This window comes from Thamnophis sirtalis, unplaced genomic scaffold (assembly GCF_051295495.1).
Source record: "Thamnophis sirtalis isolate CommonGarterSnake01/CBP01778 unplaced genomic scaffold, rThaSir2_p1.2 scaffold_8, whole genome shotgun sequence".
NCBI classification, from domain to species: domain Eukaryota; kingdom Metazoa; phylum Chordata; class Lepidosauria; order Squamata; family Natricidae; genus Thamnophis; species Thamnophis sirtalis.
Genome location: NW_028261388.1, coordinates 15,736,171 through 15,808,259, shown reverse-complemented (window position 1 = coordinate 15,808,259; position 72,089 = coordinate 15,736,171). Strand labels below are relative to the sequence as shown.

Genomic DNA, 72,089 nt, shown 5'->3' with positions numbered 1-72,089 from the left:
CGCATTCGACTAAACCGCGCTTGACGAAACCGCGTAGCTGACGTCATCAACAGGGCGACAACAGCACGGAGACAGAAGCACGCTGTAAACGCTAAACCTAAAATTAACCCCTAAACCTAACCCTTACCTTAAGTTGAATCGGCTTGCTTTCAAAGCGCTATTTAAAGCGCCCTTCTTTCTCCGCGCTTGCTGTTGTCGCCCTGTTGATGACGTCAGCAACGTGGTTTAATCAGGGGCGGCTTAGTCGAGCGCGGTTTTGTCGTGCCACGCAGAATAACAGAGTAACACACATGGAAGGGACTTTGGAGGTCTTCTAGTTCAACCCCTCTGCCAGGCAGGAAACCCTATACTTGTGATGGAGAACCTATGGCACAAGTGCCACAGATGGCACACAGAGCCCTCTCTGTGGGCATGCGAGCTGTCACTCCAGCTCAGCTCCACTGAGCATGGGTGTGTGTCTCCCACTGGCCAGCTGATTTTTAGGTCTCTGCCGCACCTGCGGGAGACATGCACATGAGGGAGAGGTGCACGGATGCGTGGGGGTGCCAGGGGGCTCATGTGCATGCATGGGGGCAGGCCCAGGATGCTTAAGGGAAGCTTGCTAGGTCCAAAACGGGCCACAGGGGGTGTGGTGTTCACCCTTCCACGTCATTTTTGGTCCCAGGAGGCTTCAGGGAGGCATGCTAGGCCCAAAAAGGGCCACAGGGGGTGGTGTCATACATGCATGCGCAGGGGGCAGGGCACGGGGTTTGCGCATGCATTGCATTATGGGTGTGGCCCAGTGGTGGGTTTCAATTTTTTTTAGAACCTCTTCTGTAGGTGTGGCCTGCTTTGTGGGAGTGGTTTGCCAGCCATGTGACTGGGTGGGCGTGGCCAACTTATAAAATGTGGTGATACTCACTTAACAATGCTCTTGCTTAGCAACCAAAATGTTGGCTCAGAAACTCTGGCATTTGGAGCACGCAAGTCTTAAAGCTGTCAAGTTACAAGTCCCTTGCACCCCTAACCCTTTAGAACAAAAACCCCAGGGGAGTTCAAACTTGACAGCTTTAAGACTTGTGGACTTCAACTCCCAGAATTCCTCCTCTTGCTCTTCATCTTGATGATGTGCAGACAGGCGGGGGGAGGGAGCTGGAACCGGTTCTAAACGGCACTGTAGATTTGTGGAACCTCTTCTATAGAAGAGGTTAGAACTGGCAGGAACCCACCCCTGGTGTGGCCACATACACATGCATTGTTGCACGCACGTGTGCTTTTGGCATGCAATGACAAAAAGGTTAGCCATCGCTGCCCTGTACCATTTTAGATAGTTGTCCAATCTCTTCTTAAAAGCTTCCAGTATTGAAGCACTCACAACTTCTAAAGGCAAGTTGTTCCACTAATCAATTGTTCTCCTTAGTTCTAGGTTAATTTCTCCTTAGTTCTAGGTTGCTTCTCTCCTGGATTAGTTTCCACCCATTGCTTCTTGTTCTATCCTCAGATGCTTTGGAGAATAGTTTGACTCCCTATTCTTTGTGGCATCTCCTGAGATATTGGAGCACTGCTATCATGTCTCCCCTAGTCCTTCTTTTCTTTAAACTAGACATACTTGTTTTAGACATGTCCACAATTGAGTCCAAAATTTATGTTGTTTAACAAGACAGTTAAGTAAGTGTTGGCTCAATTTATGACCTTTCTTGCCATAGGTGTTGAATGAATCACTGCAGCTGTTGAGTTAGTAACATGGCTGTGAAGTGAATTTGATTTCCCCATTGAATTTGGTTGTCAGGAAGTCGCAAAAGGTGATCACATAATCCTGGGGCAATGCAACCCTCAGGCAAACGGAGAGTAAAGTTTCCTAGTTCAACAATCCTTTCTTACATCAGACTACCTCCCAAGCGCAGTCACAATGGCCCACAAGGCGCCTTTAACTTTTGCTGGGGATTAGAATTTGCCCCAGCAGTCATTTTAGTGAGAACCAACTGCAACAATTCCATCGTGGCATTTAAGGGTCATTTACATAGCTGTAGCAACAAATTTGGAAGAGCTGCTTGAAGGAAAAGATTCAGGTTGCAGACAATGCTCCGGGATCTCTTGGATCACTCCAGGATCTCTTCTGTAACATGCCAGACCTGCCTATTTTATTGCTTTCAAAAGCAACAGAAATGTGATTGCTTTCAAATATCCCCTGCAAAATATGATACACAGCAGGCACCAGTATGCCCGTACTGGGTGTACCAGTCCACTGATCTTATGAGAACTCAGTTTATTATTGTTTATTCAAAAGAAGGAAAGGTGGGAAGAGAGTAAGGAAGGAAAAATCAGGAAAGAGGGGAAGAAAGAGGGAAGGAAAAAGAAGAGGAGGGAGGTAGGGAGGTATGTAGGTAGGTAGGTAGGTAGGTAGGAAGGAAGGAAGGAAGGAAGGAAGGACCTTATAATGAGGGTGCAATATCTTACACATATTGCATAGTTCACTTCATTTGTCCACAATCTCCAAATAGATCTCTTTCTACTCTGAGAATAGCAATAGCAGTTAGCAATAGCAGTTAGACTTATATACCGCTTCATAGGGCTTTCAGCCCTCTCTAAGCAGTTTACAGAGTCAGCATATTGCCCCCACAGTCTGGGTCCTCATTTTACCCACCTCGGAAGGATGGAAGGCTGAGTCAACCTTGAGCCGGTGAGATTTGAACCGCCGAACTTCAGATAACAGTCAGCTGAAGTGGCTGCAGTACAGCACTCTAACCACTGCGCCACCTTGGCTCTTACATAAGAGAATAAATGTTATGATTAATCATATTCTATCTGATAATTTTAGGACCATCACAAAATCCTTCAAATGAACCTGTGAAGCCAACGCTACCAAAAGCTTGTGATCCTAAGCTAAATTTCGATGCCATCACTACTTTCCGAAGAGAAGTGATATTTTTCAAGGGAAGGTAAAGAGGATTTGCTTACTATAAAAGGAGAAAGACAGAACAGCTGCATAGTAGATGTGTATATGTCATGTTGAGTAGCTTGACATTGAAAAGAAAATATTTTCCACTCTCTACCCCCATCTAGTGTTTATTTGTTGCCTTGTCGTCTTTGTCCCAAAACCTGCTTTTTCTTTTTGGCTTTTCCTTGAAGACATTTGGCTTCTCATCTAAGGAGCTTCTTCAGTTCTGAAGAGAAGGAGCTTGGATGAGAAGTAAAACATCTTCAAGGAAAAACAAAGAGAGTCCAGTTATCTCTGGGGAAAGCAACTTTGGGACAACCATGACCCGGATGACTGAGAATTTCCAGAGACATTTTGCCTCATCACACTGTTCTGACTCCATTGCAGAAAGTTGGCGCTTTCGATCCATTAGAATTTAACTATAATAACAAATATATAATGATAACTATATAACTTAACTATATACTTCACGATTCATTTACTCACTATAAACCTTATGAATAGCACCGGGATTATTTTCCTCCAAATTCCACATGGATTGGAATTTAGAGGAAACCAAACAAGGTAGGATTTGTGTCAAATAATACAGGTCTGAACCACTAGATTATAGAATTATAGGGTTCTAGCCAGTGGTGGATTTCAAAAAATTTTGGAACCTCTTCTGTGGGTGTGGCCTGCTTTGTGGGAGTGGCTTGCCGGCCATGTGACTGGGTGGGAGTGGCTTGCAGCCGTGTGACCGGGTGGGCATGGCCAACTTGTAAAATGTGGTGAAACTCACTTAACAACACTCATGCTTAGCAACCAAAATGTTGGCTCAGGAACTCTGGCATTTGAAGCACGCAAGTCTTAAAGCTGTCAAGTTACAAGACCCTTGCACCCCTAACCCTTAAAAAAAAACAGGGGTGTTCAAACTTGACAGCTTTAAGACTTGTGGACTTCAACTTCCAGAATTCCTCTTCTTGCTCTTCATCTTGATGATGTGCGGACGGGCGGGGGGAGGGAACTGGAACCGGTTCTAAACAGCACTGTAGATTTGTGGAACCTCTTCTATAGAAGAGGTTAGAACTGGCAGGAACCCACCCCTGGTTCTAGCTCAAAATGATTCTCATTTTCTTAGTCCATGAAGCCTGAAATCTTACTAGGATGAATTTCCAGAAAACATAGTGGGCCTTACTTCTGAGTAAATATACAAAAAATTGTCCCAAAGGTGCTTTTTCAAGAGGCAACTGGACTTTCTGGTTTTTCTTTGAAGACATTTTGCTTTGAAGACATTTTGCTTCTCATCCAAGAAGCTTCTTCAGCTCTGACTGGATGGTGTGGAATGGAAGGGTTTATATTCTTTGCAAGGGGGCGCAATACTCAGCAGTTAAAGACACTGAGCTTATTGGCTGGAGAGCTGACAGCTCCAGGTTTGAGACCTGAGTGTCACTCTGAATGGATGAGGGGGAATGGAAGGATCCAACATCCAGTCAGAGCTGAAGAAGCTCTTCAAAGAAAAAACAGAAAGTCCAGTTGCCTCTTGAAAAAAGCACCTTTGGGACAATCATGACCAGGATGACTGAGACTCTCCATAGACATATACAAGATATTGCACCCAAAAAGTTCCTATGTTCAGCTTTTCCCCATAATTGTATCCTTCTGACTATGTTAGACTGATTTCTATGTTTTTCTGGTAAACTGATTTACAATAGAACCAGTTGCCTGTTTTAATTCCCAGAACAATTATTTTTAGTAATAGGAAATGCACCGTCATATTTATTGCAGGCACATCTGGAGAGTGTATCCTACAGGCTCCGAAGTGGACATGGAACCAATTTCTACTTTGTCACCTCTCCTGCCATCTGGAATCCAGGCAGCTTATGAAAATACGAACGATCAGGTTTTTTTCTTTAAAGGTAAGATACTAAGGTGTCTATAATTTGAATTAGAAGTCTAGGAATGAGCAACCTGCAGTACTAGAGTGATATATATGACTCCTGGGCTAATTTCAAAAGTGCTCTACAAACAGAGAATAGCAACTTCTCTGGCAACCAGCTGTTGGAAAAGAGGAAACGAGATATAAATAAAAAAAAGGAGTAGGTTGTATATTTGGGGAAACAGGGTACATACATATATACAATGGGGATTATTTAATTAACTTTGAAAACTTTTGGCTTTCTTTCAACAGGTAATAAATTCTGGATGATTAGTAGGCTTCAAATGCAGCCTGGCTATCCCCAACCTATTGACAAGTTGGGATTCCCAACAAATATTGAGAAAATCGATGCTGCTGTTTTTGATAAAGATACTGGAAAAACCTATTTCTTTGTTGGCAACCAATACTGGAGGTAGGGTCTCCTTAACCCCTTTGAAATATAATAAGGATCATAGTGAGCCATAGGGTGAAAAGACAGAAGTGGAATATTAAAGTGATCTTCAAATGTTTTTTTAAAAAATAATAATAATATTTTAATTGGAAGTTTTAATAACAATAGTAAAAGAAAATGCGGAGTTAACTCAAAAAGAAGGAAAAGGAAAGTTAAAAAAAAGATTTTTAAAGCACATTAGGTTTAATCAAACAAACCAACTTTATATTTCTTTCTTTTGCTTCTAACAATCTTAACCTTTAGATCCATGATTGTCAAATACACAGCAGACACCATACAGACTTAAAGGCATTCTAGCTGAATGCTAGAAAAACCTCCATAGCAGTAGGTTTGTCAAGAAAAACTACTTTAAAAAAAACATTTTTATAAGTCTTAGCAAATTCTGTGATTCTATTTGCTTGTGTCTGTTTCTGTATCCACATGTATACCCCCACATCGATGCATATGCATACAAACACACACATACCAGTGGTGGGTTTCAAAAATTTTTAGAACCTCTTCTGTAGGTGTGGCATGCTTTGTGGGAGTGGCTTGCCGGCCATGTGACTGGGTGGGAGTGGCCAACTTGTAAAATGTGGTGAAACTCACTTAACAACGCTCTTGCTTAGCAACCAAAATGTTGGCTCAGAAACTCTGGCATTTGAAGCACGCAAGTCTTAAAACTGTGAAGTTACAAGACCCTTGCACCCCTAACCCTTTAAAAAAAAAAAACCAAGGGTATTCAAGATTGACAGCTTTAAGACTTGTGGACTTCAACTCCCAGAATTCCTCCTCCAGTCATGTTGGCTTAGGAACTCTGGCATTGAAGTGTGCAAGTCTTAAAGCTGTCAAGTTACAAAACCATTGCACCCCTAACCCTTTAGAGAAAAAAAGCCCAGGGGTGTTCAAACTTGACAGCTTTAAGACTTGTGGACTTCAACTCCCAGAATTCCTCCTCTCGCTCTTCCTCTTGATGATGTGCGGACGGGTGGGGGGAGGGAGCTGGAACCGTTTCTAAACGGCACTGTAGATTTGTGGAACCTCTTCTATAGAAGAGGTTAGAACTGGCAGGAACCCACCCCTGACATATACATACATTAAACATATATACACATACATATATACCCATGTTTCTCCAAAAATAAGACCTGTCTTATAATTTTTTGCCACCACAAAAGGCACCAGGTCTTATTTTCGGGGATGCCATCCAATGACTGACCTCACTTGTGTGCATCCTCCCCTGGCCTTTTTTTCACTGTCAGAGGCCTTCGGGAACTTCTTCAGCTTCAGATAGTTGCAACTAGGCCTCCCACACAGCGTCCCATTTCTCCTGCGGCCAGCAAGGCTGTCCTGAAGGCCTCTGTAGCCGATAACAGAGCTCCGGATTGATCAGTTACTAAACGAACTTTACAACATTACTAAGTTGAGAGCTTTCTGAATTGTATTGTTCTCCATTTGGATTCTATTTGCTTGTATCTATTTCATCTTTCCCCACATCTTTTTACACCAACAGCTATTCTCACTATCTTTCATTAGGACCATGGGCTGAATTCACACCAGGAACATCTTGCACTTAATTGAATTGCATTTTTTCAGGTATGATGAAAATACTCGGTCCATGGATGAGGATTATCCAAGGAATATAAGCGATGATTTTCCTGAAATTGATGAGAAGATTGATGCTGCCTTCCAGCTGAATGGTAAGGGAAAAAAATGTATTTTCTAATCGGGATCTAAAATATGGATCATGGACCTGCCATAGACATTGGAACTTGTCTACTATCATTATTTATTTGTATGTCACTTTCCCATGGCAGTGGTACTTAAAAGCATTAGAAAAACTGTACTGTATCACAAGACAATTCACTTATAATTATCTTCATAAAGAAAACCTGGTTAACAACAAACCTTAAACAGTTTCACAAATCTGAATAATAATATGCATTATCCAGCAGTCTTCTGTAGTCAATGTTAAGGACTAAAAACCAAAATGCAGAAATGTTATCCACACAAATTAAAAAGGCTTTGAATTAAGTTCCTAGATTTGAATGAAACTTGCAAAGATTTATCCCAAAGGTGCTTTTTCAAGAGACACTTGGATTTCCTGGTTTTTCTTCGAAGACCTTGTGCTTCTCATCCAAGAAGCTTCTTCAGCTCTAACTGGATGGTGGGGAACGGAAGGATTTATACTCCTTGCAGACAGCGGGTCATTTGCATTCTTTTAGCAAGTCGTTAAGGTCACCTGGAGGTTTATTTGTGTCACCCACCATTTCTGAGTGGTGGAAATGGGTGTGGAGCCTTCTTGGAACCATTGAAAGGACTGTGTTATAGATGGGACATAGATGATGTTGTATCTCCCCCCTCTCTTGAGAGTGGGCTGTTCAATTTTGACTTAGATGGCCTCTTTGACCCCTCTTTCCAACCAGAGGTCCTCTCTGTCCAAAATGTGGACTTTGCTGTTTTCAAAAGAGTGACCTCTATCTTTTAAATGCAGATAGACTGCTGCATCTAGACCCGATGTGTTTGTTCTCCTGCGTTGTGCCACGAAAAACCAGAAAGCCCAGTTGCCTCTTGAAAAAGTACCTTTGAGTCAGCCATGACTTAGATCGGAGGTTGCCAACCTTTTGGACCTCAGGGACCACTAAATTCATAATTTTAAATCCCGTTGACCGATCTACCAATCTTTTGTCTATTATACTTTCTATGGCATTTGCAAGTTGGGAGGGGGAGTTCCAGTGGTGGGATTCAGCCGGTTCACACCTATCCGGGAGAACTGGTTGTTAACTTTCTAAGCAGTTTAGAGAATCGGTTGTTGGAAGAAATCTCCTTTTGATTTTTCCCACTTTACAGGGCTAATCCTGTAAGGAAGGCAGGAAGGAAACATTCTGGTGTTGTTTCTAGCACGATCCTTATTGCCCTGCTTACAGAAACTGCCTCTCCGGTTAACCCTTATGACATAGTAACAGCTAATGCGAAGCGCCCATCAACGTGAGTGACGCTGAATTGGCCATGCCCACCCAGTTACATGACACCAAGCCCCGCCTACTCAGCTGGTCATTAGGACAAAGAACTAGTTGTTAAATGATTTGAATCCCACCACTGGGGGGTTCCTTGGTATTCTTTGATCTTGGTTGTTTTCTTGCAGACATTTCATTACCCAAGTAGGTAACGTCATCAGTGCCAGTGGGTCAATTCAACAGTACAACCCTAAGCCACAAATATTCTCTGCTATTGGTTTATACATTTACAAAACCTGCCTTATGCCATCATCCGTGGGTTTGTTTTTTTTAAGTGATGGCGCTGTTTTGATATCATGTCTATCATCTGACATTTTTTTAAAAAAATCAATTGGCTGACAAATATGCCAAATCCAGTCTGAACATCTGGCTGACTGCGTAATGAAAAATGAAAAATAAATAATTAAAATAATAATAAGTCAATTAAAAAGGAAACACAAACAAAAAAACTCAAAGGGCAGACTCTATGGATGTTTTTCTGTCATCAGTTTTCTATGTTTCTATCATTTTTCTATATAATATGCAGTGGTGGGTTTCAAAAATTGTTCGAACCTACTCTGTGGGTGTGGCCTCCTTTGTGGGAGTGGCTTGCCGCCCATGTGACCGGATGGGAGTAGCTTGCAGCTCATGTGACCGGATATGAAGAAGCCGACGACACTTGTCAGAACCACCTTAAATTACCTCACACGCAGCACTGGCATGCATAAGAATATGATGTAAACTTGTTTTTTAAAAGGCATCTTTGGTTTGCATTAAAACAACTTCAACACACGCAATGTTCTGATTGCACCACAAACGCAGTAGTCATCCTTACCTTTCACAGAGGCACTGAGTTTTATAAATATGAGCATGATAGTGTAGAATAATCATATCCAAGGACCAGTGGTGGGTTTCAAAATTTTTGGAGCATCTTCTGTAGGTGTGGCCTGCTTTCTGGGTCCACTGGTGGAACCTCTTCTAACCAGTTTGGTAGTTTTGACGAACCGGTTCTACCGAATAGGTGCGAACTGGTAGGAACCCACCTCTGATAACATGGTATCTTCCCTTTTAGGTTTCTTCTATTTTTTCCATGGATCCAGGCAGTGGGAGTTTGATCCGAAGACTCAAAGGGTGATTCGTGTAATGAAGAGCAACAGCTGGTTTAATTGCTAGAAATTGTCTTAAAACACAACCCCTGTAAGAGGAAAATAGCATACAAATGATTCTGTTAAAGCATTAAAACTATGTATCATAGAGAATAAATTTGGGAAGCAAAGATCCAGAGGACCACTAGATGGCAGTAAACAAATATTGAAAATTAGCTTTTTGCTGTCCATAGGATGGTTGCAAAACAGTTATGTGCTCCTACTTTTATTATAAAGTGTGATCTCTTTTTAAATGTCTGTATTTACTCAATGCATATAAAGCTTTAACAAAAAAAATAGCTGCTTGTAAACAGTGCCTGCATTTTCTCCTGTGACCGGGCATTAATAGTTCTATATGTTTGCCCCCAAATAAGATTCACTATGTTCAGAGAAATGCATTGGCTGGGGAATAATGTGCAAAATTGTCAATTTAATGCTATGCGTTTTGAAATAGATTTGCAATTTTAAAAACTGTTTGCTTTTAAAATGTATTTGTAGTTGATGGACCATAAGACAAGAAAATGATTTTAATAAAAAAACAAAGTATTATATTAGAAAAGGTTTTTCATATTAAATACGAGATACAGAAGTTACACTGCAAGATAGAAATGTATAGAAGGGAAAACACTAACCGCAAAGAAACCGATACGGAACTGCTGTATGATATATGATGGAACCTCTTGTTCCTATGTTGTCTTAAGTCATGTGTTTGTTTTTGTTGATGTGTTTATGTGTTTAAAATAAAAATTTATTTAAAAAAAGAAGTTACACTTAGAAAACCATTACTGAATGAAAGTTGAGGGTCCTGAATAGTAAATAAACAGGCGCATCAGCAAATTTCAGTCAGGAAAATCTGTTTTTAATTCTTGTTGTTTGTGAACTAGTTAAACAAATGTCATGATTTGCAATCAGCATAAAGTCATTGTCTCTTTATTTCTAAACAATTTAAAACTGTGCTTGCAAATTGTTTTTGCAACCACTGTTTACTTTGGCTAAGTACTTAAGACATCCTCCTCCTCCATCATCATCATCGCCATCATTACCATCATTATCAAGTGTGTGTGTGTGTGTGTGTGTGTCTGTCTGTCTGTCTGTCTGGCTGGCTGGCTGGCTGGCTGGCTGACTGACTGGCTGACTGGCTGGCTGGCTGTCTTCATCTGGAAAAATTGAAAAAGTGAAAAGAAAAGCAACTAAGATGATTAAAGGCCTGGAGGTTAAAACATGTGAAGAACGGTTGCAGGATTTGGGTTGGGCTAGTCTAGAGAAAAGAAGGACTAGGCAAGACATGATAGGAATATTCAAGTATTTGAGAGGCTGCCACAAAGAGGAGGGGCCCAATTTATTTTACAAAGCACTTGAAGGCAGGACAAGAAACAATGGAAGGAGAGAAGCCTGAGGAACCCAGGGCTGCTTCACCCTGCTCCTCCCCCCCATTCCTCCAAGGCCAACGAAGCTGCCCCCTCAATCTCTGTCAGCCACAGCTCTGGCTCATTCTCCCCTGTGGATTCAGGCTCTGATGGGGCCACGACACCAAGGTATTTCAGCTTCAGCTTCAGTATCTGTCCTTCCAATGGGCAGTCAGGGTTCATTTCCTTTAGGATTAATTGATTTGATCTCCTTGCAGTCCAAGGGACTTTCAAGAGTCTTCCCCAATGCCACAATTGGAAAGCATCAGTTCTTAGACACTCAACTTTCCTTATGGTCCAAATCTCACAGCCATTACTACTGGGGAAACCATAGCTTTGACTATACAGATCTTTGTCAGCAAGGTGGTGTCTCTGCTTTTTAATATGCTGTCTAGGTTAGTCATAGCTTTCCTCCCCAGGTGCATGTGTCTTGTAATTTCATGGCTACCGTCACCGGCTGCAGAGATTTTGGAACCCAAGAAAATAAAATCTGTCACTCCATTTCTTGCCAGGAAGTGATCAGATGGGATCAGTGGCGGGTTGCTCTTACCTTCACTACTGGTACGCTGCTCATAGTCCATTTGTGCACGCACCGGACTTGTGCTGTGCATGCACCTGACGTATGCTGTCTACGCATGTGCACTCCGCTACCCCTGCAACACCCAGCTACTCGGTGGAGGTTGCACAGGTGCCACATGCTGTGTGCGTGTGCGCAATTGCCCCGGTTGCTTTAAAAACTGGTATGGAATGCGGGCGGGTGGGCCAAACGAGCCACCATACCGGTACGGTGGCTGCTGCTCCCGACTACTACCAGTACAGCCGTACCAGGCCGTACCGGCTGAAACCCACCACTGGACGGGACATTTTCAGCTCCATGACAGAACTATGCATGCTCCTTTCAATGAAGAACATTTTAAATTCATAAAAGGACATCACAATATTAAGGGCCGAGGTGGCGCATTACTGCAGGCCACTTCAGCTGACTGCTAACTGCAGTTCGGCGGTTCAAATCTCACCGGCTCAGGGTTGACTCAGCCTTCCATCCTTCCGAGGTGGGTAAAATGAGGACACAGACTGTGGGGGCAATAATGCTGACTTTGTAAACCTCTTAGAGAGGGCTGAAAGCCCTATGAAGCGGTATATAAGTCGAACTGCTATTGCTATAAGTTGATTTTCTCTTCCTTTTCTGATACGTTCTATCTGCTGCTTCAGAACTTCAGCACATTTTTTCCCTAATACATGTGTTTTTGTGCCCATGCATCTGTTTCCACAGCCTTGTCAGATCAACGCGCATCGCTTTACTTTACTTTCTGCTGCTTCATTTGTCACTTTTGGTGACCGCTCGTGCATGTTTAGAAAAATCCTTTTGGAACAGATCACAAAACCCTTGAAGAAGGAGGAAATCTCATCAGCTACTAATTTAAACGTTCTGCCATTCACTCATCGCTTCATGGATGAACTTTGAACTCAACCACTTCTGCACGAAGAGTGAACAGATGTTATGATGGAACTGATGCCCAGGGGAGCATTTTAATATGTAAAAGAATGAAAGCAACAGATTTACGTTCAGAGAGCACATACATACAATATCTTGTTATTTTCCACAGATGCGTCTTCAGATCTGTGAACAGTATACCAATCCTCTTGTGCCCTCTAGTGGATTTAGGGCTTTCTTACATTTCCACTCTGGACCATTCCTGACATTCTATGAAAACTTAGAAAATCTACTGTTCTGTTTATAAAGATAATAATGAGAATAGCTGAGAATTGTAACCAGGTCTACATCTCTAACAAAATTAGGTTGGGGGAGATGGGTTGAAAAGCACAATGACTATATATGTATATTTTTTGTTCTATTTTTTTTTTAAAGAAGGTAGAAGATATATGTTAAAATTAAATATGTATATTGAAAAGGAATTATAAATACCATCAACATACAATGGAGCTCGCTCAGAAGCTGAAATACACCAAGTAAATGAGATGAAGAGAGGGAAGTAGAAAAGAAAGGGAAGGGAAGAAGAGAGGGATAGGAGAGAGGGAGAGGGGGGAAGAGGAGGAGAGAAATGAAGAGTGGTAAGGGGAAGGAGGAGAAGGAGAGAGGGAGGATGACAGAGAGAAGAAAGGATGACAGAGGGAAGAAAGGAGGTAGGGAGAGGGAGGAGAGAGGGAGAAGAAAGTGATGGTTAAGGTACAAATATGGTGTATGGAGTACAGAAGAGCCAATAATTGTTTTTGGGACTTGGTAAGATGAAGTGATGTAAACATTTAATAATACAATACGATGTTGGCTAAGTAATAGTATACATGTGATTATATGTTATGAAAATTAAAAATAAAAAACTTTATAAAAAAAGAAAATCTACTTTCCTCATTCTTTCTTTGAAGTCCGGTTCCAAAAGTCTACGCTCAACTGATTTGACCCCCCACCCAACCCCAAAAAATAGAATTTAGGAACAGCCACACATTATATCTTTAATTTTGCTAATGTAACATATATGGAAATGCTGCAGCGATGATGATCAGACAGGGTGCCCAGTGAAATAAATTCCAAAAGGGCCACTATGCTAGTTTTGCTGCTGCTATGAACTATGGCACCTTAAGGACTAATAACATTACTGTAAGTAACCACATAATCACAATCACTTTAATAGATATGCACTTTAATAGATATGACATGAGCCCAAAATTTCCATTGCTAAGCAAGACAGTTCTTAAGTGAGTTGTGCTCCGAAGACAGAGAGTGGAAGTGTGACCTTCCTCCCATATTTGGGCATATCAGGGGTTGTGACTTTAAATATATATATTTACACACCGCCTTTTGGGCTTTCAACTTCAGCTTCCTGTTCCTGTGGCAAGGGCAGGTATCCCATTGGTTGCTGTAGGAGCCATGTGCAAATCCTAGGAGTTTGTCCTAGATAAGTCTGGTTGAACTGTGGGCTGATGTAATCGTCCCAGGTGATTTCACAATGCAGTGAGCCCTGCTGTTAGAAGGGTAGAGGGCTAATCTTATCATGTCCTGAGATCAGTGGTGAAATTCATTGGTTCTGTGGGCATGGATTGGTAAGCATGACAGGGGAAGGATACTGCAAAATCTCCATCCCCTCCCCACTCCTGGAGAAAGATATTGCAAAATCTCCGTTCCCAACCCACTCTGGAGCTCGTCAGAGGTGGTATTTGCCAGCTCTCAGAACTAATGAACATTTTGCTAGCAGTTCTCCAGAACCTGTCAGAACCTGCTGAATTTCACCCCTGCTGGAGGGTCATGTCTTAATCCAATCATGCTGGAGTTGAACGGGGGACAGGGAGCTGCAGAGAGCTGCTTATCTTTAAAAACATGTTTTTCCTATTCTCATTCGGGGAAATATAATATTTTGCCTTTTTAATATTTTGTAAAATATTTCATTCTTCATTCTTCATGCATACATGATGAAGACAGGCATGAGAAACAGTGGATTCTGACCTGCTCAACACAACAAAAAGGACATCCCTTTTCTGCAAAACTGACAACGCCATTGGATTTGGAGCCCCTCAGTATGGTTAGGAGGGGGCATGACTTTTGAGCCGGCCTAATGTACATTTCGTGGCTAAATACATGAGAAAATCCCATTGGGGAAAATTCTACTTACGGTTAGGGTTAGGTCTCCATGAATTTGCAGAGCAAAATGGACATCACCATTGCAGGGTCCATCGGTATGGTTAGGAGGGGGCATGCCTTTTGAACTGGCCTTGTGTACATTTTTTGGCAAAATCCTATTCGGGAAAATTCCACTTAGGGTTAGGGTTAACTCTCCATGAATTCAGAGAGCAAAATGGACATCGCCATTTTATCTGGCGATGTCCGTTTTGCTCTGCGAATTCACGTAGAGCTAACCCTAACCCTAAATCTAATTTTCTACTAGCACAAGTTTTAATTACAAGGTAGAATTTTTGCTATCCCTTCTCTTTTCTCACTTTCTCTTTGCAGGTTTTAAGAGCTAGTTTGGTTTAATAGTTAACACAATGAAGAAAGTTAGCACCGACCCTCTTCCTTCTTCTTCATTGTTCTCTGTCCACATATGGTGTTACCTGCATTCTGTTTAGGGCTTTAGAAGGCTTAAATCTGCAACTCTGCAATTCATTACATAATAAGCTAAGTCTAGCTGTAGAAGTGTTATCTCTGCTTTTTCTCAATCATTTAATAGGAGCAACGTGGTTGGAAATTACAAAAGTGGAAAATAAATCAGTGCCACTAACTCTCACACAAATAGTGTGGTGTTAGAGAGTATATACAAGAGGAATATTATTTCATATGCATTGCAATAATGCATTTCAATCACATGCATTCCCTTGGTTATTCTATATTGTTCGTTTCGCATTTTGTTTGTTTGTGCATTATGTTTAGATTAGAGGAGGATTGCCTTATAATCAAGCGCATCTGAGTCACTGCTATATACAAGTTGAAATAGCGATTGAATCCATTTGCAATATGACAAAGCTTTTAAACTGATGTTCTAGAACAGTGGTTCCCAACCTTTTTTGGGCCATGCCCCACCTAAGCATCTCTAAAATCCTGATGCCCCCCCCTCCGTTGACATATAATTCTTACGTTACTCAAAAAGTGAACTCTAGTCATGTGGAGGAAGTCTAAAAGGCCATTAATTTGGTTTAAACAAGACTCAAAATTAAAAAAATCAAATTGCCCCCCTGTGAGGCATAGGCCCCATGTTGGGAACCACTGTTCTACAATCAAGTATTTGTTGCTGTTGTGCAGAAAATAGGAGGTGGAAGGTATGTTGGATATGTACACTACCTTGCATTATTTGTAGAAATAATAAAGATGGGATAGATAGATAGATAGATAGATAGATAGATAGATAGATAGATAGATAGATAGATAGATAGACAGACAGACAGACAGACAGACAGACAGACAGACAGACAGACAGACAGACAGACAGACAGATTGGTGGGTGGCTAGGATAGGATAGGTGGGTGGGTGGGTGGGTAGGTAGGTAGGTAGATAGATGGGTGGGTGGGTGGGTGGGTGGGTGGGTGAGGTGGGGTGGGGTTTGATGGAAGGAAGCTAGTTAGCTAGCTGGGTGGATGGATGGATAGGATAGGATAGGATAGGATAGGATAGGATAGGATAGGATAGGATAGGATAGGATAGGATAGGATAGGATAGGATAGGATAGGAAGGTAGGTAGAAGATAGATAGATAGATAGATAGATAGATAGATAGATAGATAGATAGATAGATAGATAGATAGATAGATGATAGATAGATAGATAGATAGATAGATAGATAGATAGATAGATAGATAGATAGATGATGAAAGAAAGAAAGAAAGAAAGAAAGAAAGAAAGAAAGAAAGAAAGAAAGAAAGAAAGAAAGAAAGAAAGAAAGAAAGAAAGAATGAATCTAGGACTGGTAGTTCTCATACACAGTAATGAACATAATTGTTAAAAATTATGTCCAAGATTTTAAAACATAAATGTTTGTTTCATAACTAGATAAAGCCAGTTGGTACAGATCAATCTTAACTGCCAGTTGTGTGTCTGAGGGCAATCAAAATCCAAGTTGGATTTTGGGCAGCCATTCACACAGAAAGGCTTCTGCTGGGGCAAAATGGAGAATGGTTGTCAACCTTCAAGCAGGTAGCAGAGAGCATGTGTGATGAAATGTGCACCTGCAGGAATAGAGGGCAAGACTTTTGGAAAGACATCTTTTCCACGAAGGATGCCTAGATTAGGAGACAACAATGATTCCTTCACCAAGTTGTCTTGCCGTAGAGAAATACCGAAGAAAATTATTTCAAGAATGAAATCATGCTCTCTTTATCTCTAATTGAAGGTTTGCCACAGAGCAGGGCCACAAGTCATGAGAGACAATGTTATGTTAGAGCATCACAATGGTCAAAGGTTCCACAGGCTAAAGAGATTTTTTTACTCTTGACCCTCCTCCCAAAACTCATGCTGACAAAATTCAGTGGCATGCTAGTGAAATTTCAGGCCATGTAGGGAGCTTGAGAGTAGTGTTTTCTGAAGAGCCTCTTACTCAGCAGCCCTCTTGTTGGTTAATGTTGGTGGCACCTTGCATCAAAGTTGAGGCACTCCAAAATAAGGAAGGGCTCTGTTGGGCAACATTGTAAAGTCAAACATCATTTGTTTGAAGATGAAACCTTGAGCACAGGATTCATGTTTTGAGTCTTGGTGCTAATTATGGCAAACTTGTTCCTTAGAAGAGGGGTCTCCAACCTTGGCAACTTCCTGGCTGAGGAAGTCTGGGAGTTGAAGTCCACAAGTCTTAAAGTTGCCAAGGTTGGAGATCCCTGCCTTAGACGATCCTGTCCTTTTTGTCTTGAACTTCCTTGGAATTTGTGTGATGCCTCCTCTTACACTCCTTCCAAAACCCCACACTGCTTTACTACAAAATTAGCTAGACTGTCATCTATATTATGTATACACCAGGGGTTTCAGCCGGTGTTACTGCCGGTTCGCTCATGCGCGTGCATGCACAGTTCAATAGAAAGTATTTTGTGCATGCACAGAACTCCAAAGAAATGGTGGTGGCAGTGACCGAGGAACTGGTTTGGGGGCGTAGCCAGCCTGGACCGCTGCCAGTTCTGCGACCCAGGCCGGCAGATCACTACCAGTTCAGTCAAACTGAGCCAAACCGTAGGAACCCACCTCTGGTATACACATGCTGAAATTTACCTGTAGTATAGTATACGTCATAATTTAGTTTTCATAATACATTTAGGGTCTGATTCAACTTAGGTCCCACATGTAGCCTTCTGGTATGAAATTGTGAAGCAGAGCTTGGAGAATTAGACACAGAAATGGAAGATATAGCTGGACTGAGAGCCCTAAGTGTGGAGTTTACCATTTTTTCAGTAGCCTCAAAAATAATTTATTGAAATCCATGATAAGCAGGAAGTCTAGGAAAAATGAAACTAAAGAAAAGGGTCAACATTTGTGTTAGGTCAGATCAGGAAGAAAGATTTCAGGAATGTTACTGTACTGATGTAGGTTATAATTTGAAAGCCTGTTTCCCTCTATCTCCTCAGAAAATGCAGAGCACCCAGGTTTGAGACCTCAAGTGAAATGACCCCAAAAGAGAAATGGCACCAGCTGCCAAGCCACCATGACTCTGCTGTAAGGGGCAAAAGTGGGGTGAGAAAACTCAGAATGCTTCTGGGAGATGGCTTGGAACTCCAGCCTTCTTCTTTACGGATTAGCAGCTATAAGATACTGGAACAACTAGATGAAGGAGAAGTTAATCCACTGTAGGAAAGAGCCTTAGAAAGGAAACATGATGAAGTTCCTTCAATGTAATTAGCTTGTTATAAATTTGGGAAGGTTTTACATGTTTCAAGATTGTGACTAGCATTAAAGCTCTCATTCTGAAATCTCTGTGGTTCTTGTTTCTTGAATTTTCCCCCATGATAACAAGACAACAAAGAGGCCAGTAGAAGATAATTGAAAAAAAGATCTCTAAAAGTAGAATCAAGACACGCTAATAGCAGATGACTCCCACCATGTTTATGTAATGTGTTTACTAAGTGTTTAATGTAGCGATAATACATTCAGTAATTCAGTATTCCTGTAGTCCTTTCCAAGAAGCGAACTTTTCATGCTTACAATATAGTGTATTCTACTAAATGTCTATGAAAGCATGTGCAACAGAAAGTCTTCTCCAACTAAGAACAATAGAAAGGTTGGACTCCCAGGAAATTGAAGCACAAAACAAGTAGAGTACCACCACACGATGACACAACTTTCTTCTTCATTTTGGAGTTGATAAAAAAGCAAGAATTGCCCCCAAACCTGGACTAGCCTTTGAAGAGCCTTTAACAGCTGCAATAAACTTTTTCACTCCAACATGATACTTAACCATAGGTAAAGGTTCCCCCATACATGCGTGTTAGTCGTTCCCAACTCTAGGAGGCGGTGCTCATCTCCATTTCAAAGCCAAAGAGCCAGCGCTGTCCGAAGATGCCTCCATGGTCATGTGACTGGCATGACTAAATGCCGAAGGCACACAGAACACTGTTACCTTCTCACCAAAGATGGTCCTTATTTTTCTACTTGCATTTTTACGTGCTTTTGAATTGCTAAGTTGGCAGAAGCTGGGACAAGGAATGGAAGCTCACTCCATTATGTGACGCTAGGGATTTGAACCGCCGAACTGCCAACCTCCTGATCAACAAGCTCAGCAACCACTGAGCCACCACGTCCCTTGCTACTTAAATATAGATGAGTATATTTCAGAAGGCGTTCATATTCATTTAGAAAAATGCTGATGTATATGTCAAAGTACCGTGTAATTTAGTAAGCAGATACAGGGCAATAACACTGCAAGGCATCCAGAATAGGCTTTCATTGTGATTTTGCACATCATACACAAACTACGCTATAATTGTACTGGTTGTTCATAAACATCTTTCAAAATATAACCCAGAAAGCTTACACTTAGGATAATTAACAATAATAGGAGTTTGTCAAACTATTCATACGTCTTTGAGAGTAAACACGTTTATATATCTCTTTTTGCAGCACTTACTAAATAGGTGAAAGTAGATAAATTAGAAGATTCATCCAACAGAAGCATGCATCAGACAGAGAACGCACAATAAGCACAACGGCAATCTTTCCTCTTCACAGCACTTGCATCTCCTGTGATTATGAAACTTCCTTCAGTCCATTATCTTGTGCATATGCTTGCACCACAACAGATGGCTTCATTGTGGTTGATGTCTTTCGATCATCCTGTTAAGATAGTCTTCTTCGATTGCCATGCATACATAAGTGATTCCATAAGGTCAACTCATTTAAGAAATTGTTTCACGAAAAGAGGATAACAGATTACATTCTTCCACCGATTGTTGTATCTCTTCAAGCAACAGACTTTTTCATTCATAGTGTGAATTCAGTGATAGAAAATGGCTATCCTTTGGAGAGATAAGCAAGAAGGGAGATCCTTCTTACATATTTGATTATACTATTCAAATAGAATAGAATAGAATAGAATAGAATAGAATAGAATAGAATAGAATAGAATAGAATAGAATAGAATAGAATAGAATAGAATAGAATAGAATAGAATAGAATAGAATAGAATAGAATAGAATAGAATAGAATAGAATAGAATTATTTATTGGCTAAGTGTGATTGGACACACAAGGAATTTGTCTTGGGTGCATATGCTCTCAGTGTACATAAAAAAATAGAATACATTCATCAAGAATCACAAGATACAACCCTTAGTGATAGTCGTAGGTTACTAATAAGCAATCAAATCGTACTAGGAAACAAATAAAACAATATAAATTTAAAGATACAAGCAACATGGTTATAGTCATAAGTGGAAAGAGATAGGTACTAGGAAGGAAGAGAAGAATAGTAATACAGTCTTACTAAATAATTTGACAGCGTTGTGGGAATTAGTTGTTTAACAGAGTTATGGCATTCGGGGGAAAACTGTCCTTGTGTTGTGTTATTCTGGTGAGCAGTGCTCCATAGCATCGCTTTGAGGGTAGCAGTTGAAGCTATTTATGTCCAGGATGTGAGCGGTCTGTAGATATTTTCACAGCCCTCTTTTTGACTGTGCAGTATACAGATCCTCAACGGAAGGCAAATTGGTAGCAATTGGTTGTTTTTTTTCCCTGCAGTTCTAATTATCCATTGAAGTCTGTGTCTGTCTTGTTGGGTTGCAGAGCCAAACCAGACAGTTATAGAGGTGCAGATGACACTCAATAATTCCTCTGAAGAACAGAATCAGCAGCTCCATGGGCAGTTTGAGCTTTCTGAGTTGGGGCAGAAAGAACATTCTTTGTTGTGCTATTTTGATGACATTTTTGATGTTAGGTGTCCATTTTAAGTCTTGAGATATGATAGAACCTAGAAACCCGAAGGTCTCTACTGTTGATCTTATGTTCTCTAGTATTGTAAGAGGTGGTAGTTTAGAAGGGTTCCTCCTAAAATCTACCACCATTTCTACAGTTTTGAGTGTACTTAGTTCAAGATTGTTCTGGTTGCACCACGAGGCTAGTTGTACAACCTCCCATCTGTATGCAGATTCAATGTTGTCTCGAATGAGACCAAACACTGTTGTATCATCTGCAAACTTCAGTATTTTAACAGAGGGATATTTTGAGATGCAATCATTGGTGTATAGAGAAAAGAGAAGTGGAGAGAGTGCACAGTCTTGGGGTTTATTTCTGACTGACATTCCCAACTGCCTTTAATCAAAGTTGTTTCCAAAGACAATGATAAGTTTCCGTAATGATACCAATGATATTAACTATGACATCAAGTGACAACATGACTGTTGTTGCCACAGCATGCATGAAAGAAAAAGAATGTTTCTACTAATGACACCACATGCACGAATAAAAAAGAGTGCACATGTCAGCAGTAACAGAGTAAATATCTACCACAGAATATATAAATACTGGGATACTGTATTTTTCGGAGTATAAGGTGCACCAGAGTATAAGACGCACAAAGCTTTTGAAAAGGCAAATTTTTAAAAAGTTTTTGCACTCTGCAGACCTCCCCAAAATAGCCCATTTTTTGTGAAATGGGCCTGTTTTTTTTTCAAAAAAAAGGAGGCATGCATAGCCTTTAGGACACTTGTAGAGTGCTCCTGAGGGCCGGGGGGGGGGTATGAACAGAAAAATGACCTATTTTCACAAAAATGCATAGCCTTTAGGAGGCTTATAGAATGCTCCTGGAGGTTGGGTGGCAAAACCAAGCAAAAAATGGCCCATTTTTTGCTCATTTTTGTCCTCCCCAGCCCCCCAGGAACACTCTGGAAGCCTCCTAAAGGCTATGTACGACCATTTTTGCAAAGGGGGTGGGGTTTCAGGAGGCAAAAATGCTGTATTCAGTGTATAAGATGCACCCAGATTTTCACCTTTTTTGAGGGAAAAAGGTGTGTCTTATACTCCGAAAAATATGGTAACTTCTTCATATAAAGTCTGACAGACCTGTATCATCTAAGAAGGAGAGAATTCTCTCATGCCCATCCCGAAAGAAACCAGAGGGGTTGATTAAGACCTTCTCTATGGTAGACCTGTCCCTCAGGATCTGTCCCCACACTTGGCTAATAAAGATTCTATTCTATTCTATTCTATATGAAGTAAGTCTTCAGATATTCAGAGTGGTTGCTAGGAAGGGATGGTAGATGTAATTGCAATGTGGAGAAGCAATAAGTTTGGTTATAAAACTGATGTTCTATTCTGGATCCAACACCCTGAATTTCTGTCGCATTCTGCAGTGTTTCTTTCTTGGCAGTGTTTTTAATGAGTTAGAAGGAATCTAACTTTTCCTCTACTTAAGTACCGGTGTGTTACCCCTTCATCAAATCTTTAAGCTGTACAATTACCTTCTGAGACATGAGTCATCTTGGCTCTTAGCTTCCAAACTAGGTGTCCTCTATAAAAGGAGAATGGGATCCTTTTGCCTGCTCTTCTCAAGCCACTCCTCATCTACAGGAAGAAATGGAGCTGTTTTGCCTCTTCTTCCCAGCTTTACTTTTGATATTTTCTTTGAAATACTCAGCTGCAGCCCCGGCTCTTTTCGTATTGCCAAAAGCGTCTAACTGGAGTGATTTCTACATTGCCCAGGTGGGTAATGGTTTGCATGCTTTAACGATTTAGGCTGCAATTCTAGGCGTACATTGGGAAGCCTACTGAATTTCTCAGTGGAACTGGGCTTAACTGTTAGCATAACTGAACAGAACAGAATAACAGAGTTGGAAGAGACCTTGGAGGTCTTCTAGTCCAACCTTCTGCTTAGGCAGGAAACCTTACACCACTTCAGACAAATGGCTATCCAGCATTTTCTTAAAGACTTCCAGTGTTGGAGCATTCACAACTTCAGGAGGCAAGTTGTTCCACTGATAAATTGTTCTAACTGTCAGGAGATTTCTCCTCAGTTCTAAGTTGCTTCTCTCCTTGATTAATTTCCACCCATTGCTTCTTCTCCTGCCCTCAGGTGCTTTGGAGAATAGTTTGACTCCCTCTTCTTTATGGCAACCCCTGAGACATCTGAACACTGCTATCATGTCTCCCCTGATCCTTCTTTTCATTAAACTAGACATACCCAGTTCCTGCAACCGTTCTTCATATGTTTCAGCCTCCAGTCCCCTAATCATCTGACTAACATATACCAAAAATATGTTGTGTAGGTATCAACAGGACTTAATTTAAGTTGTCATTTTGAGATTCTGCCCTTAATAGCCCCGGGAAGAAACTAGGGAAGATGTTTTAACTCTTTTGGATTAAATGACATTTTTAAAAATATTTTGCTGTATAACTGAAACTCTGCCTTTCCCTCCCAAATGTTGATACCACTGTCACCATTTAGAAAAAGACATTTGGTTTTGTTGTTTCCTTTTCCCATACTAAAAGGGATGTGGTGGCTCAGTGGCTAAGATGCTGAGCTTGTCGATCAGAAGGTCGGCAGTTCAGCGATTCTAAATCCTAGTACTGTGTAATAGAGTGAGCTCCCATTACTTGTCCCAGCTTCTGCCAACCTAGCAGTTCGAAAGCAGGTAAAAACTGCAAGTAGAAAAATAGGGACCACCTTTGGTGGGAAGGTAACAGCGTTCCGTGAACCTTCAGCATTTAGTCATGCTGGCCACATGACCATGGAGACATCTTTGGACATCACTGGCTCTTCAGCTTTGAAACAGAGATGAGCGTCACCCCCTAGAGTTGGGAATGACTAGCACATATGTGGAAGGGGAACCTTTACCTTTCCTATACAATTGGGGAAAATATGCTTTAAATGTCAACAGGGTCTTAAATCTCAAGAGTGGAAGTCTTAAGTCTTCAAACTGAAAATATAATAGAATCTTGCTTTAAATCTTAAGCATGCACTTTAAGCAACCTGCAACAATGTGGATCATTAGAAATGTCAAGCTATTGGAAACCTGAGCAATAATTTCCTTAACATTTTAATAACTTTAGGAAAGCAATTTTGGAAAATGTTAACCTGCATTAGAATGACCCTGACTCTAAATATTAGTAAGGAAGAAAAAAATGATATCTTCCTATTTGCATGTTAAGATGCAAAGCGTTTATGCTTTGGTTTACAATGATATAATTCATAGAATTCATGTCACAATATAGTAAAGCACATTTCATCATTTTCCTTTGTGCACATAGACACCAGACACACACACTGTATATCTGCTTGACAGAGTGATGATATATATTTCAATAATCTTGCAGCTTCCAGATTAACATCTGTTGGCAAGTGACAATTTTGAGAGCTGCAGTCTCAACACATCAAGGAAATTCCAGATTGGAGAAGACAGTCTAATAAATGATAAAATAGCCATGTAATATCCTGAGCCGCAATATAATTAAGTTTTGCAAGTTGTGTAAACCAAGCCATTGTGGCTGATGTATGATTATAATTTAAAGCATATTGCAAATCCATTGCATCCTTGATAGCTTTAATACATCTTGGTTAAGCAAACCATGGCTTGTGTGATTTGCTACCTCACTAAATGGAGACTGTAAATGCAGAGATTAGAACCATCGTTTTAAAAGTATCAAATTGCCACTTTATCACACTGGGCTTGAAACACCTATATGTGTATTTTATTTCGCAGTAATATATCCAGTTTAAGTAGCTGCAGAAGGTTTCGTTTTAAGGACTTCTTAGAACACAATCCTTTCCTTCAAAACATCTTCAAAGAGAATAAGGAGCTTAAAAGTTTCCCAGCACAATAAGTATCTGAACAATACAATACAATAGCAGAGTTGGAAGGGACCTTGGAGGTCTTCTTGTCCAACCCCCTGCTTAAGCAGGGAACCCTATACCATTTCAGACAAATGGCTATCCAGCATTTTCTTAAAGACTTCCAGTATTGGGGCATTCACAACTTCTGGAGGCAAGCGGTTCCACTGATTAATTGTTCTAACGGTCAAGAATTTTTTCCTCAGTTCTAAGTTGCTTCTCTCCTTGATTAGTTTCTATCCATTGCTTCTTGTTCTACCCTCAGGTGCCTTGGAGAATAGTTTGACTCCCTCTTCTTTGTGGCAACCCCTGAGATATTGGAACACTGCTATCATGTCTCCCCTGGTCCTTCTTTTCATTAAACTAGACAGGCCCAGTTCCTGCAACCGTTCCTCATATGTTTTAGTCTCCAGTCCCCCAATCCTCTTTGTTGCTTTTCTCTGCACACTTTCTAAAGTCTCCACATCTTTTCTACATCATGGTGATGGAAACTGAATGCAGTATTCCAAGTGTGGCCTTACGAAGGCTTTATAAAATGGTGTTAACACGTCACGTGATCTTGATTCTATCCCTCTATTTATGTAGCCTAGAACTGTGTTGGCTTTTTTGGCAATTGCTGCACACAGCTGGCTCATATTTAAATGGTTTTGAATTGAATTGAAGACAATATTCAGAACACTAATTCACATAAACATGATGATGATGATGATGATGATGATGATGATGATGATGATGATGATGATGATGTCAACCTTTATTAAACAGATAATTTAGTAGCTATTGGAATCAATTCAATTCTACTATTCAACTAGGTTTGAATTTCTATTTCATTTTGTAAGTTTTGTCTAATATTGCCAAGATTTAGTTTGAGGATTTTATTCTGGAATTTAGTACTTTGGAGTTGTTTCATGATAACCTGATTGAAGATTATTTTTAAAGGGTATATATATAAATACATGAAATAGTGTGGGATTCAAATATTTTTACTACCGGTTCTGTTGGTGTGGCTTGGCGGGTATGGCATGGCTTGATGGGCGTGGCTTGATGGGCGTGGCTTGGTGGGCGTGGCAGGAGAAGGATACTGTAAAAATTCCATTCCCACCCCACTCCAAGGGAAGGTTACTGCAAAATCCCCATTCCCTCCTGATCATCTGGGACTCGGGAGGCAGAAAATAGATGGGGCGGGGCCAGTCAGAGGTGGTATTCACTGTTTGTCCGAACTACTCAAAATTTCTGCTACTGGTTCTCCAGAACTGGTCAAAACCTGCTGAATACCACCTCTGAAATGAACAGAGTGCAATCAGTTTAAGAATACATTATAGCAGACATGTATCTATATAGTATTTAAATGAGGGCTTTCTAACTTTATGCAAATCTGAATACCACCTCTGAAATGAACAGAGTGCAATCAGTTTAAGAATACATTATAGCAGACATGTATCTATATAGTATTTAAATGAGGGCTTCCTAACTTTATGCAAATCTATACATTTGGGTGTGATGTGTAAGAGGACAACTTACTCCTTTAGGTCTCTGCCTTTAGGAATACCTTGACAAATATTACACACCAAAAGGAAGACACCAAGTTGGAGAAATGATCAGTGGCAGCAATTCCATGGCGAAGAAAGTCCAGCAGATGCAAGCTTTCTTTGGCTTACAGGTCACTGGGAAGTTGGACCACAGCACTATGGATATAATAAAGAAGCCTCGATGTGGAGTCCCGGATGTAGAAAACTATCGACTTTTTCCTGGGCAACCTAAGTGGAAAAAAAGGACACTGACATACAGGTAATGAATATTTGATCTTGAAATATTTACCTTATTTGCTATTCTGCAATTTAGTTGTCTTGTATTCTGGCAGCAGTCTATACGCTACAGATTATAGAGGTGTGTCAACATTTGCCATTTGAGGGAGGTGGGCACATTATCTTTCACTTATTGGTTGTAGAAATGGTATACAGCAATAGCAATATAACTTGAATTTATATACCGCTTCATAGTGCTTTTACAGCCCTCTCTAAGCAGTTTGCAGAGTCAGCATATTTCCATCAACAATCTGGGTCCTCATTTTACCCACCTTGGAAGGATGGAAGGATGAGTCAAACTTGAGCCAGTGAGATTTGAACTCTAGAAATGCAGCTAGCAGTCAACTGAAGTAGCCTGCAGTACTGCACTCTACCCACTGTGCCAGTGGTGGGATTCAGCCAATTGGCACCACTTCGGGAGAACCGGTTGGTAACTTTCTAAGCAGTTTGGTGAACTGGTTTTTGGAAGAAATCATTAGGGCAGAGAATTGGTTGTTAAATTATTTGAATCCCACCACTGCCACCTCAGCTCAGTATGTCAGTACTTAGGCCATATAGGATTTTAATAATTCTCCTAAGACAGTAGTCCACAATTCCTGGGCTGCACAGCTGGATGTGAGCAACAGGCAAGCAAGCAAAATTGAAACCATTTTCCTCCCCCCCAATCCTTGGATAAATTGTCCTCTACAAAACCAGTCAATGGTTCCAAAAAGGTTGGGAACCATTGCTCTAAGATTGACCATAGGGGGTCAGACTTCACTAACAAACATACCAACTGATGTCTATGGATATTCTCAGTCATCCAAGTCATGGTTGTCCCCAAAGGTATTTTTTCAAGAGGCAACTGAACTTGCTTGTTTTTCTTTGAAGACTTTTCTTTCTTTCTTTTTTAATAATCTTTATTGAATGTTTTAATCTTTAAAAACAGTAAAGAAGACACAACAAGAAAAACAAAACAAAACACAGAACATACATAACAATATACAGTAATTTTACAGCTTTCTATATCGGCTTTCCTGCTTAGCTTTTATAGTTCTCCCTTCTGCACTGCCTTCCTGTTGCTTTAAACTTGTCCTATAATGTAGCAAACGTAGTATTAACACTTATAATAATATTCATTATTTGTATCACCGTATATTTATATTCCCTATTTTCTGTTTTGGCTTCTGATTTCTAGCCACTGATACATTTTATTCCATACTTTATAGAAATTCGATTCTTCTCTTTCTTTTAGTTCTATTGTCATTTTATCCACTTCTGCGCATTCGAGTATTTTCCTGATTATAGTTTCATCTGAGGGTGCATTGATTTTTTTCCCCAGTTTTGTGCTAAAGCAATCCTGGCTGCAATGAGTATGTGTATGATTATGTATTGAGCTTGCTTGTCCATTTTGTGATCTAGTAATCCTAATAAGAATGCTTCTGGTTTGAGTTCTATTTTTCGCTCAATAGTTTCTTTCTTTGAAGACCTTTCACTTCTCATCCAAGAATTTCATTTGCACTACTCAGGTGAACCTGGTGACACAGACAAGCCCCCAAGTGGCCTCAATGACTCTCTAAAAGAATGCAAATGACAACTATCTGCAGGGAATATAAATCCTTCCCTTCGCCACCACCCAGTCAGAGCTGAAGAATAGAATAGAATAGAATAGAATAGAATAGAATAGAATAGAATAGAATAGAATAGAATAGAATTCTTTATTGGCCAAGTGTGATTGGACATACAAGGAATTTGTCTTTGGTGCCTGTGCTCTCAGTGTGCATAAAAAAAAAAAAATAGAAGCTTCTGGGATGAGAAGCGCAACATCTTTTTTTTAAAAAAAACTCCAAGAAAGTCCAGTTGGCTCTAGAAAAAGCAAAATTGGGATACCAAGTGATGTTTTTCAAAGGAAGCTGCAAGTTATAAGATGCGAGATACATCCCTATGATATTTCAAATAGAATACATTTACGTGAAAGTACCCCATCTTTCTTAAAAGACCTTCTATCTTTTGATGTTTTAAAAGTTTCATATTCAGATAACACATAAGCACATTATATTTTATCACACTATATTAATTTTAAAATGTTTGTATGCCACCCAAAAAGGCTCAAGCCAATAAGATAGAATAGGGAAGACATGCATAAAGTTGGACAGCATGTTCTAGCTCCGAATCTTGGTTTATGTATGAAAGTCTTTAGATGATTATAAAATGTTTTCTCCCTTAATAGTACTTAAGTCACAGGATCAGTGTGAGGACAAAGTGGAATGACATTTAATGTAATCTGCCTTGAACTCCCTCTAAATATACATGTAGTAAATAAAAGAAGTACCATCAGCACTTTGAACTTTTGGCAACAGATTTTAAACTTCAGTCTAAATCTTTCATCAAGTGAAATGCAACGTAGCAGTTCAGTTTCTGAATTTAAAAGTTAAAATGCAACTTAGAGTGATTCTGGATTAAAAATTCCTCAAACTACAATTCAAGTAATACAGTTCAATTTTCTTTCTTCTTCTTTTTGATGGGATTTTTTGGGATTAAAAAAAAACATCAAATGGGTAAGAGAAAATGAGAACCACAGGTGGGAGATGATGAAAATTAGACACACTCAAATTAGAGTTTGAGAAGAAGCAAGCCAAATTTGATAGATGTCCAGATCAATGGTGGAATTCAAAAAAATTTACTACTGTTTCTGTGGACATGGTATGGTGGGCGTGGCATGGCTTGGTGGCATGGCTTGGTGGGCGCGGTAGTGGAAGGATACTGTAAAATCTTCATTCCACCCACACTCTAGGGGAAGGATATTGTAAAATTCCCATTCCCTCCCGATCAGCTAGGACTCGGCTGGCAGAGTCCAGGTTCTCCGAACTACTCAAACTTTCTGCTACCCATTCTCCAGAACTGGTCAGAACCTGCTGAATATCACCTCTGGTCCAGATTAAATGGCATCCACCTTGCCAAATAAACACATAAAGCAGTAATTTCTGTATCTGGTAGAAGTTGCATTAAAAATATATAGACATAAATTCACAAAGGAAAAAGAACAGGGTTTTTCTTTTTCTGTTCATCAAGATCCAGTGACAATCCTATAGGTGCACCGTTTCTACAATTTATGACCTCTGCATGAGAGCATTTAACCTTTACTAACTCCGTCCTGAATGTATTTGTTTCAGTTGAGTGAGCATTGCATGCAATTTTCTTCGCACTAACACTATCAGAATGACTGATTCAACAAATAACTCCCAAATAACTGGAGCACCATCTACAGGCTGTTTGAAACTATCATTGCAACCTATCATAAACAATTATATGGCTTTAAACTATATAAACTACTGTTTATAGGGGTTCCCATTGATTAAATTTAAAGTGTTCCCATACAATAATTTTTCCATATTTTTTTTTCATCCAATTTCTTTTCAAAATAGACAATGAAGATCATCCTCAGCTTGCGACACAATGAATCTCACAATTTCTGTTGCTAAATGAGACAGATGTAAAGTGAAATTTGCTCCGTTTTTATGAATGTCCCTGCCATTCACTGCAGTTAAGTTAGTAACACAGTTGTTAAATGAAGGGGGATAACTTTGTTTGTCAGATGGTCGCGAAAGGCGGCCCTGGTCATAATATGATCATAAATCACTATTTTCTGTTATCTTTGAAAAGTCACTAAATGAGGTGTTGTAAATTGAGGAATACCTGTAAATCTGTATTCCATAAATGAAAATAAGAGTGTTTTTTTCTTCTCTGCCCTTTCGCAGACCCAGTGTTTCTCAACCTTAGCAACTTGAAGATGTCTGGACTTCAAGTCTCAGAATTCCCCAGCCAGCGAATGCTGTGTGTGTGTGTGTGTGTGTGTGTGTGTGTATCTGTGTCTGTGTCTGTGGATCTGGATACTTGAGAGACCGCCTTCTGCCAATTACCTCCCTACGACCTATAAGATCTCATAGATTAGGCCTCCTCCGTATTCCATCGGCCAGCCAGTGTCGGCTGGCAACCACAAGGAGGAGGGCCTTCTCAGCAGTGGCCCCGACCCTTTGGAACGAGCTCCCCGTAGAGATCCGTACTCTCTCCACCGTCCAGGCCTTCCGCATAGCCTTGAAGAACTGGCTCGCCCGTCAGGCCTGGGGATAAGGACTGTTACCCCGCCCGAATGTAGTATGCATGTTGTTTGCTATTTTATTATGTGTTGTAATCTCAATGTCGTATTCCCCCCTCCCTTGGTTTTCTGTGAGCCGCCCTGAGTCCCCTCAGGGAAAAGGGCGGCCTACAAATACAAATAAAACCTAAACCTAAAAAAAAAAAACCTGTGTCTGTGTCTGTGTTTATTGCAAGCTTAAACTCTTTACAGGAATCTGAACTACTAAAGTTCAAAGCAAATTGGAACTTCTTGGATGAGAAGCGAAATGCCTTAAAAAAGAAGTCCAGTTTCCTCTTGAAAAAAGACATTTAGGACAAGAGTTCAGGCAGTTCAAATGAATAGATAGATGATAGATGATAGATAGATAGATAGATAGATAGATAGATAGATAGATAGATAGATAGATAGATAGATAGACAGATAGACAGATAGATAGATAGATAGACATGTCTGTGTCTGTGTCTGTGTCTGTGTCTGTGTATTGCAAGCTTAAACTCTTTACAAGAATCTGAACTGCTAATGGTCAAGGCAAATTGGCGGTAGATAAGAATAAATGGAATTCCAGGTGGGCTGGACTTAAATCTCTTGTGGGCGCAAAGGGACTTGAGACTGATGACATGTTTGATGCTTCCTTTGGGCTCAGCCTGGTCATCTCCTACATGTGCCTTTCTCTCCACAGAATAAAAAAATACACCGCTAGCCTAACGCAGGCAGAAGTTGAGAAGGCTGTGGAGATGGGTCTGAGAACATGGAGTGCTGCTGCTCCCTTGAGCTTCATCAGGGCAAAAACAGGAGAAGCAGACATCATGATATCATTTGAAAATGGAGGTAACTGCTCTTCGTAATATCCGTCATACTGAATTGCAGATATTTGCCTTTATTCTCAACAGGCTAAGTTTATCCTGGGAAAGAGCTGGCAACATTTTCAAAATAAGGCAACTATTAAATTTCTAAGCAATTTTGGGTTGGAAGGCCGCCATGTGAGTATGGATGAGGTGAACATGGAGTCGGTGTTTTAAGAAACACTTTCATCGGATGCAATGAAACATGATGTGATATATTTCTTATGATATTTAAAGAGTGCTAAATGCCTGTCAGTTTGGCAAAAGGAAAGGAAAAGACACTTATGCTTCTTAGCCAAAAGCTTCAGGGTGTCAAACTCGATTCCATTGAGGGCTGCATCAGGGTTGTGTTTGACCTTGGGGGAGTGGGGGGCGTGGCTAACTCAATATCACTCCAGTCGGGGGCGCCTGTACTGGCCCAAGTGCTCTGCCAATGAAAACAGATTCCCGAGCTCTGTTTTTGGCTGCCATGGCCTCCTGTAACCCTCTGCCAGTGACAATGGAGCTCAGGAGGGTTGCGTGCAGTACAGTGGTGGGTTCTGGCCAGCATGGCCCGGTAAAGCTGTACCGGTAGTAGTCGGGAGCAGCGGCCACTGTACCAGTATGGTGTCTTGTTTGGCCCACCCGCCTGCATTCCATACCTGTTTTTAAGGCAACCAGGCCAATTGTGCATGCGCACACAGTGACAACAAGCAGCTGGGTGTCGCAGGGGTGGTGGAATGTGCCTCCATGTGCAGTGCACATCAGGTGCATGCACAGTGCACGTCCAGCGTGTGCACAAATGAACTAGGAGCAGCATACCAATAGTGAAGGGAAGAACAATCCACCACTGGTGCAGTTCTCACTTTTGTTGCCAGCAGTTTAGACATTAATGTCTGTATATTTCCTTATTTTGAGGGGACAGCGCATTTACACTGATATACAAGTTGTATACTCACTAGTTTACATTGTAGCCAAGTGTCATTTCTTCAATGTTGTCACATGAAAAGATATACTTAACAATGACGACAACGAAGACCGAGGAGACGACCAGTTGGAGTCCATCAAGGGCGACGACAAGGAACCGGAAGAAGGGGAAGATGACAGAGACAGTGCCAATGGCAAAGATGACTCCTAAGAACCTAACATACCTCTCTTCCCTCTCTACTCCTTGGCCCACGTGGCGTTCTTCTGATTGAGCCTCTCTCGCATCCCACTGTCTCCTCTTCTCCTCCCCCCAGCTCCAAATTTGCTGGCTGCTTCTTCACAGCCCTCCTCCCCCTCTCTCAGCCCTGTGTGTTTTACAATGTTCGTGTCTTCGGTTGGGATCCGCCCATTGTCGTCGTCCCACCTCCATTTCCCTTCATCCGCTCCTTCTAGTTCAGTTCCATCCCTTGTAATTTTTTTCCTCTTTTAATTTTGATACCTCTTTATTGACAACAATAAAAAAGACGTATTGTTTTTTTAAAAAAAAGAAAAGAAAAGATATACTTAAATATTTGCAAAATGTGAGGAGGTATACTCACTTCCGTGATATACTGTAACTTCAAACTGTTGTTAAACGAAAATTTGTAAGTCCAGGAGTACCTGTATTAATTCTGCTATACAGAGAGTCCTCGACTTATGACCACAATGGAGCCCCAAATTTCCATTGTTAAGTGAGACACATGTTAAATGAGCTTTGCCCCATTTTATGTCCTTTCTTGCCACAGTTGTTAAGTGAATCACAATCCATTGCTAAATTAGTAACCTTGTTGTTAAGCACATCGGGCTTCCCCATTGACTTTGCTTGTCAGAAGGTCGCAAAAGGGGAATCATGTGATCCCGGAAGACTGCAACTGTCATAAGTACATGCCAGTTGCCAAGCATCTGAAAATTTTGATCCTGTGATCGTGGGGATGATGCAAAGGTCGTAAGTGTGAAAAACGGTCATAAGTCCAATTTTTTCAGTGTTGTCATAACTTTGAACGGTCTCTAAATGAACTGCTGTAAGCTGAGGACTAACTGTATAGGAAGCTAAACAAAGAATTTCAACACAACTTTGTGTGTTCTGAGGAAGGGCCTATGCTATTTCAGATGTTACGTCGGAGCTTCTGTTCTGATTCACTGAATGCTAGTGGGTTAAAAAAAACTACCGTATTTTTCAAAGTAAAAGATGCACCAAGATTTTGAAGAGGCAAATTAAGAAAAAAAGTTTTTGCATTCTGCAGACCTCCCAAAAACAGCCCGTTGTTCACAAAAACGGGCCTATTTTTTGTTTAAAAAAGAGCATGCATAGCCTTTAGGAGGTTTGTAGAGTGCTCCTGGGGACTGGGGGGGTCCAAATATGAGCAAAAAATGACCCATTTTTTGCAAAATGGGCCTGTTTTTTTGTCAGAAAAAGGGCATGCATAGCCTTTAGGGTGTTTCTAGAATGCTCCTGTGGGGTGGGGACAAAAACGAACAAAAGACGCCCTATTTTTTGCTCATTTTTGCTCTCCCCAGTCCCCAGAAGTACTCTGGAAGCCTCCTAAAGGCTATACACAGTCAGTTTTGCAAAGGGGTGGGGTTTCGGGAGTCTAAAAATGCTGTATTCAGTGTATAAGATGCACCCTTTTGGGGGGGAAGGTACGTCTTATAGTCCGAAAAATACAGTAAATTAAAGCCAACTTCATCCTAATTTATCAAGGATTGCTTTATAATCAAATGGCTATTTGGTCACTGGTTTATTTGATAGCAATTCTACAGTCATTGCCAAGTTACATGGAGCCTCTTCCATTTATAGAATTGTAGCATACTAAGAATAGAAAAACATCGTGCAGTTTGGAGTATATTCTAATTTTCTGATCATTCTAAGGTGCCATTTTGTTTTTATATTCTGATAGACCACGGGGACTCCTACCCATTTGATGGGCCACGAGGGACCTTAGCCCATGCTTTTGCACCCGGGGAAGGACTGGGTGGAGACACTCATTTTGACAACGCAGAGAAGTGGACCATGGGGATGAATGGTAGGTATAAAACTATACACTAATATGAAAATACTTTGAAACCAATCCTCTGTATCAGTGGTGGGTTTCAAAAAAATTTCGAACCTACTCTGTGGGTGTGGCCTCCTTTGTGGGAGTGGCTTGCCAGCCATGTGACCTGGTTGGAGTGGCTTGCCGGCCATGCGTTTGTTTTCTTTCTTTCTTTCTTTCTTTCTTTCTTTCTTTCTTTCTCTCTCTCTCTCTCTCTCTCTCTCTCCTTCCTTTTATCTCTCTGTCCTTTTTTCCTTTTTTTCTTTCATCTCTCTCTCACTTTTTCTTTCTTTTTTCTTTTTTTCTTTCTTCATTTCTTTCTCTTTCTCTCTCTGTGTGAGTCTCTCTCTCTCTCTCTCTCTCTCTCTGTGTCAGTGGTGGATTTCAAAAAATTTTGGAACCTCTTCTGTAGGTGTGGCCTGCTTTCCGGGTCCACTGGTGGAACCTCTTCTAACCGGTTCGGTAGATTTGATGAACCAGTTCTACCGAATAGGTGCGAACTGGCAGGAACCCACCTCTGCTCTGTATAAACAAATATGCAAGCGACCAGAAATGAACTGAAAAAGGATGTATCTTGATCCTTAAGTCACAGGAAAACCACTATGTATTGCAATGCATAATGTTTAGTTCAACTGGAATGAAGTTTGCTTTTCAGTAGATTCTGTAGGTTAGAACTTCCTTGATTTCTAGATAGTTCCCTACCCTGGAAGATCAGGACTATCAGTTGCTTATAGGTTAATGGATTTTAGCAACCTCCTTAACATATTGGCTTGTATTTTAATCATTGTTTTGGTTTGCTTTTTCTTCTCCCTCTCTTTCTCTTAAAGCATAGCAATTAAAGTATTGAAGCGGCAGGGGTGGGTTGCTAATCCTGTTCCAACCGAGTTCGGTTGGAACGGGGCCGGCGGCATCCTCGTGCACGCGCGCAGTTCACGCATGCGTCTTAGCGCCTGCACGATGCTCCAGCTGCTCGCGGAGACTCGCGCAGGCGCTGTATGTGCCATCCAGCTGCTCGCGGAGAATCGCGCAGGCGCTGTATGTGCCATGCGCCTGCGTGGAAGCGCAGAAGCCTTCAAAGACCGGTAAGGAGCGCGGGCGGGCGGGTGGGCCCTTTGCCGTTCCCGGAAGTTACTTACTTCCGGGTTCGCCGAACAACCATTTCACGGGGACCGCCGTGAACCGGTTGAAACCCACCCCTGTGAAGCGGGCAAGAGACTATGGATGGATGATTTCTTTTCTTTTATGTTGTTCTGTTTTGCTTCTCTCTCTCTCTCTCTCTCTCTCTCTCTCGCTCTCTCTCTCTCACTCACTCTCTCTCTCGCTCTCTTTTGCTCTCTCTCTCTTCTCTTCTCTTTCTTTTTTTAGGTAGGTGAATGATTAGAAGTTAGAAAGAAAAGAAAGGAAAAGTCTTTTAATAAAGGGTGATATGATTAAAAGCTGGAATAGGTGACAGAATTAAGAGAAGGGGGAATATCAATGTATACATTTTTATATAATAAATTGAAAGCAATAACAAGAGAAAACATGTAATAACTGAACAATGAAATTGCAATTTAGGACAAATGCGTATTATTTACTAGAAATATACAAGTTGATTGACTGTAATAATTCTGATTAATTTTGTTAGTTCTATTTGTATTAAAATGCATGACACCTAGATGTCACACTGTTCACATATAGATTTAATACATTTATTAAAAAAAATAAAAAACTTGAAAGAAAAAAAACACATTGGCTTGTATTTCATGTAGAAAAAGTCTCAAGAACTACATTTTATGAAAAAACAACTAAATTACATGAACATTGACTGAAGGGGTCCGGGGTGCTTTCTGATTGTTTTCTTGCAGACATTCAAGCTCAGAGAGCACCCATTTCAACCCTGAACTGCAAATATTGTTTTTTTATTGGTAACAATGACTTATACAGCTTGCAGCAGCCCAGAAGATAAATATCATTCTTAGTTTCTTTTTCAAACAATGAGACATTCCTGTGAAAAAAGCATAGGATTTCATTCTTTTTTTGTAAATTTAAAGTCTTAATAGCAAGAGCAATAGCAGTTAGACTTATATACCACTTCATAGGGCTTTCAGCCCTCTCTAAGCGGTTTACAGAGTCAGCATATTGCCCCCAACAACAATCCGGGTCCTCATTTTACCCACCTCGGAAGGATGGAAGGCTGAGTCAACCTTGAGCCGGTGAGATTTGAACAGCCGAACTGCAGAACTGCAGTCAGCTGAAGTAGCCTGCAGTGCTGCATTTAACCACTGCGCCACCTCGGCTCTCTTAAATTGCTATCGTGGTCGATAGTCAATCATGCTAAGCATGGAAGGAAAACTCTAAATGAAAAGTAATTAATTCATTAAAGTTAACTCAGTTGTTCCAAAAATAAGGGACATATCTGTTTTTATATTTACTATATAATCCAGCATCCATCTCTGTTTGTACAACGGCATCATATTCAAATCGTTTTGCTTTATCAGACATACTGTATACTGCAGAATATTGTAGCTGGAAACTGTATCACCAAACTATCACTGAAACCGCTTTGGTCGCATTGACCGATGATCTCTGGAGAGCCAGAGATGGAGGCTATGCGTCCATCCTGGTTCTCCTCGACCTCTCAGCGGCTTTCGATACCATCGACCATGGTATCCTTCTGCGACGACTGCGGGAGGTGGGGGTGGGCGGCACTGTTTTACAGTGGTTCTCCTCCTACCTCTCGGACAGGTCGCAGTCGGTGTTGGTGGGGAGGGAGAGATCGTCCCCGAGGCCCCTAACCTATGGGGTGCCGCAGGGTTCGGTTCTGTCCCCCCTGCTATTTAACATATACATGAAACCGCTGGGCGAGATCATTCGAAGGCACGGGATAAAATACCACCAGTATGCGGACGATACTCAGTTGTATCTGTCCGCCCCGTGCCAATTCAATGAAGCGGTGGACGTGATGAACCGGGGCCTGGAGGCTGTTAAAGACTGGATGAGAGCTAACAAACTGGTACTCAACCCGGAAAAGACCGAGTGGCTGTTGTGTTTTCCTCCCAAAAATTTGGCTAACGTTCCACCAATCAGGCTGGGGGGGCAAAATTTATTCCCCTCAGACAGGGTCCGCAACTTGGGAGTCCTCCTGGATCCACAGCTGAGTTTTGACCACCACTTGTCGGCTGTGACCAGGGGGGCATTTGCCCAGGTTCGCCTGGTGCGCCAGTTGCGGCCCTACCTGAACCGGGAGGCTCTCACAACAGTCACTCGAGCCCTTGTGATCTCTAGGCTGGAATACTGCAATGTGCTCTACATGGGGCTGCCCTTGAAGAGCATCCGGCGACTTCAGCTAGTCCAGAACGCGGCCGCGCGAGTGATCATGGGCGCACCACGGTTCGCCCATATAACACCAATCCTCCGTGAGCTGCGCTGGCTACCTGTTGATCGTCGGGTGCACTTCAAGGTCCTACTTACCACCTATAAAGCGCTCCATGGTAGTGGATCTGACTATTTGAGAGACCGCCTCCTGCCAATCACCTCCCTGCGTCCCATCAGATCGCACAGAGTAGGCCTCCTCCGAATTCCATCCGCCAGTCAGTGCCGACTGGCGACTACGCGGAGGAGAGCCTTCTCAGTTGCTGCTCCGACATTATGGAACAACCTCCCCGTGGAGATCCGTACCCTCACCACAGTCCAGGCCTTCCGCACAGCCCTTAAGAACTGGCTATCCCGTCAAGCCTGGGGATAGGATTACTCTCACCCCGCCCGAATGTTGAGTGAATGTTGTGTTTTTATGATCAATTTTCTTTTAATCACGATTCTTTTCTTTTTAATGTCTTGTCTTGCACTCCCTTCCCTTCATTGTTGTAAGCCGCCCTGAGTCCCCTCAGGGAAAAGGGCGGCATATAAATTTCCAATAAAATCCTAAAAAAAAAAAATCCTAAATCCTATTATAGGGCAATGAAGTTAGGACTTTTGGCCTTTAACACTTAACTCAGTGTTTCTCAACTTTGGCGACTTTAAGTCCTGTGGACTTCAACTCCCAGAATCCCCCAGCCAGCACAGCTGGCTGGGGGATTCTGGGAATTGAAGTCCACAGGACTTAAAGTCGCCAAGGTTGAGAAACACTGATAACTCAAGTGATTCCTAGATCACAATAGTATAGCAAGGAATCCAACAAAGCTATAGTTGTTATTAATATTAACATTGTATTTTGTTATTATATAGGATTCAACTTATTCACTGTGGCTGCTCACGAATTTGGTCATGCATTGGGCCTGGCCCATTCTACGGATCCGTCTTCTTTGATGTATCCAACCTACAAATATCAGCACCCCTTTGGTTTCCGACTCCCAAAAGATGATGTGAAAGGGATTCAGGCATTATATGGTAACACCTATTGCTTTTTCTCTTTAAGTTTCCCTCTTAACATTTTAAATTCATTAGATTTAATTTATTTACTTCCTTACAACAGTCCCTTTTTTTAGTAATTCATGCAAAACATTAGCATTTTTTATTCATGCAGTGCTGTCTCCATTTTATAATGTAGGGTGTATTAATATTACGTGAGATAAATTCTCTAATCTGGCTGGGGTTAATTAACACCTACTAATCATTACCTAAGGGACGCGGTGGCTCAGTGGCCAAAACCAAGGTGGCGCAGTGGTTAAATGCAGCACTGCAGGCTACTGCTAGATCAGCAGGTCAGCGGTTCAAATCTCACCGGCTCAGGGTTGACTCAGCCTTCCATCCTTCCGAGGTGGGTAAAATGAGGACCCAGATTGTTGGGGGCAATATGCTGACTCTCTGTAAACCGCTTAGAGAGGCCTGAAAGGCCTATGAAGCGGTATATAAGTCTACTGCTATTGCTATAGAAAACGCTGAGCTTGTGGATCAGAAAGGTTGGCAGTTCGGAGGTTCGAACCCCCCGGGCCGTGTAATGGAGTGAGCTCCTGTTACTTGTCCTAGCTTCTGCCAACCTAGCAGTTCGAAAGAATGTAAAAATGGAAGTAGAAAAATAGGAACCACCTTTGATGGGAAGGTAACAGCGTTCTGTGCGTCTTTGGCATTTAGTCATGCTAACCACATGATCACAGAGACGTCTTCGGATGGCTCTGGTTCTTCGGCTTTGAACCAGAGATGAGCACCGCCCCCTAGAGTCAGGAATGACTAGCACAACCTTTATCTTTGCCTTTAATTGTTACCTGATGTTGTCATACTAAACTTTAGATGAGAATATTTTTAATTCAGGGTTGAACTTGGGCTGTTGTTTACTGTTAGCTTGTTTGTCTGGGTGCTGTAAATAACAGCCTAAGGAACTACCATGACCATTCCCACCAACACTAACAGGGCAAGCCAATAATATATAAAAGAGAGCAAACCCTATTCCCCACAAGCATTGATGATGTTACTTTACTTGGTAATGAAACATCTGAAAGAAAACAACCAAGTTCTAAGAGCATTAATGACTCCATACTAAATTATGGCTGTTCAGAAACCACAATTGGATGAGTTCAACCAACTTCCTTGCTCAAATTCAGCCACATATGTGCATTTATTAACCATCCTATGCTAAACAGTCTTTCGACGACTTCTCCATCTCACCTTTTCTATTATTATTATATGTGGTTAATCTTTGGTGAGATTCACAGCCTTTGGGGCTGTTTGGCAGCTCAACAGCTCGAGTCCCAACCAAGGACCTAGGAACTGTTAAGGTAGCGTCGGACGACATAAGCTGTTCCAAGTAGGGTGGTTTTTTGTAGAGTCAGTATATTCAAGTCAGGTAAATTTAGAATTTTCAAATAGCGAGGTAGCCCTTTGGGTATTGCTCCAAGGGCTCCAGTTACAATCGGGACAACACGTGATTTCTTTTTCCACAATATTATTGTTGTTGTTGTTGTTGTTGTTGTTGTTGTTATTATTATTATTATTTTAAAAATCCCATTATCCACTCACTTAGCATGTACATGTCCCAATTGTTTATACTGTCTATTTACTTTTTGGCACATTGCTTTCCATTTGGCAGCCTGAGACCCACAACATGTGAGGTGACTTGGGAAAATGGACAGAACATTTATGTTTCATTTTAATTTCCCCAAGAGTTTGGAGAAAGATCTCTATTATGGTCTAAACCTTCATACATGTTTTAAAATGGTGAGAAACTCTGTTTTTAAGATTTTCACAAATTGTATCCAAGGGGTCTCCAAATGTTACAAAGGTCCCCAAACACATTTAGAAGGTATGGTTAAGAGATAATGATGGTGGCCATAATGGAATGATTGAAAGTCTACCTGTTTTTTATGTGTACCACAGATGGACCTTTGATCATGTCATCATGGCCGCCATCTTGACTTTCTTTTCAATAACTCCATGGACACCCAACCACAGTTATGGGCATGTAGATTACCTACAACTACTGCAGAGCTCATGTTGAATCTTAAAGTGGAGTATGCATTTCTAGAAATATCCCAACATTTTCAGTGAAACTGTCTCCCATATACCCTGTTTCCCCTAAAATATGCCCTCCCCAAAAATAAGCCCTCTCCCCAAAATAAGCCCTCTCTGAAAATATTGTAACACAGCAGCAGTCATGAGGTGACCACACTCACCACCTCCTGCAAAAATAATAAGACCTCTCTAAAAATAAGGCCAAGCGCTTATTTTAAAACTTATTTTCCTGAAAATAAGACAGGGTCTTATTTTCAGGAAAATGTGGTAATTAGAATAATAGGTACTGGTGGCTTTTGGAGAGCAATTCAAGAAGTTAAATAAAATCTAAAATTCCAAAATCCAGGAGTTTTTTCAATGATAACATTCCCAAGAACTAATCTTGTGCAAAAATGCTGGAATTTTGTTTCAGATTTATGCTATTAAATAGGAAATTTGCTAAATCCATTTGGCAATATCTTGACAATTCAAGAGATTAACATATACCGTAGCTTCGATATATTAATATATAATCTAAAATAAATTCAATCATCCATCTATCCATCTATCCATCTAACCATCTATCCATCTATCCATCTATCCACCTATCCACCTATCCACCTATCCATCTATCCATCTATCCATCTATCCATCTATCCATCTATCCATCCATCTATTTATCTATCTATTTATCTATCTACTTACCTACCTACCCACCCACCCATCTGCCCATCCATCTATCCATCATCTGTCTGTCTGTCTATCTATCTAACTATCCATCCATCTACCCATCCATCCATCCATCCATCCATCCACCCACCCACCCACCCACCCACCCACCCATCCATCTAAGTTTGGAGGATCACAAATAAGAATGTGTAAGCAATACACATATTTGAGATTTGAGATTTTATTAATATTTGTAGGCCGCCCTTTTCCCTGAGGGGACTCAGGGCGGCTCACATAAAATCAGGGAGGGGGAATACAGACATTGACATAGAGACATATAATAAAATAGTAAGCAACATACATTCATCATTCGGGAGGGGCAGCTATCCTTATCCCCAGGCCTGACGGGCTAGCCAGTTCTTAAGGGCTGTGCGGAAGGCCTGGACGGTGGAGAGGGTACGAATCTCCACGGGGAGCTCGTTCCAAAGGGTCGGGGCTACTACTGAGAAGGCCCTCCTCCTTGTAGTTGCCAGCCGGCATTGGCTGGCCGATGGAATACGGAGGAGGCCTAATCTATGTGATCTTATATCAGCTACATGTTAGTCTTCCAATGAATTTTCACTCCTAATTCAAAGAGAATTTGTATCATCTTCTAGGGCCAAGGGAATTTGGATCCCGAAAACCACAGGTTTCACGTCAGCCTTTTTCCAAACCACCAACCCCATACAATCCAGATCATTGTGACTCCAAATTTTCATTTGATGCTGTAACGATGCTGGGGAAAGAGTTACTTTTTTTCAAAGACAGGTAAGTGTCTTTCTTTATCCAAGATCCCAGTGACTGTAGAATATTATCAGTTTTATTTCTAGAAGAGGAATACGGTCCTGATTTTTTTTTTTAGGAAGGCCAGTTTCTAGCTATATGAACCAAATATAGCCATTTAGGTTCAAATTCCCTTTTGGGGAATAAAGGCAACATCCCCTTTGATAAGATTGTTTCACACAAAACTCTTAGTTCTGAAGGGAAAAAACCCATCTAAAACTCCCTTCTTTCTGCTTCCTGCTCTAGAATGACTCAATGATTTTGCCATTAGGCGTAACTTCTATGGTGTCCACTAGATAAAAAGGAAAGTTATATACAATGACTCACATAAATATTTTTTTCTGTGCTGCCTATTCTCACACTTCTAGGCAGCTTAAGTAAACATCAATAAAACACAAAATCAAACACTTAAAAAAAGTCAATGCTATTAATAAAATCTGTAACTAAAAACTGTTTGTTACAGAATTAATCCGCCCTAAAGAGTACTGTTTTCACCATTTTGCAAAAGGCTATCAGCATATCTATCTTGGGCAGGTAAATTGATCTAGAGTGAGGGGTCTATTGCTGAGAACATCATTCTCTGGGTCTCAGCTCCCCCAATCTCTATCAGACTGGATCCTGGAGCATCCTCTCCTTACTAGATGGTGTAGGGCGGGTAGATTCTACCTGAAAAAGACAATTCATAGAGGTCTATACGTAAGCAACAGTCTCTTGTCTCAGAAATCCATTATCAGTCAAGGCTGGGTCCTGCAGGACAAGTGTCATTCAACTGACCAACCAGTGCTGGTCAGCAAATGGGTCAACACATTCTAGGCTAGAGGTGTCAAACTGGATTTCTTTGAGGGATGGATCAGCACTGAAGTTCTGCGCTGTGAGCCAGGGGTATTGGAGACAGCCTAGATGGTCTCCTGCAGCACTTTGCCAACCAAATCGGGGTGCAAGGGCTGCACATAGCCCCCTCATGCTCTGTTTTGGTTACCAAAAGAACCCCGGGCCAGTCATTGGCTATTTCCAGGCCAACCCCACAGGCCAGATTTAGACACCCTGCAGGCTGGATCCGGGCCTTGGGTTTGACACCCCTGTTCTAGGCCTTCTGCAGCTTTGTGACATGTTCATGCGCAACCCTGCACAGAGCAAATTGCAGTAGTCTAAATAAGAGGGTACAAGAGTATGAATTTTTTTTTTGGTGTCTCTGGTCCAGCAAAATGTTCAGTTTCTAGATTATACCATGATCATTTTGTTTGTGTGAAAGATGTGGGTGGGTGAGTACGGTGTAACACAGTGGTAGGTTCCTACGGTTTACTATCGGTTCACTGAGAGAGAGCGTTTTGCACACACACAAAATTTTTGCCTGCGTGCTGCTCACTTTGCTTGCGTGCACACACATACCACACATTGCTGCACATGCAAAATTTACAGAAAACTGTTCTGCGCATGCACAGAAACATGAAGGCGACAGGAGAAGAGACTGGGGAACCGGTTTGGGGGCATGGCAGGTCTGGGCCGCTGCCAGTTCCAGCGACCCAGACCGCCAAACCACTACTTTTTCGGCTGACCCAGTCTGAACTGGTAGGAACCCACCACTGGTGGAACACTAGAAGGCGAAAACAATCCCAATCCCCATTTTTCTCTGAATTTCATTGAAGGTTTTGGGGGCAGGGTCAAGGAAAATTACTTTTACCTGAATCTTTCTGTTATTTTTCACTTCTCTAATTTTAGCAATAGCAAGAGCAAGAGCAGTTAGACTTATATACCGCTTCATAGGGCTTTCAGCCCTCTCTAAGCGGTTTACAGAGTCAGCATATTGCCCCCTACAACAATCCGGGTCCTCATTTTACCCACCTCGGAAGGATCGAAGGCTGAGTCAGCCCTGAGCCGGTGAGATTTGAACAGCCGAACTGCATAACTGCAGTCAGCTGAAGTAGCCTGCAGTGCTGCATTTAACCACTGCGCCACCTCGGCTCTTTTCTACCCTTCTTTTTAAACTAAGACAATAGGTGTAAAATGCTGCCTTAATGCAACCAAATTAGAATCAGAACTTTTTTTTGTGTTTTAGTTGTTGTTGTTGGTTTTGCTTGATGTTATTATATTTTGGGATCTGCTCTGCAACCAAAATATTGGTCAGACTTAACTTTTTATTTTTATTTATTTTATTTTATTCAGTTGGTCAAACATGTACAAGATAACAGGTATAAGTATAAACATGGACATGAGCACAGGAAATGATTACAAATAAACAGGGACAGTAGGACGAGGATGGTAGGCACCCTGATGCACTTATGCACGCCCTCTTTACGGACGTCTTAGGAATGGGGTGAGGTCCATGGTAGACAATTTAAGGTTGAAGTTGTGGAGGGGTTAGTGGAAGTAACAACCGAGTCAGGTAGAGCATTCCAGGCATTGACCACTCTGTTGCTGAAGTCATATTTTCTGCAATCGAGTTTGGAGAGGTTTACCTGGAGTTTGTATCGATTGTTTGTCCGTGTATTATTGCAGTTGAAATTGAAATAGTCGTTGACAGGTAGAACATTGTAGCAGATTATTTTGAGTACAATGCTTAGGTCAGACCTTAAGTGGCATAGTTCAAGGTTATCCAAGCCCAAAGTTTCAAGCCTGGTGGCACTGGTAGAAAATGTCTACCAGTGAATAGAAATCCTAACTTCCCAGTGTTAAATCTTCCGTCAAAATAAACAGTAGGCAACAGATTGCTTACCATTTCCACCCAAGCACTTCCTTTCCAAACTTCTTATTTTTTCCTCAATTTTTAATAGATATGAGGGGTGGATGTTGACCTCATGCAGTTTCCTCGGTGGTTTGCCATTGCCTGCTTCTTCCTGGGGCTGACACAGAATGACTGGCCCAAATTCACTCAGCTAGCCTTGTGCGTAAAGCAGAAGTAGAATTCTGGTTTCAATGCCACACATTGTACAAAGGATGGGGCCGAACTTGAAATGCGTGGTTGCATTTATCACATTGGCCTTTTGGCTTCTCGCTGCATGTTGCTTAGCTAGGTGTTCAATGTGCATTTGTAATTCATCAAACTCAACATAGCATCTACCGTATTTTTCAGAGTATAATACGCACCTTTCCCTCCCAAAAAAAGAGCATGGAAATGTTGGCGTCTCTTATACACTGAATATAGTCATTTTTGGCCTCCCGAAGCCCCATCCCATTTTTTGTCAAAAACGGGTGAAAAAATGGGCAATTTTTCGCAAAAATAGAGGTGTTTTTGCCTTTCCCCCCGCCCCCAGCAGCACGCTGCAAGTTTTAGCAGGGCTGAAGGAAGGCAAAAATGCCTCTGTTTTTGCCTTCCCTCAGCCCTGATGAAGCCTGAAGAGTGCTCCTGGGGGCCAGGGAGGACAAAAACTTTTTTTTTCTTACTTACCTCTTCGAAATCTTGGTGCGTCTTATACACCAGTGCATCTTATAGTCCGGAAAATATGGTATTTTATGAATAAGCAAGCTTCCCATAGAGTTATTTTTCAAGCTTATCACCATGTCCTCTCAAAGGTCCAGAGGTATGTGTTAGGAATATAATCTAACGGTTGGGTTGGCAATATATAAATCACGTAACAATGCTATACCTGTTTCTTTAAATCATGCTGTAAAATGTGATTGGTTGCTGTTTTCCTCAATCGGCCATAAGAGGCAGCCAGAATGATTGTTAGCTCTCTGTTTGTTGGATGCTGGGCTGATCTGATCTGAGTGCCATGAGCTATTGTAAGTTTTGCAACTGCTAGCAAACTTACCAGGCTGTTTGTATGATAACTGGACTATGTTATTTGGATTATCTCTTAACTGAAAGACATTGATGACTGACTGTCTTATCCGTGTATGACTTGGACTGTTTGATGGACTCTGATACCTCTATTTCCATGAAAGTAAAAGCCTATTTAAACTGCAGTGTCTCTGTATGCTGGTTTGTGTTCTCCAACACAACTCTCACAACACTTCTCTGAAAGTACTCGCTCTCCCAATGGCAAGCTTACCTAACAGTATGTTTGTTGTGCGGTAAAACATTCTCTTTTCTTCTCCTTATATTTCTGCCCCTCAACAGGTACTTCTGGAGAAGGCAGGCTCAACTCACAAGCCATGTGCAACCACTCAGCATTACCAGCTCTTTCCCTCAGCTCATGTCCAATGTGGATGCAGCCTACGAAATAGCTGAGAGAAGCATTGCTTTTTTTTTCAAGGGTCGGTCAGTTTTGAAAACATTCGGAGTTGTTTTCTTGGGAAACTCGAGCTGTGAATGCCTATTCATCATTTGTGTAATGGTAACCTTTAACCAAGGTTCTAGTTTACCTTAAAATCAGTCTTGGGCGAAAGACTGCTATTAACTGTGTTTCTGCCCCATATAATTACCGGGCCTGTACCAGCAGTACAGTGGATGCAGAGATGAAATAAAATTTCTACTAGCAGTTGCTCTTTTTCAATCACAAGCAGGAGGCATTGCATTTCCTTGATGGATTATGTTCAATTTAGTCAATCATCTAATGCTACATAATTTTGAAGGAGGTTTTAGTTATTTGTTCCGTCAAGCATGTATAATAGGTATAAATACCATATTTTTCAGAATATAAGATGCACCATTCCCCCCCCTAAAAGAACATGGAAATGTTGGTGCGTCTTATACACCGAATACAGCCATTTTTTGCCTCCCAAAGCCCCACCCCTGCATCCCATTTTTGTGAAAAATGGTGGCACTTTTGCGTTCCCCCTGCCCTCAGAAGCATTCTGCAGGTTTCAGCAGGGCTGGGAGGGAGACAAAAATGCCTCTGTTTTTGCAAAAAAAAAAATAGGCCAAAATGGGCCATTTTTCACAAAAACTGAGGCATTTTTTGCCTTCTCCCAGCTCCCAGAAGGACTCTGCAGGCTTCAGCAGGGCTGGAAGAAGGCAAAAATTCCCCCATTTTTGTGAAAAACAGCCCATTTTCTGCCCGATTTTTACAAAAACAGGGACATTTTTGCCTTCCCCCAGCCCTGCTGGAGCCTACAGAGTGCTCCTGGGGGCCAGGTAGGACAAACGCTATTTTTCTTACTTACCTCTTTCAAATCTTAGTGCGTCTTATATACCAGTGTGTCTTATGGTCCAAAAAATATGGTATATACAAGATTATGAATACATAAAATGATTACAAATAAATGGGGTTGTTAGAACAGGGACGGTAGGCACGTTGGTGTGTGTCAATAACAACGAAGACTGCTGTTTTGCAGCAATCAACACCCAGATTAACCCCAAGAGTAACACTAGGTCAGGGGTGTCATACTTAAAGACCCATAGGCCGGTTCCGGCCCAATGGGTGTTTAGATCTGGCCCTAGAAACAACAAAGGACCAGCCCACGGTACGTCTGCCAGTAAAAATGGAGTTGGGGAGGGCTGCACATAGCCGTCCCAAGCTCCATTTTCAGCTGTGATGGCCTCCTGCAGCCCTCTGCCAGTGAAAATAGAGCCCAGGAGAGCCACATGTGGCCCTCCCGGACTGTGTCTTTTGCTGGCAGAAGGCTGCAGGAGGTCATCGCAACCAAAAATGGAGCCCAGGAGGGCTATATGCAGCCTGCAGGACATCAAGCTACACCAATCCTGACCACACCATCCCAGCCATGCTACCCACTTATTTCCATGCCCTTTTACTATTATGTTTGGCCACACAGTCAGCCAGACGCTTAGGCTGGATTTGATATTTTTGTCCGCTTTGCGAGTCTTTCCCAAGGAGCTGGGCTAGGCAGAGGTTGTGGTTTGATGGTATTAAAGGTATCGTTGCAAAATGTAAGCTGCTTTTTGCAATTAACATTACAGTACTATTATTAATAATTATTGTTATTCTAGTCTGCATCATTATTTGAAGTTGCTTAGCGTGAGGTTTGTAAAAATCGAGACCGTAGCTTAGAAGAGGAGATGGCCACCAACATCTACACCAAATGGCACTAACACCTGGCAATAGGTCCGTGAAAGTTTCGGTTTTGTTCTTACTGAGTCAAAAACTGTGAAAACCAAACAATGGCAGGTGATCACACAGGTTTGAATTGATTCCAGAGCAGTAAAGAAGTGCCCTAGGACAGTGATATCAAACCTATGGGACGCGTGCCAGAAGTAGCACACAGAGCTTTTATGACCCCCCCTCGTCCCACACCAACGCACGCCGAGCCAAAGATACTTTAAGGAATTTATTAAAAGACAGACAGGTCCGTGGCAGCAAACCAGCACAGATAAGCCTTGGCAGCAATCCAGCCTGCCAAGCTAGCCACAAAAGTTCTCCAACTTTTAGTCAATGTGTTGAGTCCTGCAATGGGGCGTGTGCACAAACATTCCTCTTATAATCTTGAGAGGAGCCTAATTACCACCAGCTGAGTGCAATTATCTCCTGTAACTGCGCAACTGTTCCTTACGCCTATCAGCTCTTCGGTGCCGGGCATCCAGGAACAACTCACTGCTGACATCCGGATCATTCTCCCTTGTCTCCTCCCCACTGGTCCAAGGCTCAGGCACCTCCTGGTGGCCAACCAGCCTCTCTGCGCCCTGCTCGGAGTCGGAACCCTGTCCAGGGTCCTCCACATCCTCCAGAGCCGACTCATAGGGCCCCTTGCTGTCAGAGTCTGGTGGCAGCTCCAACGACTCCTGCTGGGCCACAACACAGAGCCATCTCTCCGGGCATACCAGCTGTCACCCGTTGGCCTTCCAGGTTCTGGCACATGCCAGCTGGTCTTCGTGCATGCAGAAGTGCCGGAAACCAGAAGAGTAGCTTCCTGGGGTGCATACGTGTTCTGGGAAGTTTAGGTTCCCGTTTCTGGTGCGTGCATGTGCGCCAGCCAATTGGTCTTTACATGTGCACCATAAACCGGAAGACCAGGTGACCGGCATGCATCTCTTCCATTTTCTAGTGTTTCCCCCACATGCACGCCAGGCTGCTCCTTTCGAGCAGCTCTTCCGATTTCTGGCGCACATGCACACGGACGTTTGCTCGTGCTCCCTTTTCAGCACTCAGTGCCAAAAAGGTTCGCCAACACTGCCCTAGGAGATTCTATTAAACATTAGAAATTCAAATTACTAGTGCAAGATTATGTATGGTCATTTTATTTAACTATTTATTTATTTATTGCCAGGTCCTCATTATTGGACAACTCACGGTTTCCACATGCAGGGCCCTCCTCGGTCTATTGCAGATTTTGGATTTTCTAGAAATGTGCAACACATAGATGCAGCTGTCTACCTGAGAGATGAAAAGAAGACCCTCTTCTTTGTAGAAGACGAATTTTACAGGTTTGTTGTCTCCTAATAAAAATAGGTTTTAAATGATCATGAAATTTCATTGCTTGGTGTTGAATGAGGGACTGAGGGGAAAAATATTTTCTTGTTCATAGTACTTGAATGTTTCCTCAGCCAGTAAAAGGGATACCCCGCATCTATTTAGCCAACATATAGAGAGGGGTGATTGTATAACTTTTACATTTCTCGTTGTGATAGGATAGTTTCTTTCCTGGTGTGCCTTGAGATTTCTTCTTTCTTTATCAGTTTGCAAGTGGGAAAGATACATAAATGTCAAATACAGATTTTCTTACAGGAATCAGATTGAAATTGGATTTTTCCTGGATCGATTACTTATGAACTGGGCAATCCACTTTTTCCTGTTCTTATGTCTTGCCAGGAAATATGTCAAGACAGCATAGGAACATGATTTTAATGGATGAGAGTTTCATTCAGTAGCTTTTAAAAGCTTGGCCCTAATAAGCAAAAGTTGATCTATATATTCAGTTCCTTTTGCGCACATACGTATCTTCCACGTTAATTAAAGATGTCCAAAAAAATGGATAAGCGGTGCCACAAATAGACAAGTACAGGACACCACATATCTAAAGAAAATTAGTGAAAATAGAATTAAGATCTATGCAACTCAGAACAGACAATGGTAGATATTTCCTTCATTTATACATACATATTTGCTATAATTCTCTGCTTGGAGGTATGGCAATGACAATTGATGTAGATGCTATTGTCAAAAGTTGTGCAGTTATGCAGCATTGGTACTCATAGTGTATATATTTAGAAAAAAAGGCAAAGACATAGTTAGAAAAAAGGCTTACTTAAACTGCGATATTGCAAGAATTATTGCTAAATTAATTTCCAAGTTCACCTCAACTCTTATGTAACACTTTTTTTTTCAAAACACTACATCTATACATAGAACTTCTTCTTTACAATGTTCCTTTTTTTTCAAGCTATGATGAAACAAAGCGGAAGATGGACAAAGACTTCCCAAAGGCCATTGAGGATGAATTTTCAGGAATTAATGGTCGAATAGATGCTGCGGTAGAAGTTAATGGTAAGTATTCTCTCCATCATGTGATTTGTTTCAAGCAGATTTTTAAAACATTCTTGTTCAAATCTCTTGCCATTTAATTTTTCTGGATGTTTTTCAAGACATCTCTGGTTTTTTTTTTAAATTTTCGAATCATACTTTCTTTAGTTATCACATTTACTTTAAAGTATGTATTTTCCTCATCCTCTTTTTATTCATGATATGATGCTGTAGAATATGGCAGGGAGAGGACTTAAACATGGATTTCCTACTCCCAAGGCAATATTCTGGCTCTCATCTAGTGGATAGGATTCCAAGTGCTCAAACTGCTCAGGCTAGTTGGGCTTGATTGATCATTCATTCATCCATCCATCCATCCATCCATCCATCCATCCATCCATCCATTCATTCATTCATTCATTCATTCATTCATTCATTCATTCATTCATTCATTCATTGAATGTATGGTGTCCTGACTTACAAAGACCAACAATTAAGCAAATAGTAATAGAATAGAATTCTTCATTGGCCAAGTGTGATTGGGCACACAAGGAATTTGTCTTTGGTGCATAGGTCTCCGTGTACATAAAAAGACAAGATACATTTGTCAAGAATCATAAGGTACAACGCAATGATAGTCATAGGGTACAAATAAGCAATTGGGAAACAATCAGTATCAATATAAATCATAAGGATACAAGCAACAAAGTTATAGTCCTGCAGTCATAAGTGGGAGGAGATGGTTGTTAGGAATGATGAGAAGACTAATAGTAATAGTAATGCAGCCTTAGTGAATAGTTTGGCAGTGATGAGGGAATTATTTGTTTAGCAGAGTGATGGCATTCAGGAAAAACCTGTTCTTGTGTCTAGTTGTCTTGGTGTGCAGTGCTTTATAGCATCATTTTGAGGGTAGGAGTTGAAACAATTTATATCCAGGATGTGAAGGGTCTGTAAATATTTTCACAGCCCTCTTTTTGACTCATGCAGTATCCTCAGTGGAAGGCAGGTTGGCAGTAATTGGTTTTTCTGCAGTTCTAATTATCCATTGAAGTCTGTGTCTGTCTTGTTGGGTTGCAGAGCCAAACAAGACAGTTATAGAGGTGCAGATGACACTCAATAATTCCTCTGTAGAACTGTATCAGCAGCTCCTTGGGCAGTTTCAGCTTCCTGAGCTGGCACAGAAAGAACATTCTTTGTTGTGCTTTTTTGATCATGTTTTTGATGTTAGGTGTCCATTTTAGGTCTTGGAATATGATAGAACCTAGAAACTTGAAGGTCTCTACTTTTGATACTGTGTTGTCTAGTATTGTAAGAGGTGGTAGTATGGGAGGGTTTCTCCTAAAGTCCACCACCATTTCTATGGTTCTGAGTGTGTTAATGAGATTATTTCTGTCGCACCACAAGGCTAGTTGTTCAACTGCATGAGGTTTCATTGTTGTCTTGAATGAGACCAATTACTGTTGCATCATGTGCAAATTTCAGTAGTTTAATAAATGGATCGTTTGAGATGCAATCATTGGTATATAGAAAGAAGAGAAGTGGAGAGAGCACACAGCCCTGGGGGGTTCCTGTGCTAATTGTACAGGTATCTGATGTGATTTTGCCTAGCTTCACTTGCTGCTTCCTGTCTGTTAGGAAGCTTGTGATCCACTTACAAGTGTGTTCAGGTATCACTAGCTGATTTAGTTTAGTTAGAAGAATGTCCGGTATGATGGTATTGAATGCTGAACTAAAGTCTACAAAGAGGACCCTTATGTAGGTCTTTGGAGATTCAAGATGTTGTAGGATGAAGTGCAAGCTATTATATGTGGAAAGGGGGGGGGGAGAGAGAGAGAGAATGAGGAATATATAACTAACCAACATAATGAAAATATTCAGAACAAGACCGAAACAAAACAAAGTAATTCAAGTGAGCTTTAAAATCACTCTATTCCCCAAGGGAGAACAATTACTTCTTCAGTAGTTTTCCAAATGACGTACTCTGGAACTCACTGTCCCAATTCAACTGACCCTCCCTCAAAGAAGGCTGCTAGAGCAGCAAAAAAATGCCTTCAATGTAATTAAATTCTTTTAGTTTGTGACTGTATGTTCCTTTATAAATTAAAAAGGACTAAATAGAGTTCGCAGATCGAAATATCATGGGACAGTATTGTGTAATCTATGATAGACTTGCTATATTCAGAGCCTAATAACAATAAGCATTTCTTTGAATCCTTCTCTTCCTTTTTTCCCCCCTTTTCCTTTTTTTTTTTTTTAGGTTTCATTTACTTCTTTTCAGGCCCCAAAGCTTATAAATATGACAGAGAAAAGGAAGATGTGGTTAACGTTGTGAAATCCAGCTCTTGGGTGGGCTGCTGATCTAAACTGACCCTAAAGAGGATGACAAATGAGCCAGCCAATGCAGAAACCAAGGCATGAGCAATCAGAAGGAAAGAATTGCAGTCCCTCTGGTTTTATATTCAGAAAAATGACTACAGAGCACTGTGTTATAGTTCAAATCCAATGAAGAAAAGAAAGCAAAAGAAAAACAAGCAATTCAAGAAATAGACACAATAGAATATCAGTTACTTTGATAATCCCCAATTCACAGATGTTATCAACCTACCCAAATCATATGAATAAGTCATTAGAAATTCTTACCTAAGAAGTTCAGATAAAATGCAGAAGTGACAACATCTGAATTTTCTTATTAGATGCCATTCCCTTGCTTCTATGCTACTTCTAAATAGCCCTAAGTGATTATGTTGTGTTTTATTCCATAATTCCTCATCAACAACCTGTATTATTAACACAATTCTTCAGAGGATGTGATATGGCCAGTGTCTGGAAGATGATTCATGATTTGTGGCAGAAGTAAGGGACATTAGTAGCAACAGTCCTCAAGCGTCTGGCAGTGGCCAAACAAATTGTCCACCACTTTCCAAAGCCTCTTAAGTCTTCCCCAATTCATTTTTTTCTTTCTCTTTTCTTTCTTTTTTGCTTTGAGTCAATTTTTGACTGTTGGCAATTGCCTGGACAAGTCCCTGCAGTTTTCTTGGCAAGATTTCAAAGTGGTTTGCCATTGCCTTTTTCCTAGGGCTGGTACAATGACAGCTCAGTGGTGGCTTGCAAATATTTTTACTACCAGTTAGGGCTTTGCACATGCTCACACGCACATGCAATGCTTCTGTGCATGCACAGAAGCATCAGGGTGGGTGGGTGGGTCCTCCCACCACCGTTACTACCGGTTCGGCCAAACTGGGCTGAACCAGGAGCAACCCATCACTGACCCAGCTGGCTTCATGCCTAGGGTAGGACTAGAGCTCATTGTCTCTTGAGTTCTAGTCTGATACCTTAACCACTAACCAAACTGGCTCTTCCCCAATTCATTATCTGCAAGAAACTTGTAAATCACCTGTAGAGGCTGAAAGTATTCCTCAAGATAATTTATCATAGCAGTAGCAATAGCACTTAGATTTATATATCACTTTTCAGTACTTTACAGCCATCTCTAAGTGGTTTTACAGTCAGCCTATTGCCCGCAACAATCTGGGTCCTCATTTTACCCACCTCGAAAGGCTGGAAGGCTGAGTCAACAATGAGCCTGATGAGATTTGATCTGCCAAACTGCAGGCAGTCGGCAGTTAGCAGAAATAGCCTGCAGTACTGCACTCTAACCACTACACCACCGTGGCTCATCATGGTGCCAATTTGCTAATTAACTAATTAATTTATAATCAGAGGGGCTTTGGTTTAATAGTTTCAAAGTTATGCTCATCTCTTAAGTAGAATGTAAGCTTCTTGATTCTAACAGGAAATTATGTTTCTTCTGAGCACAGATAGAACAAATACCATTTCTTGTCTGAAGCCAATGTATTTGCTTGCCTTTGTGTATGATGAAATGTAAAACCTTCCAGTGGTGCTCCTTTTCCTTCCACGAGTAAAAGAATATTCAAGGAAGATTATTAGTTGCAGGAAAGGATTTGTGTGATTAATCTCAAAGCTGAATTCTGACATTGTTGCTTCTTTTGATAGTTGTGCATTTTGGGCCCCACCAGTTAATCTACTTATCCAAAACTGGTAAGGTAAAGGTTCCCCTCACACATATGTGCTAGTCATTCCTGACTCTAGGGTGCGGTGCTCATCTCCATTTCAAAGCCGAAGAGCCAGCGCTGTCCAAAGACATCTCCGTGGTCATGTGGCAGGCATGACTAAATGCCGAAGTCGCACGGAACGCTGTTACCTTCCCACCAAAGGTGGTCCCTATTTTTCTACTTGCATTTTTACATGCTTTTGAACTGCTAGGTTGGCAGAAGCTAGGACAAGTAACAGGAGCTCAGTCCATTACACGGTGCTAGGGATTCGAACCGCTGAACTGCCGAACTTTCTGATCAACAAGCTCAGCGTCTTAGCCACTGAGCCACCACATCCCAATCTGGTTCAAGTATCCAAACTAGTCATGAATGTTTACAGAGTTGTCCACAGGGAGAATGTCAAAAATGTCAAGATCGCAGGCACAACTGTGAAATCAAAGTGTCACTTTTTATACCTGGTTTAAAGTATTTAAGAATTTAATCATTACTATTTCATCCTTATTATTGGTCTCAAATTACAGAAGAGAGGATAACAAAATTGGAAGAGACTTTGGTCTTCTAGTCTTCTAATCCACTTCCCTGCTTGAGCGGGAGACCCGCTATGCCATTTCAGACAAATGGATTTAAATTTTCTATTTCGTATTTTATAGTGTTCTATATGAAGAAGAAAAAAATCTATTTGAGGATAATTTTAGAATTATTTATTGTAGGTAGATAATAAATACTAGACAAAAATAACCAAACAAAATTACATGAATAAACTATCTGCACAATAAAAGCAATGGTCTTTCCATGAGATTTTCTTTATTTGCATCAAGCATAAGTTAAATATATAATAACTTTATGTTACTATATGGATATCAAAGGCCAAATCTCATGTTTGCTTTTTAATTTGTTTTTGTTTGGCTTGAAGGAGGTAAGTATGGGTTGGTTGTTTTATGAATATTAGCCTCTGGAAAATAATCCACTGAAAAATAATGACAGAGGGGGAAAAAACATATGCCTTATGAACAAATCTGTCAATCAAAGAAGAATTGTGAGTTTGGGACTGTTCTTATGTAGGGCCAATGCCAAAAAACTCTTTTGGAAAGAGAACAGTTTTGAACTACTGTACAATCCCATGAAAGCTATGGTTTTTTTTTAAAAAAAATTTATTAACAAACATGTAAAATACACACACACAAAACTTAGACGTACACCACATTTACACAATACAATACGAACAGGAGCTTCCTGTTCTTTCTAATAGAAAGCTATGTTTTTACTGTATATAAAATATTGTTTTATAGATCATCATTTACTGGATTATCACCATATATTTTGGATATTTTTTTTCATTTTTCTTGTAAGGAAATTAGAACATTGGAATGGTTGCTCCCTCCTTTTTTTCCCCACAAAGAATTGATAGATAATTAAGCGGTGTGATTTCCCCCAGTTAAAACAGTAATCTTTCTGTGTGAAAGTGGACCAGAACGCATTCCCACACTTTTTTCTCTCTATGTTAACATAGCTACTATCTGCCATATAGAGTAGAACCATATGGGTACAATGTAATTTAAACTTCCCCCTTCCTCTTCCCCTTTTCCTTTCTGATCATAAATCACACTGCTTTACAGCCATTCCAATATGACACAATCCAGGCTGGTTGCTTTAAAATTCCCAGCAACTGCACTAAGAATTACAGATATAATATTATATCATTAGTTAGCTGCACCCATGGGTTTTGCTTCATTCGTTGTTCAAGCGTTTACGAGATGACAGCTGCTGTTGCTATAGGGCAGCAAATAACAATCAAACATAAACAAATGATGGCTAAGGAATTGGCAGTTAAACTGCAAAGATGGCAGAGCATAAGTTCTCGGGTGTCTGCTCCACTTGTTGCAACACTGCCTGTGCTTTGGTGGTCAGGTTTTTCACGTCTCCCCATGTCACTGGACAGCTGGTCCAACGAGATCGTATTGGCCGCTGCGCCATCTGTAGAGTCACCTTGGCCATTTCTGGAACCGGATTTGGGGACTGATGCCACGACATCCTTAGATGGACGAACGCAATGTGCTGAAATCCACAAGTGTCCTGTAGGAGCAAGTACAGCAGCATATCCTCATCCCCAAGTAATCAGAGGGACCGGCCCTAACCATGTTTTGTCTGGTAAAGCCCAATAATATACTAGAGGGGTCAAATTTTGAATGGAGACATTCAATTGATTTAAGGTAAATAATAAGTTTTAACCTGTTGTGTTACCCACGACAAATTCGACAAATTCAACAAATTGGGTACCCGAGGGCCCTCCTTTTTTTATTTGTTTGTGAAGACAGTCCTTAAAGGACCGATTAGCTCATTCCACAGTGGTTTGACCTGTGGAATTATAGAGTAGCCCATGAGTAAGAACAATATTCCAGGTTGTACAGAATTGCAAAAAGGCCAATGAAGAATAGGCCAGGCCGTTATCAGTTTTTAAAGAAGAGGGTTTGCCCAAGGCAGTAATGGCTGAAAAAAGATGAGAAATAACATAATTAGCTGTTTCTCCTCGTTGAGGTGTTGCCCAGAGCATGCCTGAATAGGTATCAATAGATAAATGAATATACTTCCAGGGAGCCAAAGAGGGAACATGGGTGACATCCATTTGCCATAGTTGATTAGAGGCAACACCATAGGGATGTATGCCCGTGTCGCTCAAGGGGGATGCCCCAGAACATTGGGGACAGGATAAAACAATCTGCTTAGCCTGGTTGAGTGGAATATGGCAAGCTTGTGCCAGCCCTCTGGCATTTTGATGGAAAAAAAAGAGTGACTGAAGAACGGATCTGAAAATAAAGTAGGTAAAACATGCACAGCAGCGTCAGCCTGATTGTTACCTTCAGACAGAGGTCCAGGAAGAGAAGAGTGACTGCATATGTGAGAAACAAAGTATAAATGCTTTCCGTCTTGTAGTAGTTGCTGCAAAGTTAAAAACAAAGCCATGAGATTGGCGTCAACCCTGGGTGTGATATAAGCACCTGGAAGATTAAAAATAAGTTGACACACATAATGAGAGTCAGAAATTAAATTAAAAGGCTGTTGAGAAAAGGTATAGAAAGCTAAAATAGCAGCAAACAATTTTGAGTGTTGCGGGGATGACTGTATTACTTTCCAGGTATCATCATGAGAATCCTTGTAAGCAATTGCTCCTCTCACTCACCCTCCACCTGAAAAATCAGTAGAAGCTTGCAAAAGCAGAGAAAACAAAAGCAATGGATGAACAAGAAAAGAAGAAGTCATTAAATACGCAAGACGAGGATCTTTGGGCAAATGATATGCAATACAGCCCATATAGTCAGTTAAAGCAAAATGAAGAGATAAGTTATTCTGAAAATAAAATTGAAAATCAGATTTCGGAATAGGAAGAATAGTATTAATTAAATCGGTCCCATTTCTGTGACAATGCATCCCAAAATCATTAATTCAGCCATAGGCAGTTTACTAGTAGAAAACATCAAAAGAGTTAACTCACAGTCTCTATAAGGGATACGATCCACAAACTGAATGCCCAAAACATCATTAATTTTCTCAACTGCTGCAAGCACTGCAAAAGGAACTGTAATAAAATCTCCAGGTTGTTTTCCTTTGGTCAATAAATCAAATAAGGGGCTAAGTAAATATGTTGGCAAAGAAAAATACCAATGAACCCAATTAAAGGTCCCAGCAACTGCTGTAAAACAATCAGCAAAATTCCTTTGTGTAAGTTTAAGCAAGGAAAAATCAGAGCAGGAAAAGATTGCAACATCTCATGCAGTTTTTTTCTGGTGCAATCTGCAATCCATAGACACCTAAATCATTTTGTATCTCTGAAACCAATTAGGTGGTATTTTGGGGACTCCAATTAAAATATCATCCATATAATAATATACCAAAGCCAATGAATGCCGCTTGCGAAAATAATTTAAGGCAGAAGCAACATAAAGCTGACACAACATAGGACTATTTAACATTTCCTGTGGCAAAACATTCCAGTGATAACATTTATTAGGTTCTGAATGATTTACTACAGGTGCAGTAAATGCAAACTTTTCCTGGTCAGGGGGCAGAGGCGAATAGAGAAATGTCAATTACTTCATGATCTTGTGGAATCAAATTAGGCGAACAAACAGCCAACATATCAGCAGTTTCTTCTATACCTCCCTCTTTTGCTAATTATTCCTTTAAAATTTGCTTCATGGGGGTGTACAATAACCGTGGAGAAGCAGAAGAATTAACTTTTCCATGAGGAGCTGAAGGTCCAATTGAAGATGATTTGGGGGGAATAATTTTTACTTGATCATAAACAGGTGGAGGTTTTTTAGTCAATTGTTGTCCTGCCAAAACATCAGAGCCAAATTTTTCCACTGCATGATGGTATTAAAAAAATAGATGTAATATCTGTACTGGAGTCGTGGCTTCAAGATGTAAAGTATATCTTATCCTTGTCCAATCTCATAAACAGAGCATCCCATCTCCCCAACCAACTTCCTTATGTCTGTCTCAGGTGCTGTAACGCCTGACTTCTGTAACAGGAATCAAAGTTCCTGTACATGTTGTTGCTGTGGGTGAGACAGATTGCAATCCATACTTACCTTTGAGGGGTCCTAAAGGATGAAGGTGTACCTTGGGGTCTATTCCAGACAAAGGTAAATATGTTGGCTGTTACTTCTCTGGAGGGTGTCCCGCTTCAGGTGCCAGATGATGGATTCAGAGACCAGACATCACAGGGTTCATCCAAAATGTCCCTCTGCTTCCCCGCAGAGTTTATTCTTTTTATACAGCTTTTACAAGCAAAGCAAAGAGCATATAGCAAGAGCATTGTAATTGGCATATTCTCCTTGTCAATCTTTTAAGAACATGCCAGCCAGGGTAAGAGCCTCACATATCTAGATGATTCCCAATACTGCCTGGTGCTGTTAATTAGGTGAGATCATATACATCTGAGGTAACCAGTTACTGAGGTCATGGCAGTGTGCTGCGCATGCCTCTATGTAACCTTTCCTCTATCCCTAGAGGTGTCAAACTCGATTTCATTGAAGGCTGCATCAGGATTGTGTTTGACCTTGGTGGGCTGGGGTGTGTGTGGCCATGGTGGGCATGGCCAGCTCAACATCACTTGTGTCTGATGCATCTGTGGTGGCCCAAGTGCTCTGCCAGTGAAAACAGGGTCCAAAGCTCTGTTTTTTGCCACGGCTTCCTGCAACCTTCTGCCAATGAAAATGGAGCACAGGAGGGCCCTTCCAAGCTATATTTTAGGGCAGAGGGTTGCAGGAGGACATAACAGCCAAAAACAGAGCTTGGGACCCTGTTTTTTCTGGCAGAAGCACTGCGGGCTGGTCCTTCACTGTACCCAGGGTGGCCCCAAGGATCAGACCTAAGTACCCTGTGGGCCAGATCCAGCCCCCATGCCTTGAGTTTGACACCCCTGTTCTAACACATCTGGGTTTGGAAGACTGAAACTTTCAAACAGGTAATTATGAAACTCATCCACAACCACCTCACAATTTTCTTCTGAGGCAATTAAAAAGTTTGCAGTGGTAGCAACTTGATCCCTGCAATAAAAGCATTGCTCAAGGCAGCTGACTTAGTGCTGGAGAAAGAAAAGTTTTGCATTTTCCCCTACCAAAACTGATTGAATTTGATGGGGGAAAAAGTTTCCTTTGCTTTCAAAATTCTATCAAAGAAGAAAAGATTTTGAAAGTGCTTCCCAGGGGCAAAATGTAGCGATGTTAACGCATTTATGAAGTGGCTGAGACTTATCTGGAATGACCTATTTTTATTTACAAAGTCTGTGTTTTTATTTACAGTCTTCTCCATAACTTCTCTGGCTTCCTATACTTCTGTTAAATCCCAGTTCCTAAGAGAAGTCCTCCCAATGGGCTTTTTCAGAAGCAATTTGGCTGTAACTGCTTGAGTGAGTCCTGCCCTTGAGAAATTATGAGAGAATATCACCTGGTCACCAATGTCTCTCCATGTTTTTGTTGGGAATTTGTTACAATCTTTTTTGAAATTGGTTCTTTTCATAAGAGAAGTTTATTTTTAGTTCCTCTACATTGGTTTTCCGTAAGGGTTCTTCATTACTTCTTCTTCATCAGAGATTTGTTCTTAGTTATGCAAAACAAAGGTGAGGAAATATTCTTCAAAACACGTATTTGTTTTTAAGCAGAAATCAACTGTTTGTCCTAAAATGCTCTGTCATGGCATTCTTCCTCCAAACAAAAAAACAAACCCAAAAACTGAAGACTTTTTAAGAATAAACCCTACTGAACCATTGCAAAAGGAGTAAAGCTGTTTATATATATGTTGAATGATACCTTATTTTTCTGGCCAAAACGTTTACAGAATTATGGAGCAATAGTTTCTTTTAAATGTTTATGGTATGCTACCTTAGAAAAAATTGAGTCATGTAAGATTACAGTTTTCCCCTTCATGCCATCCCTCTGCTGAAAACCTAACTCTCACAGTATTGTCTTATATCTAAGGATATTTACCCATGTAGTATAGTTGTATTACTCTTATCCTTCTCATCTTTTCTATTCTGGAACTCATTGTCCCAATACAACTGACACTCCATCAAAGAAGGCAAAAAAATAACTTTAATGTAATGAAATTCTTTTAGTTTGCAGATGTATATTCCTTTATAAATTAAAAAGGACTAAATGGAGTTTGTAGATAGAAATATCATGTGCCAGTATTGTATAATCTATGATTGACTGGCTATATTCAGAGCCTAATAACAATAAGCATTTATTTGAATCCTTCTCTTCCTTTTTTTTTCTTTTCCTTTTTTTAGTTTTCATTTACTTTTCAGGCCCCAAAGCCTATAAATATGACAGAGAGAAGGAATGAGAAAAGGAAGATGTGATTAATGTTGTGAAATCCAGCCTTTGGGTGGGCTGCTGATCTAAAGTGACCATCTTCTCATCTTTTTTAATTACCTTCTCTTCTTTGTATCATTATTATGATTATATTACTTTATTGTTTGTATGTACACTAAGACTTATGGTTGGAAACATGTTGAAGAGGCCTTCATCTTGCAGTGGCTAGAAGGAAGAGAAGAAGAAGAAGAAGAAGAAGAAGAAGAAGAAGAAGAAGAAGAAGAAGAAGAAGAAGAAGAAGAAGAAGAAAAGAAGAAGAGGAGGAGGAGGGGGAGGGGGGAGGGGAGGGGGAGGGGAGGGGGAGGAGAGGAGAGGGGGAGGGGAGGGGGAGGGGAGGGGGAGGAGAGTTCCATGTAATAGCTAGTATTATATTAAGTTCTTCCATACTTTAAGAAGGATTCAAATAAGAGGGGAAAGAGCAGAGAAAAGAAAAGTTATCAATCAACACATAGGATACTAAGTTTTAGAGAGAGGGATTGAAATAATGAAGTGTTCTGAGAAGACAAAAAGGAGGAGAGATAGGTAACACTCATCAAATATCTTAGATAATGTTACATAGAACATCAAGTCCTACTCTATATTATCCCAGAGCAGAGGACACAGAATACTATTTTTAAGTTACAAGAAGTCAGATTCTGAATGAAGTTTGAGGAAAAGACCAGTTCAACTGTGGAATCAGCTACCTAGAACAGTAATAAGCTCCTTGTCATTCTTCAGCCAAGATGATTTGAATTTGGATTTCTGCACTGAGTAGAGGACTGGACCGGAACTAAATGGCCACTTCTGATGAACTCTTGATTCCTTTAAACTTTCATTGGATGGTATAGGGCCAATTAATCGGACTCCTCGATAAGGAAATATCAAAATATTAGCTTTCTTAGACTGTGTTGAACACCATTGCTACATTAAACCAATTGCTTGACCATGTGCCAAGATAATTGATGTGGCTCTTTGTGTTGATTAGAGATTCAAGAAGTTGAAGTTGCAATAAATGTCCATACTTGTTTTGGAACTAAAATATGTAAGTGTAGTCTCCTGCCTGGTCGAAATCAGCAAAACTCAGATTGACATTGTTAGACTCATTAAATGGAGAAAGGTGCTAAGTTTCTGTGAACACTGGTAACGCTCTAGTTCATTGACACCAATACTCCTACCTGATAATGAATTAGAAGCCAGTGAGTAATTTGATGTTAAAATTAGGAATGTGATTTGTGTAAAGCACTGTTTGGAAATGGTAACCACTTTGAGTTTTTCTAATAATGTTTTATTTCAAGTTTGGGGATTATTATTATTTTTTGCAAGTTTTCTTTTTTAGATCTCCTATTCCTTCTCTCTTGGCATGGTCATGTTACATCTGAGATTTGTCTAATGCACTGCATACCTTAAATGCATGTAAAATATTGAAGTCTAGCACTTAAAATATGAAACTAAGCCCAGGGAAAATTGGGATTTAAAATGTATTCAGCCGTTGGCATGTTAGGATGGGATGGGATGGGTTGGGTAGGGTAGAGTAGGGTAGGGTAGGGTAGGGTTCTGTAGGGTAGAGTGTGATTGGACACACAAGGAATTTGTCTCTGGTGCATAAGCTCTCAGTGTACATACAAACAATAAAGTAATGTAATCATAATAATGATACCAATGAGAGAAGGTAATAGAAAAGATTAGAAGTGGAAGAGTAATACAGCTGTACTACATGGGTAAATGTCCTTGGACAAAAAACATCCTAACTCTAACCCTAACCCTAATAGTAATTCTGTAACACTTTTGGCAGTTTCTTCAGAATATGTCAGAGTCAGTCAGAGGTGGTATTTACTGGTTCTCCAAACTACTCAAAATTTCTGCCATCAATTCTCCAGAACTGGTCAGAACCTGCTGAATACCACCTCTGGTTCAGAAGGGTTCATTCTTAGAAAGTCTTCATCACTTGACTATTTTTGTTTGCTTTGAGGAAGAATGATAGAGCATTTTAGGATGAACAGTTGATTTCTGCTTAAAAACAAATACGTGTTTTTAAGAATATTTCCCAGAAAAGGGAGGAGCTGGGACATGGCTCAATACTCGGCCTTGAGCCATTCGGAACTGAGCCACAGAAGGAGTGGGCGAGTGGCGCAAGCATTCACACCCTTTGATGATTGGAGAATTCTATCTTGGACTATCATCACTACTTTATCAATCAAGAAAAAACTACATAAGGGTGATTTAACCAATATTTTAATTTATTTTAATTCATTTTAATTTATTTATTTTATTTATTTATTTTATTTATTTTATTTATTTTATTTATTTTATTTATTTTATTTATTTATTTTATTTATTTTATTTATTTTATTTATTTTATTTATTTTATTTATTTTATTTATTTTATTTATTTTATTTATTTTATTTATTTTATTTATTTTTTTATTATTTTATTTATTTATTTTATTTATTTTATTTATTTTATTTATTTTATTTATTTTATTTATTTTATTTATTTTATTTATTTTATTTATTTTATTTATTTTATTTATTTTATTTATTTTATTTATTTTATTTATTTATTTTATTTTTTTATTTTATTTATTTTTTTATTTTATTTATTTTATTTATTTTATTTATTTTATTTATTTTATTTATTTTATTTATTTATTTGTCAACATATACAAGGAAGCAATTATGAAAACACATGAAAACTTGGCACAAATAAACGGATATAAATTAGCAAAACATAGCCATAAACACATAAAAAGAGTACATATAAATGGGACAGTAAGACAGGGACGGTAGGCACGCTGATGTGCGTATGCCTTAGGGACCTCTTAAGAAATGCGTAAGGTCCACGGTAGACAGCTTAAGGTAAAAGGTATGGGGATTAGAGGAACTAACAACAGGATCCGGTAGGGTGTTCCACACATTTACTACTCTATTGCTGAAATGGTTTTTCCTGCAATCAAACTTAGAACAGATTACATTTAGTTTGCACCTGTTGATAGCCCTTGTGTTATTGCAGTTGAAGTGAAAGTAGGTAGGACATTATGGCAGATTATCTTGTGCACTAAGCTCAGGTCGGAATGGCATAGTTCAAGGCTATCCAGGCCTAAAATTTCAAACCTGGTGGTATACAGAATTTTATTATGAGCAGAGGAGTTGAGTATGCTTGTAAAATTTAGCTAGTTAGTGAGAAAGGCAACCCTCGATAGGACAAGAAGTAAAAAAAAATCTGCATAATAATTAAACTCTACGTGGACTTTGGATAAATAAATATTGTATTGAACATATTGAGCTGTTGAAGCTCTACAATTCTGTGGATGGATGGATGGATGGATGGATGGATGGATGGATGGATGGATGGATGGATGGATGGATGGATGATGAATTTCTATAGCCACCCATCTCAGTAAATGACTCTGGTTGGCCACAGAAATAAAACAAATAAATAAAATAAATGTATACTGACTCCCAATAATTCCTGGTAGCTTACAAAAACATTAAAAACAAGGAAAAATACAGATGAAAATGTCCAAATTTAGGTGCCCAGGAATCTCTAGTGTATCTTGGGCAGATGTGTCAGAGTCATATATAAAGCACGTTAGTTATTTTAACACAGTTATTTCAACCCTGGAGATTTTAAAGAAGAGATTGGACTACCATTTGTCTGAAATGGTATAGCGTCTCCTGCTTGAGGAGGGGGTTGGATTAGAAGACCTCCAAGGTCCCTTCCAACTCCATTGTTCTGTTCTGTTAACATTTAATCATGGTCTTTTTTAATTGAAAAGACAGATAATTAATCAGATAATTCATTGTGTTGCCTTCATCTCTTTAGGGAAATGGCATCATCATTCTACAAAAAACAACTTTATTGTTTACATAACAGCTCGTTCATCTGCAATTGGTTAGATTATTCCCCTCTATAAAGGCTGCCATTGCTACAAATTTCTGTATATATTACCCGCAACCCCATCCCGATCAATAGTAGTAGATGAGAGAAAAGAAGGAAAGGAAAGGAAAGGAAAGGAAAGGAAAGGAAAGGAAAGGAAAGGAAAGGAAAGGAAAGGAAAGGAAAGGAAAGGAAAGGAAAAACAATTTTTAAAAAGACATATTTTTCCTGAAATTTGGCATGTTTCAAACTCTTAAAAAATCTCCAGTTTGCCTGCAAAGTCAATCCCATTCTGCTAAAAAAGCAAATAACAAAATCATGAATAAATAAACAAATAATGGTCATTTGTTTTCTCCTGACAGTCTAGCCATCTTTTATCAGTCTCCAGGTACAGACAGTGTGATATCAATCTCCCTCAGCTGCAATCCTGACTAAGCTGGGAATTGGGCCCCAAAGTTAGATTAGGTCACATCTGTGCAGCCTTAAGTTTGAAGATGATCAAGAGTCTGTTTCTTCTTCAAGACAAAAGAATCCCCTCATTTGCTTCCTGTGGTGACACAGTGCTCATCATTTTCCTGATCTTTCAGTCAACACCAACTTTCTTCGTGACTTCCAAATATCTCAATTTGGGTTTGTGTGGCTCTCCAAGGTCTAAAATAAAAAAGCACATCTTTGTATCGCTTTCTCATTCATCATTTTAATTGGTGATACTGGCAATCTGCAATATGCCTTGCAGCAGAGCTTGGGCTGGGCCTCCTGTAGGGAAAAATCTGGCTTAATTTCCATTTAGAATTTAATTTTGAAAAAAAAAAATCTACAAAAATAATTGCGGCAAACAAACAAACAAGCAAACTAACTAACTAAGAAACACTAGAGCTGCCTGCAAGAATTGTTTTCAGCAATCTTATTTTGAAGGCTCCTTACTCCATTTGGGGGCATATTTCGCCCTATTTTTGCTGGTGAATAGATTGAACACTCTCAGGCATTGTGTGCTTAGAAAGAGTTGTCTTTATTGCATTCATAGATTGAAAGGAGCCCTACTCCCGTGATGGTGAGCTTATGGCACATGTGCCAGAGGTGGCACACAGCATCCTCTCTGATGCCACATGAGCCGTTGCCCCAGTTCAGTTTTGCTGTGCATGTACACGCGCCTCCCACCAACCAGCTGGTTTTGGGGTCTCTGCCGCGCATGGATCACAGGGGGATGCGTACATATGCACAGGGGGCATGGCACATGCAGGCATGTGTGTGCATGTGCTGGGAGGTGCGCATGTGGGGGGGACACGCACATATGTATAGAGGGGGTGGGGCACACATGCGCTTTGGACACTCGGTCCCGAAAAGGTTAGCCATCCCTGCTCTGTTCTGTTACAGACATTACTATTGTCTGCCCAAATTGTCCAAACAGAATAAAGGTGGTAAAATCTCCGATAGTAGCGTTATTTTTTTAACAATAGAAGTTATTTTCAATTATTGCTTCTCTTTTTATATATAGTATCTTAAATGAACTGCAAGGAACCTCAGAATATGTTGTATGTAACTACAGCGGTTTAAATATTTAAAACGTTTGAAGGGATATACCTGCCCATTATCATCCTAAAAGCCTTTTGAATATAATCAGTAAGATTATGCTAGAGGCTATCACTTAATTCCAAACTATTTTTGAATCAGAAGACATTATGGCAGAGGACAAGGCACATTTTGGGCCAGCCACTCAAAATCGGGAGAACCGAAATGCTCAATCTTGTATGACAAAGAGAAATTTGTTTCGGTATTCAATTTATTACTTTCAGAACTGCTAGATATAGAAGTCAAATTAAATTATTGAAACCGATCAATCAGAATAGAGCTGGAAGGGATATTGGAAGTCTTCTAATTCAACCCCCCACTCAAGCAGGGGACCCTATACCATTTCAGACAAGTGGCTGTCCAGTCTTTTCTTAAAAACCTCCAGCTTCTGAAGGCAAGCTGTTCCACTGGTTAATTGTTTTCTCTGTTAAGAAGTTTCTCCTTATTTCCAAGTTCCTTTTCTCCTTGATTAGTTTCCAACCATTGTTTCTTGTCCTGCTTGCGAGTGCTTTGGAAAAGGGATTGACCCCCTCCTGTTTGTGGCAGCCCCTCAAATACTAGAATATGGCTATCATGTTACCCCTTGTCCTTCTTTTCTCTGGACTAGCCATACCAGTGGTGGGATTCAAATAATTTAACAACCAGTCCTCTGCCCTAATGACCAGCTGGGTAGGCGTGGCTTGGTGGTCTTGTGATTGGGTGGGTGGGTGTGGCCAACTCAATGTCACTCAGGTCAATGGGCGCTTCGCCTTAGCTGTTACAATGGAATAAGGGTTAACCGAAGAGGCAGTTTCTGTAAGCAGGGCAATAAAGATTAGGCTAGAAACAACACCAGAATGTTTCCTTCCTGCCTTCCTTACAGGATTATCTCTGTAAAGTGGGGGGGGAAACAAAAGGAGATTTATTCCAACAACCGGTTCTCCGAACTGCTTAGAAAGTTACCAACCAGTTCTCCCAAATAGGTGAGAACTGGCTGAATCCCACCACTGAGCCATACCCAATTCCTGTAACCGTTCAGGACATCAGCACATTTAACATGTTGCCAGCCATCATACTAGAAAGGAAATATAAGAAAATTCCAGATGAAGAGCAGCTATATCAATGCAAGCTTGATCTTATTGAAACCATAGCCATTTTCCTACATTATATTCTCTATAACACGGGTGTCAAACTTGATTGTATCAGAGGTGTTATTTAGCAGGTTCTGATCAGTTCTGGAGAACAGGTAACAGAAATTTTGAGTAGTTCAGAGAACCGGTAAACACCACCTGACTGTCTTCGCCCCCATCTATTTTCTGCCTCCTGAGTCCCAGCTGATTGGGAGGGAATGGGGATTTTGCAGTATCCTTTCCCTGCCACGCCCACCAAGCCACACCACACCCACCAAGCCACGCCCACAGAATTGCTAGTAAAAAAAATTGAATCCCATCACTGGATTGCATCTTGTGATTTATTGCGCCTTTTTTTTGAGTTTGTGAAGCCCTTTTTTTGAGTTTGTGAAGGGTGGGCATGGCCTGTGTGTGACACATCTGGTCCGCAGGCTGCCAGTTTGACACCTCTGCTGTATAAGGAACAGTTGCACAATGTAATGTGTTTCCATTAACAGTTAATTTCCAGGGCACTTAGATTTGTTCTGTTTTACTACCACAATGACTTCTCTTTCCTTTTTTCTAAGTTCTGCTATATTGTCTGCAGAATGCGTACAGCCAGATTATCTAGTTTTTAATCTTTGTTGAAGTTGACCTTACTTAACTACAATAAAAAATTAATACTATTTCTCAGAGTATTATCTTACCAATGAACCCATGTTGTTCCATATTTCCCGAACATGTCAAACGTATCCTACATCAATGGCACTAGGCAACTAAATAATTATTTGCTTGTCATTAACAGTACTGTGCAAATCTTCCTTTTTATCTTTGATTACAATAAATAGCTAATAGTATTACTTTACCACTGAACTAGTCCATATTTCCTGAACATGTCAAATGTATCCAACATCTATGATACTATGCAACAATTATATAATTATCATTTGCTCATCATTAACAGTTGTATACACTTTGGCTTTTTATTTTTGATGACAATACATGACTAATATCATTTCTCAGGGTATTAACCTTACCATTGAACTGTTGTACCATGTTTCCTGAACATGTCAAGCTTATCCAAAACCAATGATCCCATGTAACAACTAAATAATTATCATTTGCTTGCCATTAACTGTTTGGTACATTTCATCTTTTTATCATGTCCAGCGGATTTTTGAGGTGTCTGTTTATAATTCCCTTCCTTAAAAAAAAACCACCCCTTGTTGTAATTCATTGTTATAATCTTGCAGTTCCCATAATTTACAGCTGCTTATAAATGAATTTTAACATGTCTTTAAAAAAAAAAAAGCACTTGACTCATTCTTGAGAGCAGCCCGATACAAACAGAATGATAAATGGTCATCTGGGGATATTAGGATGTGGGATACATTGCTCCATTTTGCAATTCTCTGATTTTTATTGCGACTCTTGTGAAATTCCCAAACCAATTTTTGCAGAAGTAGGCAGAAGTCTACCGTCAGCTAGTGATTTAGCCAAAAGTTATACCAAAAAGAAAGCATGCTGTGCCGTCATTGAAAAATGATGTTAGCAAATGTTCTACACCAACGAGAATAGCGAAAATGTTTCTGAACTGTTCACTGGATTGTTGGAAATGTAACCAGGCCCACAGAACATTCTATCATATGTGGTGGACGTGTACAGCAGCAAAAAAATATTGGAGAAGAATAAATAACTGGCTGGAAGAGATAACCACGACAATCAATAGAACTAAAACCAGAATTGTTTGTATTAGGGATAATTACAGGCAGTGGTGGGTTTCAAAATTTTTAGAACCTCTTCTGTAGGTGTGGCCTGCTTTGTGGGAGTGGCTTGCCAGCCATGTGACTGAGTAGACATGGCCACCTTGTAAATGTGGTGAAACTCACTTAACAACGCTCTTGCTTAGCAACCAAAATGTAGGCTCAGAAACGCTGGCATTGAAGTGTGCAAGTCTTAAAGCTGTCAAATTACAAGACCCTTGCGCCCCTAACCCTTTAGAAAAAAAAACCCAGGGGGTGTTCAAACTTGACAGCTTTAAGACTTGTGGACTTCAACTCCCAGAATTCCTCCTCTCGCTCTTGATGATGTGCGTACGGCGGGGGAGGGAATTGGAACCAGTTCTAAACAGCACTGTAGATTTGTGGAACCTCTTCTATAGAAGAGGCTAGAACTGGCAGGAACCCACCCCTGATTACAGGGAATTATGAGGAAAAAAATGCAATACTTAATACTACATGTAATAACTACAGCAAGAATCATGTATGCACAAAATCGGAAAAACAAAAATATACCAACAGAAGAAAATGTGATTTTAAAAAATATTAGAATGCGTTGAAATGGACAGACTTACAAAAGAAATAAAAGACAAAGGAGAATCTGAGTATTATTTAGTATGAAATTTATGGTACAAATGGCTAGAGGAAAGGTGCAAAGAATAAGAAAGCATTAAAGGAAAAAAATTAAGAAATTAGAAAACAATCATAAAACCACATAATTAATAAGTGGGGGGAAATGAAAAATAGTTATAAGCGGAATATATGTACGTAGATAGATATAAGATTTATTGTATAGAAATTAAGTACATTGAAAGTGTAATATGTATAGAAAAATATAAGTATAAATTACTATATTAGTAGATGAAGAGTGTGTGTGTAAAGTTATACATGTATAGATAAAAAGAGTGTAATGGAGGCTTACCGATGTGGAAATATTGCAAAGATGATATTTGTGTTTAAAAAATGGAAAAAAAACTGTTTAATAAAAACATTTTAAAAGAAAAATGATGTTATCGGTTTGAAGCAAAAAAACATTTTTGCTCACCTGTTGGCAGGAATTATGTTACTTAATTTGACCAAGCCCCTAAATCGTATTTCATTTTATTCATTAGTTAGAACAGGGCAAACTTTGTGGTTGTCAGAAATTTCACTTAGCATTTGGGAGAAGTCCTTAATTTTGCAAAATGGACAAGGCTACTACCACACCCCTAAAAACAGATCAGTTTGGGGCCAGATTTTAAGGTTTCTTTGTTTTGTTAATATGCTTATTTGACGGATTTCAGGTATTTTCCTTATCAAAGTAACTTGCTATTTTCAGTAGTCAATGACAAAGAGGCCTCGGAAGTCATATAATGGGGGATGGTGGAGTAAACAGCAATTTTGAACTTTAAAAAAATACAAATTATTAAATGGGAACATTAAAAAGAAAGGACAGTTCAATGGTAGAATTTATAATTTTCAGGCAAATGTATACTCTTCTAAGAAAGGCGAAACTTTACCTTATATAGCCTTCAGTTCTTTGTCTCCTGGAAATGAATTCGGTTTAAGAAATCTGTTTCTGCTTTTCAGTTCCTTTCTCCACTTTTGCAACAATGAAGGCTTGGTGTTTACACAGCCCTTAATTGCTAGAGTCTCCTATTTTTCCTCCCTCCAGCCTATACCAGGAAAGCCAGTGGCCATTGCTTTCCCTTCTAAAGGCAAGTCTACTTATTTTAACAGCAGCCAGGATTGTATACGCCCAATACTGGAAAAAGGAAGAAACCTCTACTGATTATAATATGATCAAAAGAAATTCTGGAATGTGCAAAGATGGATAGGTTAACCCTAAAAATCAAAGAAAAAGAAGACGGAATATTTTATGACATGGGAACTTTTTTACAAATGGCTAGGTGATAGATATAAAGCAGTGATGGTGAACCTTTTTGGCACTGAGTGCCCAAGCTGGAACATGTATGCATGTGTGAATGCCAGAGTCCCAGTGCACACATGTGCACTAGCCAGCTGGTTTCCGGCATGCTTGCTGGCCAACTGGTTGTGCATGCTAGAGGACTGGAAATCCAAAGACCAGCTGACCAGTGCACATATGCCTGTTGGTTTTTTTTACTATTTTTCAGGCTGCCAAAACAGCCTGGAAAATGTCCAGGAAAATGGCTCCAAACCAGCCTGAAAATGCCCCAAAACCTGACCTGAAAATGTCCCCCAAATGGCCTGGTTTGGGGGCATTTTTCAGGCTGTTTTCCAGCACTCCAGTGCCTGCAAAGACCAACTGGCAACGGCACACATGCCTACAGAGAGGGCACTGTGTGCCACCCTTGGCATGTGTCCCATAGGTTCCCCATCACAGATATAGAGGTTAGTAGATTTATGTGAAA

The 72,089-nt window shown here is 40.4% G+C and overlaps 2 protein-coding genes across 2 annotated transcripts in view; both read left to right on the top strand.

The window, feature by feature from the left end:
- Positions 1–10,177, top strand: part of LOC106552780 (matrix metalloproteinase-27) — a 19,049-nt gene extending 8,872 nt beyond the window's left edge. The window contains exons 7-11 of the mRNA XM_087721146.1: positions 2,798–2,918; positions 4,682–4,812; positions 5,085–5,244; positions 6,859–6,962; positions 9,331–10,177. Coding sequence (XP_087577272.1) covers positions 2,798–2,918; positions 4,682–4,812; positions 5,085–5,244; positions 6,859–6,962; positions 9,331–9,431 — 617 coding nt within the window. The 3' untranslated portion in view covers positions 9,432–10,177. The remainder of the gene's footprint in view (positions 1–2,797; positions 2,919–4,681; positions 4,813–5,084; positions 5,245–6,858; positions 6,963–9,330) is intronic.
- A 12,118-nt stretch (positions 10,178–22,295) lies between these two features.
- Positions 22,296–52,836, top strand: MMP20 (matrix metallopeptidase 20). Its single transcript, XM_087721145.1, has 10 exons — positions 22,296–22,421; positions 26,090–26,334; positions 31,148–31,296; positions 34,154–34,279; positions 38,495–38,656; positions 42,019–42,169; positions 46,242–46,378; positions 49,286–49,442; positions 50,399–50,502; positions 52,736–52,836. Exons 1-10 carry the CDS (start codon positions 22,296–22,298, stop codon positions 52,834–52,836), a joined length of 1,458 nt encoding a protein of 485 aa, XP_087577271.1.
- The last annotated feature ends 19,253 nt before the right edge of the window (positions 52,837–72,089 follow it).

Coding starts and splice junctions, on each gene's coding strand:
- MMP20 (XM_087721145.1), top strand. CDS start 22,296: ATGGAGCTGTTTTGCCTCTTCTTCCCAGCTTTACTTTTGATATTTTCT. Junction 31,297..34,153: donor GATATCATTTGAAAATGGAG/GTAACTGCTCTT, acceptor ATATTCTGATAG/ACCACGGGGACTCCTACCCA. Junction 49,443..50,398: donor GTAGAAGACGAATTTTACAG/GTTTGTTGTCTC, acceptor TTTTTTTTCAAG/CTATGATGAAACAAAGCGGA.